This window comes from Gossypium hirsutum, chromosome A05 (genome assembly GCF_007990345.1).
Source record: "Gossypium hirsutum isolate 1008001.06 chromosome A05, Gossypium_hirsutum_v2.1, whole genome shotgun sequence".
NCBI lineage: Eukaryota > Viridiplantae > Streptophyta > Magnoliopsida > Malvales > Malvaceae > Gossypium > Gossypium hirsutum.
In genome coordinates, this window is record NC_053428.1 from 109,974,870 (window position 1) to 110,043,033 (window position 68,164).

The 68,164-nt window shown below is 32.9% G+C and overlaps 8 protein-coding genes across 26 annotated transcripts; 4 read left to right on the forward strand and 4 right to left on the reverse strand.

Moving 5' to 3' along the window:
• Positions 1–1,076: 1,076 nt before the first annotated feature.
• On the reverse strand, positions 1,077–2,528 carry LOC107904323 (actin cytoskeleton-regulatory complex protein PAN1). The gene has a single exon (XM_016830662.2). The coding sequence runs from the start codon at positions 2,526–2,528 to the stop codon at positions 1,077–1,079; it is 1,452 nt and encodes a 483-aa protein (XP_016686151.1).
• A 4,755-nt stretch (positions 2,529–7,283) lies between these two features.
• LOC107904322 (60S ribosomal protein L18a-like protein) lies at positions 7,284–9,691 on the reverse strand. 6 transcript variants are annotated; one of them, XM_041114586.1, is made up of 6 exons: positions 9,614–9,684; positions 9,363–9,459; positions 8,899–8,987; positions 8,209–8,335; positions 8,013–8,130; positions 7,284–7,667 (listed from the first exon to the last, which is right to left on the reverse strand). In XM_041114586.1, exons 3-6 carry the CDS (start codon positions 8,915–8,917, stop codon positions 7,614–7,616), a joined length of 318 nt encoding a protein of 105 aa, XP_040970520.1. In that variant the 5' UTR covers positions 8,918–8,987; positions 9,363–9,459; positions 9,614–9,684; the 3' UTR covers positions 7,284–7,613. The 6 variants fall into 6 exon arrangements, with proteins under 6 accessions (XP_040970520.1, XP_016686146.1, XP_016686150.1 ...); XM_016830657.2 differs by lacking the exon at positions 9,363–9,459 and having other exon boundaries at positions 9,614–9,691; XM_016830661.2 differs by lacking the exon at positions 9,363–9,459 and having other exon boundaries at positions 8,899–8,982; positions 9,614–9,682.
• An 8,628-nt stretch (positions 9,692–18,319) lies between these two features.
• On the forward strand, positions 18,320–21,019 carry LOC121228999 (U-box domain-containing protein 51-like). Its single transcript, XM_041112063.1, has 5 exons — positions 18,320–18,464; positions 19,056–19,153; positions 19,292–19,413; positions 19,940–20,167; positions 20,671–21,019. Exons 1-5 carry the CDS (start codon positions 18,320–18,322, stop codon positions 21,017–21,019), a joined length of 942 nt encoding a protein of 313 aa, XP_040967997.1.
• On the reverse strand, positions 19,719–31,418 carry LOC107904320 (uncharacterized methyltransferase C3H7.11). Of its 13 annotated transcripts, none has more exons than XM_041114595.1 (12): positions 31,106–31,418; positions 30,799–30,888; positions 30,548–30,652; positions 30,133–30,240; positions 29,892–29,963; positions 29,771–29,821; positions 29,385–29,447; positions 29,160–29,284; positions 26,581–28,580; positions 20,895–21,002; positions 20,554–20,729; positions 19,719–20,114 (listed from the first exon to the last, which is right to left on the reverse strand). In XM_041114595.1, the coding sequence occupies exons 1-9, from the start codon at positions 31,304–31,306 to the stop codon at positions 28,544–28,546; spliced, it is 852 nt and encodes a 283-aa protein (XP_040970529.1). In that variant the 5' UTR covers positions 31,307–31,418; the 3' UTR covers positions 19,719–20,114; positions 20,554–20,729; positions 20,895–21,002; positions 26,581–28,543. The 13 variants fall into 13 exon arrangements, with proteins under 13 accessions (XP_040970529.1, XP_040970526.1, XP_040970530.1 ...); XM_041114592.1 differs by having other exon boundaries at positions 29,385–29,493; positions 29,771–29,817; positions 31,106–31,391; XM_041114596.1 differs by having other exon boundaries at positions 20,554–21,002.
• Positions 25,516–27,465, forward strand: LOC107902489 (U-box domain-containing protein 34-like). The gene is made up of 3 exons (XM_041112064.1): positions 25,516–25,566; positions 25,661–26,089; positions 26,659–27,465. The coding sequence occupies exons 1-3, from the start codon at positions 25,516–25,518 to the stop codon at positions 27,463–27,465; spliced, it is 1,287 nt and encodes a 428-aa protein (XP_040967998.1).
• Positions 31,419–33,323: 1,905 nt separating the features above from the next.
• LOC107904319 (uncharacterized) lies at positions 33,324–34,211 on the forward strand. Its single transcript, XM_016830654.2, has one exon. It carries the CDS (start codon positions 33,641–33,643, stop codon positions 34,001–34,003), a length of 363 nt encoding a protein of 120 aa, XP_016686143.1. The 5' UTR covers positions 33,324–33,640; the 3' UTR covers positions 34,004–34,211.
• LOC107904318 (probable phospholipid-transporting ATPase 4) lies at positions 34,073–40,142 on the reverse strand. Of its 2 annotated transcripts, none has more exons than XM_016830653.2 (11): positions 39,770–40,142; positions 37,547–39,351; positions 37,352–37,462; positions 36,967–37,243; positions 36,797–36,885; positions 36,615–36,687; positions 36,319–36,528; positions 36,092–36,217; positions 35,809–35,907; positions 35,525–35,716; positions 34,073–35,438 (listed from the first exon to the last, which is right to left on the reverse strand). In XM_016830653.2, the coding sequence occupies exons 2-11, from the start codon at positions 39,274–39,276 to the stop codon at positions 34,803–34,805; spliced, it is 3,543 nt and encodes a 1,180-aa protein (XP_016686142.2). In that variant the 5' UTR covers positions 39,277–39,351; positions 39,770–40,142; the 3' UTR covers positions 34,073–34,802. The 2 variants fall into 2 exon arrangements, with proteins under 2 accessions (XP_016686142.2, XP_016686141.2); XM_016830652.2 differs by having other exon boundaries at positions 37,547–39,381.
• Positions 40,143–57,840: 17,698 nt separating this feature from the next.
• On the forward strand, positions 57,841–61,105 carry LOC107904317 (IQ domain-containing protein IQM1). Its single transcript, XM_016830651.2, has 8 exons — positions 57,841–58,212; positions 58,303–58,417; positions 58,544–58,609; positions 58,776–58,864; positions 58,949–59,036; positions 59,136–59,366; positions 59,500–59,601; positions 59,696–61,105. Exons 1-8 carry the CDS (start codon positions 57,884–57,886, stop codon positions 60,059–60,061), a joined length of 1,386 nt encoding a protein of 461 aa, XP_016686140.1. The 5' UTR covers positions 57,841–57,883; the 3' UTR covers positions 60,062–61,105.
• Positions 61,106–68,164: the final 7,059 nt, after the last annotated feature.

Consider the following 68,164-nt stretch of genomic DNA (forward strand, 5'->3'; position numbering starts at 1 on the left):
TGAGTCAAATTTAGACAAAATTTTAACCTAATTTTCAAGCCGAACTGAACCAAACCCAAAAAGTGACCTAATATTTTGCATCGACCCAATTTAATCCGACCAATTATCAGTTTTAAACCCTACCCCCTACCACCATTTCTTAAACTCTATTCCTCGCCCAGGCCCCGCTACTCTCTGCTTTAAAAAATTGTAAGACCTGAGTTGTGGCATGCCACTTATTTAGTAAACAAATGTTGCACATTGTTAGTTAATTATGTGCTTAACGTGCACATCGTTAAGATGTTGATGGTTATTATATATATATATTAATTATAAGAAGAGTGTAAAGTCTTAACAGTAATCGATTAATGCAATTTGAATTCAAGTCATATTTGGTATGATGAATATATTGATCATAAGGTTAATACACAGGGTTCGGTGATGATTATTATATTACTATTATACAAAAAGTAGGTAAAAGTACCACAAAACTTTTTTGTACTATACTTTGTATTATAATTTAATTTTTCTACTGAAAAATAAGTAAATTAGTCCTTGTATTTTAGATGAGTAAGTGAAACTATTTCTCTGTTAAAATTTGGTTTTTATATATAAGGTATAATAACAAATTTAACATTTACCTTTACATATTTATTCAATTTACTCTTACTCTTTTATTTTTTTCTATAAAAAAATTACTTAAAATGAAAAAAAAAATTTAAAATTATGATATTTTGGATTTAAATTAAGTATATTTTACTTTTGACATGATTTAAAATAAAAAAAATATTTCTACTTATTTTTTATAAAAATAAATATTTTCGTTAATTATTTAAGGGTGACAACCATTTAATAAATTCCTTAAATAGAAAAAATAAATTGGGAATAATATGTACAAATTATAAACATTAATTATAAAAATTAAATAAATATTAAATAAATATTACATTGAAAAAAAATAAAAAAGCTGTATATGTAATTGAACTTGTGTATATGCAAGTGCAACTGAAAGGACAAATTTGCCACCGGAAAATAAATAAAAGAATGAAAGAAAATAATGAAAGAAAAGGGGACATTTTAGGGTTGTGGCTCATAAATCACGGTGGGGTTGGGCCAAGATTAGACCTCGCCCGAACGGAGTTTATTTTTTCCAGCGTCAGACCGGCCCTGAACCTTGCAATGAAATGATCGGCTTTGGTATTTACATCTGGACTTGGACAAAACAAAGCTCCTCCCCTTGAATCTTCACCCTCCATTTCACACATTCTTTTAACATCCGACGGACTCGCTTCACCGCTTGATGGATCATCCGAATCCGCTGAATTAATACTTTTTATCCTAACAAAATCACCCTGCACTTCGAACTTCCATGGCCGCAATTTAAACGGTGGAGGAGGTGGCGGTGGAGGGACTGGATTTAACGGTGATTCATTCCCACTTTCCATGCTCTCTTCTACATTGTTCATGTTATTTATCTTGACTGGCAAAGGAGGCTTCTGGGTTGTTACCGGTGGTTCCATTGAATGGTGCTTTCTGGCTTTGCTTTTCTTGGAAGAAACGATGCTTTGGTAAAATGAAGGTAACGGCGGTGGTGGAGGTGGTGGAGGCGGAGGAGGAGGTGATGGGGTTGGATATAAAGGAAGCGTTGAAAGGTTAAAGAATTCCTCAAGGTTTTCTACGCTTCTCTGCCTTTGCTTCTTCTTTTTTCTTCTTAAGGAAATTAAGAATTCTTTAGTCCCTCCACCGCCTGTCTTTTTCTCACTATTGGAACTTCTCTTTTCCGGCTCGTCATCTATTGGTGGCAAGATTTTCATCTCACTGTATATTACTTCCTTATGTTCACTTCTCTCTTTGGTTTTAGCATCTTCATAATGAGTCCGCTTAGGTTTTCTTCTAACTACCTTAGGAAGCTGCGGCGGATGTGACTGAGGTGGTGGCTGTGGAGACGTGCGAACTGTATCAACAGCTATATCCTTGGTATTATTAATATAGACTTGTTGATCATGCTGTCGCCTTGACCTACTACGGTAATTATACAAATGAGTATCATCATAAAACCTCCAGCGATCATCACCGTTCACCATCCAAGAAGAATATTCCTGCCGTAGATCTGGATACGAGCTGCTACTTTTCAACCTCTGTAATGAGTTATAAGCCGTCCGATCATACCATTGACTTGGCGTTGAAGGGTTTGATCCTGGGACATGATCATCAACATGTTTGGGACTGGGTCTGGTAGTAGCTTCGTAAGTAGATGTTGGGGTTGGGGTATTATTATTACTATTGCTATTGCTTAAGAAGCCACAGATTATGGCGAAAAGCACTAGGACTAAATTCACGGAATCCCATGATTTTTTAACAAGTTGAGGCTTGAATATGTTGGACGTCAAAGACAGAAACGAAGGGATGATAAACAACACAAATGCAAACGCAATGACTAGCAAGAGGATGATAAGGATACCGGTGTTTAAGAAGAAAGATGAAGGTTTCCGCCGCCGGCTGTCGGAGGTTTCCAGCCAAAATGGCGTCATCTCTCCATCTTCCTCCATCTTTTTCTAAGAGAGAAACACTTTTACTTGCCTTTTGGTTTTGGGTATATACGTTTCATAGAGAGAGATGGGTTGCCTACACAGTTCACATGCTGCCTGTCCTTATAAGAATGACAGCGAAACGCAAAGTAGAGGTGTGTTGATGGCTTCTCCTCCATTGAAATTTTGTCCGTCAATCACTCCCATTAATTGGGACAGCAACGGCTACACTTAATTGTTTAAAAGAAATAATACTTATAATTAATAAACCCATGTTTCTATTCTGCATCTTCTAATTTTCTATTGAGATATGCAATCCACTTCATGTTCGTTCAATCAAATTCCTTTTAACAAATATCATTTTATGGACAATTTTTTTTAATTCGAGTGTACTAAAATTGTATTATCTTTCATTATCTTTGTATTCGTAGATTGAAGAAAAATTAATTATAAATAATTTTAGATATTTTTAAAAAAAAATAAATATCATCCGAAATATAATAAAATTATTAAAAAATAATTAGAAGAGATGATATTAACTCGTAAAATGAAGTGTCATTCCGCCGCGTATGACAACTAATTATTAGCAAAACCAAATTAAATTAAGGAAACAGAAAGAATGGAGTGACGTGAGTTGCCAAAAGCTTGTAGGAAGGAACAGGTAAGATAAGGGCAGCTAACAAGGAAGAGGAAAGTATCATCTTGTTAATAAAATTTTATCAACTGAAAAAAATTTGAATTAATCGAATTAATGAGTTTTATTGTATTATTTTAATTTGAGTTAAATTTTTTTTTGAATTGAGTTAAGTGAAATGAAATTTAATTCGAGTTGATCGAGTTAAATTAAAAAAATTATACATATCAAATTAAAATATTGTTACAATTAATATAACTAATTTTGAAACAATATATATTTGGAATTTTTTTAAAATTAAAATAAAAAAATATTTTAATATGATAAACTTGAATCGTTAATTAACTTATTAGGTCTCGAAATTGTTATTTTAGAAAACTTTTAAATTTTTAACTTTCTTTATATATTCTTTATATTTTTTATAATTTTTTAAAAATATAAAATTTGGAATTTTTGTAAATATTTTGAATATTTTTTTTGTAATTTTTGTTGAGAGAGACCAATTTGCTCAATTTCAAAATTGTCAGGAACCAAAGAAGTATTTACACCAATCTGCTTGAATTGTAAAATTCAACTCAACTTGAACTCTAAAATTGAATTATTTATTCGAGTTTACTCCAAAAAATCAAATAACTAGATTTGATTAACTTGAAAGTAATATTTTTTTCGATCTGTCTTTTCCATTTCTCTTTTCTGTTGTTTGTTGTTAATTTGCTTTGGTAAAAGTATTATGGAGGCGCATGTACTAGGAGATAGATTGCATTTTAGTTTCTTTATTCGAAAAAGGAGTAAATTAGTCTTTATATATTAGATTAAAAAGAAAATTAGTCTTTTCAGTTAAAAATTTCATCCATTTATACAATTAAAAATGAATGTGATTAACGGAATAACTAGACAGTTACACATGGTGTGCCACTTTTATCTCATGCTGACGTATAAGGGCCAATTTTTAATAATACAAATGGATGAATTTTTTAACAGAATGACCAGTTTGCTCTTTTATCTAATGTATAAAGACTAATTTGCTCATTTTTTTTAGTATAGAGAATAAAATGCAATTTGACTTCTACTATAAAGACCTTTATGATTCTTTTACTGAAAATTTTCTATTTATTCTTAGTTGCATATTTAATTAGAATAATATTTGGCACATAATTTCCAATAAAGTTTTTAAACTCCACAAGCAGAATCATACAAGTGTCTTCTAGGGATATAGTAAAATATTTTAAAAAATAGACACATAGCAATTTTTTAAGGTTGCTTGTGGAATAAAAAAAAAGTACATTGCCAATATACTAAATACTAACCAATTTAATTATAGCAATTAATTTTATTAGTTTAAAATCACTACTAGTCTCATACCTCTCGTAATTATCATGCCAAGTGGTTGTGGTGTGCCCTCGTTCATTGTTCCTTCCGCTTCGCTACTAATATATTAGTTGGGAAGTTACGTATTGTTCAATTTGATCATTATTGACTTTATATTTATTAAATTTTAAAATTTTAATCCTGACTCAAACGATAGTCGTTAAATTTATTAATTAAAATATTTCAATTTTTGTGAGTATTGTATAAAACTACATGTATAACGATCCGTAAAGAAATTGTTTTATTGAAATAAAAGAATGGAAGAGTGTTTGTTTGTGTTGCTTCAAATCCAGATTTTAGGTAGGAATTAGGAGTCCAGGAAGACCTAATCACGTTTTCTTATTTCCATTATATCTACCGAATGAAACATGAAAATGGTCTTTACGTAAACAATTGGGGGTTTTCTTACGGCACAAATACTGGGAGAGGTTGGATTCATGTCAATTATTTTTGGGAAGGATTTCCGGGTCTGTCTGCTTTTGCAAGTTGGTTTATAAAACAGCACCGGGGGATATACGCTATACTACATAAGCCTCTCCATGGGTCAAGTTGGAGTCCGTCCGAAGAATAAAAGGGTTAGGATAAAATATAGATTTAAAAAATTGGTTTGGGCATAAAAATAAGATCCGTTTAATAAATGGATTGAACCTTTAATAATGTATTTTTAGCCCGGGCCTAACTCGAATTAGCAAAAAAATTGAAAAAGAATATTGTCTTCTTATTGTTCTTTTACTGTTGTGCTATTATTTCACGATTATGTTACTACTATTTTGTTATTATTTTGATATTGTATAACTCTTGTTTTATTGTTATTTTTGTTACTATTTTAGGATATTTGCTTGTTAAGTTACACCTATTTTAGTATTTTTTAAGTATAAATATTTTTTAAAATTTATTTTCAATTTGTTGAGAAATATTTATTTTAATTTTTTAGTATTTTTAATGTATTATATTTTTATTTTTTGTATAAAAAATTAATTCGGGCTAGCTGTGTTGGGACTGAATTTTAACATTTTTATTCAATCCATGGACAAGTCTATAACGACTATAGCCCTATTCTAATTTCTATATTTTTATTTCTTGTTTCTCTTTATCAACGCTGTAGAACCCAAGACACAATTCTAATTCAGTCAACCTTCTAACAAATACATCTTTATTTATTTTCCTTTCTTAATTTTTGAGGTACTCATAGGTCAAGTCGGGTTGGGCCTAAGCATGAAATTAACATATGCTTACTCAAGTCCAGCTTGACTAAAAAATATGAGCTTAAAATTATGTCCAAATATGCCCATATTTGTAAAAGATTAACCCAAGCCGAAAATAGAGGCGGCAAGCTTAATTACTTATGTCGCTCCTCCTTGGTGATAACTCCTCCCCCTTCATCCATCGTGATCTCCTCCGCTCTTTCACTTTTCTTTTCCTATTTTCTATCTCCAACTCCCTTCATCCTTCATCGTCCATCCCCTCCACGACCACTTCTCATGATCTTCATTGACCACCCTCCTTTTTTTGAGCAAGCGAAGTTTTCTGAATAATAATTTTGGCCTAAGGTTTGACCCTTGGTTCGTCCCTTATGGGAGAATTTTTTAGTTGATGAAGACTTGTGTATTCTTGAGTCCATTTTGATTCGTCTTTCTTGAGTTTATACTAAATCTATTCTCGAGTTCGAGTCAACTCATTTTGTTTCCGTTCGATATGATGGATCTAACGTTTTTGCGACTTCAAAATTATTTCTGGGATGAATAAGATCGTCGATGGTGGTTACAATGCACGAGTTTGCATGTTTCATTTTCTAGTGGTTGATGCCTAACGATGAAGTAGGAGCTATTGATGTGGCTTCTAACCATGATAAAGGCATTTTTTGCGGCATTTTTTTTCTAGGACTACACATATAGCTTGATTTGCAGCGAAGCACTCGTACAGTTTTCTTTGACTTTTCTAATGTCTTCTTTGTAATAATTTACAAACAAATTAACGAATGTCCTGGTGTCGAACATAAAAAAATTCCTTCTACGCTTTCTTCTTCTTATTAGGTGTTTGGGTTGTAAAAATTATAAGCTTTGATTTATAAGTAGAGGTATTCATAGGCCAGATTAAGTTCGAATTGAGTTGGATTTAAACATAATATCAACACATTATACTTGTACAATCAAACCAAAATACAGGTATAAATTTTTGCTCAAGCTCGTCAATACTTTTAAATGGCCAACCTAAACTATTTTAGACTTACCTATATTATTAATTTTATAACAAATATTTACATTCTTTAATTTAATATTAAATAATTTTATATATTTTTCATTTACTAAAATTTTACATATGCAACTTACAACTTAAAATTTTTAATATGTTTACATTATAATATTATATATAACTATAAATCACATAATATATAATAATAATAATATAATATATTACAAACTTAAGTTCAAGCCTTAAAATGTTTGGGCCTAAGCTTAATCCATATTTCAAATGACCATAATTTTTTATGTAAACCCGTTTTTCAAGTCTAATATTTTTATTCCAATCTTCTCAAATTTTAAACAACCCTTTAAGCTTGGATGGGTAACCCAGTGGTAATAAGCAAATTTGCAAAAGAATCTCCATGTACTCAAGTTTCCCAGGCCACTTACCAGACGATGCCATGGCATCCTTTTATGAAACTACCAAGGTTCCCTTCATTACATTTTCAGTCATCATCTTCAATAACATTAACTTGATAATCTTTAACATGGATCCGAGCCCAGCAAAAATGGCCAAATAATACCCTACAATGAAGCATGAATTTTCCTCTGTTTTCAAAATGAAAACTGAAAGTTTCAATGTCTCGAGATATATCAGTAATTACGTCGTGCTTGTGTTACCAGTACATACAATTCCTCTACGACATGGATATTACAAAGCTGTAATATAGATTCTGTGTTATGTTCATCACTAACGGGGGCTACAATGCAGGTAACTGAACCTTCAATGATTCTGAGGTATAATACCTTCTTGCTTCTTTCCTTCTGTTGCAGATGGACAACTGCATGTATTCTTGTCTCACCTTTTGTTCGAGGAAGCTCCTTAAGCAGTACTAAAGATACAGACTGCAGTAGGACGAACTAGAAGACGAGAATAGCTATTGTGATTATCAAAGCAATTGTACATATCAATGCCTGCAAAAAGCAATGATCTGGGATTAATTCTTTCATATGCCCGACATTGCTACAGTTAAAGAGTGGCAAAATTGTTATATGCTGGCACCTGGTAACCCCATCCCCTTTTAATGATCAAAAAAAGCTTTCAAAAGATTTTTCTTTCATCTGAGTTTTAGTGGAGTATCTATCTTTTACACAAAATTGTCTTCCAAAGCATGGTATAGCAATGCGGAATATAATAGAAATATATATATTTGTTTATCATTTCTCTAGATTGCATTAAAATGAACTTTAACTCAAAGTAAAAGTGAAATGGCAAACCATAACATCAAACAAAATACCAATGCCTAAATTAGCACTTACAGCTATTGCAGAGGCAGCAAGTCCAGCTCTTTCTCTTGGGTCTTTGCGGTAGTAGTTTCCAAAGTAGAGAATGGTGGCATAATACCACATCAATGGGAAAACAAATCCAAGCAGAAGACTGCAAACGAGCATATATGCTCATGAGTCCAGAAAACAAGATGCGATGGAAGAGAATGAAGAGGGCAGGAGAACTCACGAAAACCACCCTATCCCACAGCCAAAGCAAGGAAGAGGTTTATCATAAATGCTCAGCTGCGGGATTTCCGCATCTCTAATAAGTGCATATTCACCATTTTTCTGTTCAACTGCTTCTGTTAAGTGCTCTGCATTAACCAAGTTGCTAACCATGATTTAACAATATAAACAAACATTTTTTAAAAAAAACTTTACTCAAAGAGGCTAAATACAACACATTGACTGGCCTAATGGTGGTGTCAGTCAGCATGAACTAAGTCAGATGTTGGTGGTTTAACTTCATGTCAGACTGAAACAAAGGCTATAAGTAAAATACACATCAGTTAGCCATTCGTATGAATGCAATAAATAGGTCCACAAGTTGAATGTGCAGGACAGTAACTTTGTAAGATTCGTGATTACTGCTTATATCCATGCACTAGAATTCCCATTTGGTTGAAATTTTCAGTTTTTTTATGCAAAAGCAGCATTGCATATAATATGGAAGTCATATTAGATGGTCCTCAGTAGCCATTACTTTAGCTGATCAATTGTAATTTGTAAACTAACGCACATATCACAAAATACGAAAAGCAATAAAACTCCTGAAAGCTTTGAGATTTTGACAATTTTAAAGGTAACTATCAACTTTTGAGCATAGCACTGAACTATCATATGCAGAGATAAAAAAGGAAGGGCCTAGAAGGAATACGTTTAATACTCGGATCCATGCATGCATTAAGGATATCTAACTCTTAGTTGGTTGCCTCAGCTCCTCTCTCTGCCTTTGAAGGATCTGTCCTGTCGAGAATAAGTGAGGAATGTAAAATATTAGCAGCAATAATTACCATTAAAAAACCTTCATAAAACCAGAAAACTGTTAATACCTCAGTAAGAACACTGATTTCCTAATTTCTACTTCCTCAAAAAAGAAGAAGATTACAAAAACAATCTTCAAGCAAAGCTCAACTAACCCCATCACCCTTTTACTCGAAATAATTACATCCACACTTAAAAACACACCACAAATTAAGAATTGAATTGAATATGCATAAAGAATTCTCAATCAACTAAACTCTCCTAGCTTAAAAGCAAAGAAATGACAGAGGAGGCTATTCTGGTAAAATTTTAATTTAATATCAACACTAACCAAAGGAAATATCGAAGAATCCTTACCAATCCTCAAAGTATACCACCCCAAGAGTTACTACGATTAATAGCAAAAAAAGAAGAAAGGTAGACGATAATCCCCTCAAAAGTCAAACCTTGATTTCTACAAAAAGGGTTAATTCTCAACAAAAAAAAAAATACAGGGCAGAAAAAAAAATCAAGTTTACCAATTTAGCAACAAAACTCTAAATTTCAAAGCAATCTGAGTATGGAACAGTAAAATGTTGGAAAACGGAGAGCGAAAGAGTGAAACTTGCCAGTCGAAGTGAGAGAAGGCGGCAAGGCGCAGGTGTTTTTTTTTCTCCGCTGTCTCTGTTACACATATTATATGATATAAAGAGATGTACTAGTGTAATCACTTATTAAAAAAATAAATTATTTGTTTTTTTTTTTAATTTTTAAAGAAAAATTCATTAATTCATTGAATGAATGATATCATACAATTCGGGGAATAACTAATATCCTTTGTCACAAAATTATGGCAAGTTAACAATTGGTTCAATCACAACTTAAGCACAATATATTTGGAGTGATTGCAAGCACTTAATACAATAAAAAATTAGCCCCGAATGATCCAAAGCGACGGGTATAAAAGGAAAAAAGAACCGAGCATCCACCAAACTTGAGAGGATGATGTCAAAAGAGTGTACTACAAGAGTTGATAAAAACTTCTAAAAGTAAAGACTTAATTGACAATAAAAGAGAGAAAAATAGAACACACCAATTTTAAGTAAAAACCAAAAAGGTTTAGACTGTGTCTATTTCGGGATAATGCAGTAAGGTTGAAATATCTTATTCAAATCAATATCAAACAGAGGAAGTAAACTTCTAAACTTCGGCCTTCACCCGAGTGGATCACCCTATCTTGCCACTTGTATAAGAATTTGGGTCACAACTCTAACAAAAACTTAAGACAACATGAGTCCAAACTGATTAATGAAATTATTTATTATTTTGAATACTCTTAAAACAGAAATAAATTAAGAAATCAATGAAGAGCCACCCATTTTTTAAAAGAGACCACTGGTGGTCGATGGTATTTTAACAATGATAGGCTTCGTCATCTGTTTATCATAATTTGTGAAAGACAATTATAATAGCAACAAAATAGATCTGAAAACTAAAAAGAGAGAAAAACACATAGAGTGAATGAAAAGAAGAAAAAAAAAAGAGGATTTTATTTATTTCCCATTTCCTAACATGAATTTTATTTATTTAAATAATAATTGTATAAATAAAAATAATAATCTTATAAATAAACAATTCAAGGGGAAAAGACCATGAAGAAGACTTATGTAAATTCAACATTTCCATTTTTTTTCAACATTAATGGTCATCAAGTCTTTAGGTTGATAATGTTAAGAATCGATGTCTTTAAGGTTGTTACTCAAAACGGGTATGTTGCGTTTGAGGCAAGCATGGTCGAGGATATATAGGTGAGGATGATTGGATGAGGTCTTAGAGACCTAGCAGGTGGAAGGCCGTACTGATAGCTCCATAATCAATTCCTAATTCGATAGTGCGATGATGGATGATGTAAAACTCAAGCAGCTCGAAGTAACTATTATTGGTGCCGATGGTTGTGGGTGAAGCAATGTCTAGCACTTGGCAAATTTGACGAGGATTAAGAAGCAAGGCCAAGCGTATAATAAAATTTATTTATTATCAAATAAACTAATAAAAAAAAGTTTGAATATGGTTTACGTCTTGTTTTTGTTTTTTTAAAGAAAATTATTTTATTTATAAAAATATTATTTTAATAAATAAATTTAATGTCAGAAAAAGATAAAAAATGGGTATTCATTTATTTATAATTTTGTATGAATATTTTTTATAAAAAAATCTTATGTATTTTATCAAAAAAATGAAATTTTAAATAATTTTTTTTACAATTTTTAAAAATTTAAAATTTGAGTTTTTAAAAAGTAAAACTAAATTGATAGAATGTGTAAAGTTGATGGCTAAATTTGTAGATTTTTTAGAATTATGACTAAATTAATAGAATCTATAAACATTAGAGAGCTAAATTTATTATTACATCAATAAAAAGGTGACCGTTAGTGATTTAATAGAGGAGTGACAAAATATTAAATTTTAATAACGTTAGTGGTTAAAATAAAAAATTTTAAACTTTAGTGACCAATACAGTAATACGTTAATAGTTAAGTGTCTGTTTTATAGTTTACCCTATTTGTATGTATATTGACATAAACATGCCAATAAAGTGATAAGAGTTTGGTTTGTTGGAATATCCAAACGCCATTGCTGACTGCTACTCTCCACCAAACAAACGTTAAACTCATGACTCCATAGGATTAGACGATTGAAATGTGATATTGATTCTTTAATGTTTATTGATTCATTTGAAAATATCGATTGAGTCTTAATTTGATTAGTATAAGTATTATTGTTAATGTAAGAAGACGTGGGTTTAAGTGTGCTGAAACGCATTATCTATCTATTTATGGGTTGAGAAAGAGTTATGTGTAGTTTTAAGTACATGTTATGTAATGACCCAAAATTCACAGGCACCGGAAAAGTACGTTATCGGGCCTCCGTCTTAGTAAATCGAGTTCGTAAATAATTATTAGGAATAATTATGAGTCTAGTAGTGTATCTAATTAAGTTTTAATTAGGTGAATTTAGCTTAATTAAGAGTAATTAAGAAAAAGAATTAAATTGAATAAAGGGCAAAGGTTCAATTATAGATCAATAGAAAATAAAAAGGACCAAACTGAAAATTGTACCAATTAGCATAGATGAGGGGGCATAAGCTGTAAGGCTTTTCTTAGATAATTGTATATTGATTAATTAATTAGTTATTATTACTATTATTTTATTTAAGTTATAAATTATATTAAATTATATTATATTTAGTATTAAATTAAGTAAAAACAAATGTTTGAAAAAGAAAATAAACATGTATAATAATACCTGAATATATACTTGTAACATGATTACATGTTTCTTTATTAATTAAGTAGAAGATATTTATATATTATATAATTAAATTATTATAATATATTATTAGTAACTAAAACAAATAAAAGAAAAAGAATAAAGAAAAGAAACAAAAGAACAAAGAAAAGAAAACAGAAAGCAATCAAACAGGGGAAGGAAAGAAGAAAAAAAGAAGAAGGGGGAAATACGGTTTTTGAAGCTTGGAGTTTAATTGGTAAGCTCAATTAAGTCCTTTTCTCTTAATTTTGACATTTTTAAAAGTATTAAAACAAGGTTTTGATGGAATTAAGGTAGTAGTTTAGAAGTTCTTAGGTTTTTAAACAAATTTCATGTTGAATAAAATGATGAAATAGGGGTTTAATTGAATGAAATTTAAGTTAGAATAGATAAAGGGATTGAAATGTAAAGTAAGCTATAAGTTTTGTGTTTTAGGGACTAAATTGAGGAAAATTTGAAATTAGGAAAATATGTTGAAATTTTAATAGTTAAATTTGAGTTTAAATGAAATTTGAATAGAAATAAAGTGTGAATTGGTGTTGTAAATTTGGTTATTAACATTTTATACCAAAACAGTTTTGGGCAGTAATAGTGTTCTGAATTTGAAAATTCACCAAAAATTGTAGAAATTGAACTGGAGAATGAAAAAAATATGGAATTAAAGATTATTGAGTCTAGTTTCTCATAGAAGAAACAGTGTAAGCAACGAAATTGTAGACCATGAGATATTATAAGTTTTGTGAGACAATGTCAAAATAAATTCGGGTTCCCATGTTCTGACTTTGAAAAATCATTAAAAATGGTATAAAAGTAATTATGGGTTGGAATTTATATGTTCAAAATCCAAACGGGAGCATCGTCCGAATCTTGTATAAGGAGATAATTAATTTTTAGTGAAGAATGGTCGGAACTATTTGACAGCAGAACAGGGGAAACTTTAAAGAATAAACTGTACTTATTGGCTAAACCAAAAATTCTAAAAAATTTATGGTAAGAAGATATGTGAGTCTAGTTTCAGGGAAAATTATCGGACCTTAATTTGGAGTTTCTTAGCTCAAGATATAAATGATTTAGTAACAATGACTCAAGCAGATAGCTTTGAATGAACATATAAGTAAATAGTGGAATTATATGTACAAAAAAAAATGTTAAATTTGTATGTTTAGGCTCATGGATTAAATTGAATTGTGTTGTATTGATGATTATAAATTATTATTATTTTCATAGTTAACAAAGAACCCAAGACATCGGTGCACAAAGGAAAGGAGAAAGCTATCGAGGATTAAAATGAGAAATTCACGGTTTGTATTAATATAATTCAAATTACTTTTTATTAAATGTTTTATATAAATTCTATATTTAATAAGTGAGTTATAAGGTAAGTATTGATATTTGAGTTGAATTGAGAATTGAATTGAATGGTGAATGTGTAAGTATAATTGAATTGTAAATTGATTTAAATGTGAAATTGTAATTCAAAAGTGATCTTGGATTGGAAATGAAAGTGAATTGAGAATTGAAATACCCTATTAACTAGTCGGGCTAAGTCGGATATAATTGGCATGCCATAGGATCTAGAAGTGTACGAGATTTGCCTGCTTTACCGATCAGACACTTTATGTATCGTATTTCAGGCACCTCGTGTGCCGTATCAGGCACCTCGTGTGTCATTTTAGGCACTTTATGTGTCGTATACTGATCAGGTACTATGTACCATTTTAGGCACAATGTGCCGTATTGGTGTGTTTGGGTTGGAATTCGTGTATCCGTCAAAGCCCGGGTTTGTTAATAGGGTGAACAATTGAAATGAGAAATTTAAAATAAATTGATTAATTATATTATTGAAATATTGAAAGAAATGAGAAAGTTGAATTATGGATTGAAATTGAGATTGAAAATGAAAGGCATGAACTTAATGTTCATGTAGTGATTGAAATTGTTACATGTGATATGTGATGGAAATTGAAGAATAGCTAAAAATTGTATTGTTATTATTAATTAATAAAAGTTTAAGAATGATTTGATATTTGAGAAATTGGATAGTTACATGTTTGGTAATTATAATTCTTTATTGCTATTATAATTTAAATTATGGTAATACCACTGAGTATGGAATACTCAGCGTGCGGTTGTTTCCGTGCGCAGGTTAATAGGAGTCCAGTGTCCCGGTCTAGCATCCGAACGATCTCGACTCCAGCAAAAATGATTTTTGGTGATGTTTTCTTTTCTTAATTGAAGGTGGCATGTACATAGGTGTTGTGTAATCACTTGAATATGTTATTTTGGTTGTGAAGGATGAATTATAAGGTTTAGATGGTTAAATGAAATGGTAAGAAAGGTATATGATATTTTGACACATTAACATTAAGTTGTTAAATGAATGAAGTTTTCAATCAATTTTGAATGATTCTATAATAGATGTTTAAGTTAAAATTATGTTAATGATATAAATATTAACTTAGAATGAAAAATGAATGAAATTATTAGTTAATTTTGATTAATATTATGAATGTTTAGTTATTAAATTATTATGTTAATGAATTGGTTATGATTTAGGTGTATTTAGGTTTAAATTGTTTTTGGTTGTGCCATTGGTTTTGGATTAGTTGGTTTTTGGTTTGAACTTGCAAGGGGTTTTATGTAAAAATAAGAAGAAATACTGTCGAAATTTTTATAAAAAAAATTTGAATGAATGAAGTCAATTACAAATAAAAATATAATTTATATGAATTTATGATTATACTATAATATGTTTGTTAAATAATTAATTGTTTAATTTTAATTTTTTTATTAAGAATTATCCGTAATTTGTGTGATTTGTTTGGTAATACCCCGTAACCCTGTTCCGACGACGGTTTAAGGTTAAAGGGTATTACATGTTATGTATGTCTGTAATTGAGAAAGAAATGTTGATTAGGAATGTGTGATAATTTTTTATGTTAAGTAATATATCTGCATTTAGTGAATGTGTGGAGTACGTAACGAATTTGCTAAGTTATTGTGTTCTGGCGTGTCGAATCCGCCTTAGCGAAATTAAGTTCGGTTGGTATGTAAGAATCAATCTAACTTTATGTCTGAGATGTGAAGGGTAAGTGTTGTAATAGATCGTGTTTCTAAATGAATGTATATGTTCTAATAAGGCAATGTGTTCCCTGTGATGGTAAAGAAGAAAGGTAGTTGCTCGTAATTAGTATTCATCTAGGGATACTATTCGCCAAGGATAGGTATCCGCCACAGACTTACGTTGAAGAGTATACGCCATATGTACCTTTGTTTAGGGTGTCACCTTAGTAAAAATGTGTGTATGTTTTTAATTATGTTATATTATCCCTAGGTGGTGCTTCATCGTAAAGCTTGTTGAAGAGACTCAGCCAAAAGGAGCGATCTCTGATATGAGCTTCGCATATGTTTGTTTTGTAACATACATATATATTTTTTGGGGGTGGCGTGTATTGTTGTTTTGTAAATAAGATCTGTAATAAAATACCTCTTTATAAATCCTTGTTTTAAAAGCATGTTACCCTTGAATGATTGATTAAGCTCTGATGAAATTGAAATATGTGGTATTTTTCTAAATTGTATACGCCAAATTGTTTTAAATGGAGTTTATTGTTAGTATTGCCTTTGGGATTTTTGTGAAAGAAGCTAACTCACTTGGTATTTATAACAGTTTGTTAGTTTTATTTTAAAGGGTTCCGTCAAAAGTTATTTACTAAAAATATTTATATTATATGGTTTATACCTGTTTTGGTTGTTTTAACCTCTAAAAATTTTGGGTTAACGCCTTAACCTGTATAATATGTCAAAAGAAAAATAAAAGTCAACTGAGTTCAAGTCTGCTTTCTGTGTAACACCTCAACTCACTGTTGGGAATTGGGGTGTTACTGTGCTCGATGTTGCAACCTTGATAGCTTGGAGTTGTGACCAAATAGGCTGGTGTCGTGACATCATTCCCTTGATGTCGTGACTTCAAAGAAATGTCACTTAGGAGTGCAATTTGATGAAGTCCAACTCCTCGATTGGTGGTGGAGGTATTAGTGTCACAACACCAAAACAGTAGTGTCATGACCTTGACCACAGTGGAGGCTCTTCTTCTCATTTTCACCTCAACCATATTCCTGAAACAAGCTTAATTCAAACATTAAACACCCAATGACATAAACTTGCTATTTTATTCCGAAAAGTATAAAAATTGCCATAAACACTAACATTGAACATAAAACCTAATAAGTAAAGAAACATAGTAAAAAACATCATAAATTATTTGAGAATAAGCTCTTTAAATGTCTAAAGAGGTTAACTTAACGTATATAAATACGATAGATCAAGTGACGAGTCATTTCTATTCAAACTTAAAAGATCTCAGATAACGGTTATCGCATCACTCAAGCTTTAGAATAATCGGCTTATGGTTTGAGCCTATGGCTAAGCCAATGATACCGTTACAATGAGGGAAGATATCAAGCTGTTTAAGATTGCATAAGACTTGGTCCAATCTTTCGTGAATGAAAGCGTCATCATCACTATTGTTAGGGTCAATTTAGCATTGATTCTTAGAAATACTTTCGGGATTAAAAACACTTTTAGAATAAAAGCATTGATAAATAAGATGCTTTTGAGCTTTTAGAAAGTGTTTTTAGGAAAAAAAACATTGCAAAAGCACTTTTTTGGCCAAAAGCAGAAGTAAAACTTTTGCTCAAAAGTGCTTTTTAAGGACAAAAAACATTTTTAAGAAGTAATGCTAAACTAAGCCTTAATCCCATGTAAACTTAGCTCCTTTAATATCAATCCCAAGAAGTTAACACGGAAATAAAATTCATCAAACCTGTTTGCTATTGAAACAGCCAAAAATTCCCCACCTTTTTCGTATTGGAATCTCACTTCGTTGAAGTCTCCAATGCAACACCACGCCACATCTCTATTGAAATTTGTAAGAGTCTCCCTGACCTTAGCTCTGTCTTCATTATAGGGACTACCATAAGAGAAGTTGCACCTCCATGGTCGTCCTTCATCATTCTTCACAATCACATTGATGAAATTTTTTGAGAAATTTTCAACATTGATGTTGATGGATTGCCACCACCATAAAGCAAGCCCCCCTGCTCTTCCTACAAGCTCAACATAAAAGGAATTATCAAAATTACAGCTTCTTCTCAATCTCTCTAACTTCCCCCCTTTTTGTTTAGTTTCCATGAGAAAGATGATTTGAGGCTCATGTTTCCTATTAAAATCCTTTAAAGCCCCAATGGTAATTTGCTGGCCAATACCCTTGCAATTCTAGCTCAAAACTGTACTTATATTTTTTTCAGTATTGTACAATTTAAAAGTCTTTCATTTTTTTAATATTATATATATTAATTATTTTAATAATGATTATGAAATAAAAATATTTTATTAAATAATAAAAATATAATACAATGCATGTCATATCAAAAACTAATAATACTATACAAACAAGAATTGCGTAAATAAATCACATTACATTCTCAAAAGAACCTTAGGATAGTTACGAACAACAAACATAAACCGACATGCAAAATACCAAAAATAATAATAATAATAATTTTTTTCAACAATGAAAAGAAAACTAATTCTATTTTCAGTTTGGTGTTGGAACATGGAAACCATGAAGCATCGTGTGGAAGAACTATTATTATTAAGCAGTGCATGGTTAAAACTGTTTTAAATGTAATTAATGAGGAAAAAAAAGCCAGCTTTCTGGTTCAAAGCTTCCAAGAAATTTAAGAGTAAAGAGCAGAACTAATTCCCCAACAGTGAATACCTGGTAACTAGAAAAGAAGAGAAAAAATGGAGAAAACAAAACTAGGAAGGCAAGAAGTTGTTTTTTTTGTTCCCTGTAAACATGGTAGCAACCCTTACCCAAATTTAGCAGAGAAAAAACAAAAAGAAGACCAAACAATGATGATATATGTTGTTTCTTTCATTCTTGTTCATGCATTACATTGTTAATCATAACGCAGTCTTTCCTCCGGCTCGCTGTGACAATGGAAGAAACCTCTGGATATACAGCCATTGCCGTTGACAAGGACAGGAACAGCCAACTTGCTGCAAAATGGGCAGTGGATCACCTGCTGAAAACCGGCTCCAAATGCTTCTTCGTTCATGTTTTAACCAAGAGTTTGCATCCGCGTAGGTATCCCTCTCTTTCGTCATGGTCATGATATACAATCCCTTTTGTATAGAATTTGCTGGCCAATACCCTTGCAATTCTAGCTCAAAACTGTACTTATATTTTTTTCAGTATTGTACAATTTAAAAGTCTTTCATTTTTTTAATATTATATATATTAATTATTTTAATAATGATTATGAAATAAAAATATTTTATTAAATAATAAAAATATAATACAATGCATGTCATAACAAAAACTAATAATACTATACAAACAAGAATTGCGTAAATAAATCACATTACATTCTCAAAAGAACCTTAGGATAGTTACGAACAACAAACATAAACCGACATGCAAAATACCAAGAGTTTGCATCCGCGTAGGTATCCCTCTCTTTCGTCATGGTCATGATATACAATCCCTTTTGTCCATCGGTGACTATGGTTTAGCATGTGGTGTCCTCCTCAGAAATCTAAAAACTTTGTGCTGATACTTGCGGTCCATTTCTTCAATTTATTTTATGTTGTCTAGTGGAGATGGCAATGAGCAACAACATTACTTTTATTCCCTGTTGCATTTGATATGTGTTCTTTTGGGATTTTTTTCAGAGGAGTTTGAAGCCACACCTATGGAAGGTCGGCCGCCGTCTGAAGCTGAGATGCAACTCTACTTCCTTTCTTGCCGAGGGTACTGCTCTCGAAAAGGGGTAAGTTCGTTAGCAAATTAGTCTCTCAAGCCTAAAATTTTTCTCTTGTCATCGGGTTTGATGCAAGTGGATATAAATGCCATATTGTATATGCCATTTTGGAGAAGCTGATTTTCATGAACACTGGGACATTTTCAGATTGAATCACATGAGATGGTCCTCCATGGCATTGATGTTCCAAGTACTCTGGTTGACTACATCAACAACAACGATGTTGGAAATATCATTGTTGGCGCTTCCAGCCGGAATGTTCTTACAAGGTCTTCTCCCTCTCTCTCTTTCCCTCTCAAGAATATTATTCAATAATGTCATTTTCCTCCAGAAAATAAATGAAACCGGCTCAATAGGAACCATTATTTTGGAAGAACAATAAGGCTCCAGTGTGATTTATGAGAATTAGAAGTGCATGCATGATTTATTGGTCACCAGATACGGATAGAGTCCGTAGGACTTGCTAATGCATGATTTATTGGTCACCAGATACGGATAGTCTGTAGGACTTGCTAACTGATATTTGTTCTTTGAAGTTGTGTAAATGACATGGGGTAGTATGAACTCAGCAACATAAAAGCAATATAAAACAAACTCTTATTTGCAGGTCAGAATAAAGAACAGAAATTCATTGCAGATAATTGTAGTCAATTTTTCAATTCTGCAATTACTAGTACCAGATTTATTCCCCGCACATGATTGTTTCTCCTAGTAAAACTGTTTGGTATCAAGCAGTCCAAGGGTGTGGGTGTGGTTCGCATTTTCCTAACATCATTCTGGAAATCGTCTTTTCAGGAAACTTAGAAATCCAGATGTGCCAACCAGCTTGCTCAAACTTGCACCAGAATCTTGTGGAGTACAAGTCATATCCAAAGGAAGAGTTCAGGCTTCCCGATTAGCAAGCAGGTCTCAGAAATCCGACCACAGCAAAAGCACAAACCCACACAATTCACAGCATCTGAAAGCGCTTCTGTCCACACGTACATATGATAACTCGGAGATTGAAGACATAAGCAGGAGCAGGTAACATGAAATACACCGCATTTCTTCTTGGTGGGCTACTAATTAACTGATGCAAAGTCAAAACTAACATCTCCCTAAGTTCCTAGGCCCACTATATGAGTATCAACCTTAGAACTACTGAAATATATCACCATGATGTCTTAGACCTTGAGAGTTGAGACAGAAAATGTAAGCAAGGCCTGCGACATTTATTGCATTATTTTCATCCATGGTTTAGATGCAACAGAATCTCAACAAGTTCCATTTCTGAAAATGTCACTTAAGGCTTCCCTATTTCCAGGGGGAATGAATTTCATATATCATTGCCGAAAGTAAATTAGAATTATCAACCAATGTTAATATCATAGTACTAAGAAACTAGGATGAAAAATGTGAAATGATCTCACCTTCTTCTCTATGAAGAATCTTGCTAATAGTCCACTTCTTAATTTCCTGGATTGGGATCTAAGCCTGTTGTTTTAGAACTCCACAAGTATTTACTCACACCACTAGCATTGATGCAGATCCACATCCTCCCATTTCAATGGCTCGTCCTCACTAACTCGTACTAGCTCACACAGAACTGTTTCAAGCAGTAAAGGCAGAAGTAGTGGAATAACTTCTGATAGAGTCAGTGATTCCTTTCAAGTAAGACCATGTGAGAATTTGAAGACAAATAAACAAGTTACATCACCTAAAGCTTCAAAGAGAAGTAAAAGACCAGAATCTTTTCATAGAATTTCCATACCAGAAAGAACAGATTTTTCAGGGCCACCAAGTTGCGGATCAACTGATATATCTAGTCACGGTTCAGAAAGTACAGCTTACAATTCCAGTTCTTTGGCCTCCCTGACTCCTGTGAGTATATTGTGATAAATTCATTTAGGAATTATGTTTGTACAAACATCAAAACATACAATGACTTCCTGAAATAACTTGTTGGCTCAAGTTATTATGCAACAAGATCCAATTTCCATCTTGTTTGATTTGTTTTCTAGTAGATCTAACAATATTTTTATTGGCTGCTGACCTTCTGGGATAGGTTTACAGCAAAGGAGTTCTCCAGAATCTAAAAGCCTGCACATCTATTATATGTAGCCTTCAATTAGTTTAGCTTATTGAGCTTTTTTCTCTCTAAAATGGATGAAATTCAAGATAGCGTTACATTACAAATATGTGTAGAAATCAGAGTATTTGATACTAAATAGAACATAAATCAGAGTTTTTATATACAACCTATGACACTACTTTAGGAAACTCTAAGTTAGGAAAGATACTAAATAGGAGATATGATCCCTTAAAATAAGGAATTTTAATAAAGAAAATATCTACAAAATATTCCTAAAATATTTACAGAATATTCCTACACTCCCCCTCAAGCTGGAGAATATACATTGTATAATCCCAGCTTGAATAGGAATTTATTGAACACAGGTTTTGGCAAAGCCTTGGTAAGAATGTCTGCAATCTGTCCTTCTGAAGGAATGTAAGAAAGAGTGGCTGTCTTTTTGTTGACTTGATCAGCAATAAAATGCCTATCAATTTCAACATGCTTTGTTCGGTCATGTTGAACTGGGTTCTTGGCAATCTGAATGGCAGATTGATTATCACACAAAACTTCAAAGTGATCCTCCTGATTTGTGCCAAGTTCTTTTAGTAATTTAAGTAGCCAAATTCCTTCGCATATCCCCAAAGCTAGTGCTCTAAATTCAGCTTCAGCACTACTTCTTGAAACAACAGATTGTTTCTTACTTCTCCAAGTTGTAAGGTTACCCCAAACAAAAGTGCAGTACCCACTAGTGGATCTTCTTTCAGTGAGATCTCCAGCCCAACTAGAGTCTGTAAAAATCTTAACAGTTCTGTCTTGTGTCTTCTTAAACATTAAGCCGTGTCCTGGAGTTTTCTTCAAGTACTTGAGAATTCTATTTGCTGCTGCCATATGCTCTTCAGTAGGATTAGTCATGTGTTGACTTATCACATTTACGGGAAAAGCTATATCTGGCCTTGTCAAGGATAAGTAGATTAGTTTCCCAACTAACATTTGAAATTTCTCTCTGTCTACTAAGGACTCATCTTCTTTATTGAATCTCAAGTTTGCCTCCATTGGTGTATCAGCCGGCTTACAGCCAAGAAAACCAGTTTCTTTGAGTAAATCAAGTACATACTTTCTCTGGTTGATCACAAGTCCTTCTTTTGATCTTGCCACCTCCATTCCTAGGAAATACCTTAGCTTTCCCAAGTCCTTGGTTTCGAATTCCCTGTTTAACAACTTCTTCTAATTGCTAATCTCTTCCTCATCATCTCCAGTAAGAATGATGTCATCCACATACACAATTAGGATAGCTTTCTTATTTGTAGAAGTTACCTTGATGAAAAGCGTATGATCGGCAAGGGACTGCTTGTAGCCATTTTGAAGAATGACTTTAGTGAACCTCTCGAACCAAGCTCTGGGTGATTGTTTTAACCCGTATAGAGACTTGTTGAGCTTGCAAACCTTGTTGCTACCTTCAATAGACTTTGAGCCAGGTGGCAATTGCATATAGACTTCTTCCTCAAGCTTGCCATTAAGAAATGCGTTTTTTACATCAAGTTGGTGTAATTTCCAATCGCAATTTACAGCCAAACTTAGGAGTACTCGAATAGTGTTAAGCTTTGCCACAGGTGCAAAAGTTTCTGTGAAGTCTATCCCATATGTTTGCGTGAAACCTCTGGCCACTAGTCTAGCTTTGTATCGTTGGATACTGCCATTGGAGTTATACTTTACAGCAAAGATCCATTTACAGCCGACAGCCTTTTTTCCTTGAGGAAGGTCTGTAATGGTCCAAGTAGCATTTTTCTCTAGTGCACAAATTTCCTCTTCAACAGCCCTTCTCCATTTTGGATCCTTTAGAGCTTCAGCTATGCTTGTGGGAACCTGTTCTTTATCCAAAGTTGCCGTAAATGCTTGAAAAGACGGCATCAATGAATTATAACCAGTAAATTTTTCAATAGGATGCTTGGTGCACTGTCTAACCCCTTTTCTAATAGCAATAGGAAAGTCATCTAGAGTAGTGGACTTACTGATTTCTTCTTCCATTTCGGCAGCTGGACCCAAATCCAATTCTCGGCAAGAATCAGATTGCAAAACAGTCTCAGGGATATGTCTTCTTTTTCTTGTGTAGACACGAAGCTGTTTGGGTGATGGTGTTTTTTGAAGACTGTCAATTGGAGTAGGTGTATTTTCAGGAAGAGTGTTTAAAGTGGGTGTAGGTGAATTAGTCATAGGTACTACAGGAGAATCAATGGGAGCATTCACAGGTGACAGATCTGCAGGTAATGGCGAACAAGATGGCAATTCTGAAGGTTGAGAATGAAGATTAGAAGGAGATACCTGTTGTGGCTGAAAATCACTCCATGTTTCCCCCTGAATTTCAGCCTGAGTGAAATAGGAATCCTGCTCATAAAATGTTATATCCATAGTGGTGAAAAATCGTTTAGAAGGAGGATGATAGCATTTATAACCCTTCTTAAGTGAAGAATACCCAACCAATACACATTTTAAAGACTTAGGATCTAACTTGGACTTATTAGGAGCAATATTTTGGATAAAAACAGTGCAGCCAAAAATTTTAAGTGGCAGAATGGAGGAGATAGGCTTAAAATGAGGAAAGTGCTGCAAAAATATAGATTGAGGCGTTTGAAATTTTAAAACCTTACTAGGCATCCGGTTGATTAAATATGTGGCAGTTAATAAGGCTTCCCCCACAAATATTTAGGAACATTAGTGGTAAATAGAAGAGAACGAGTAACTTTAAGAAGGTGCCTATTTTTTCTTTCGGCAACGCCGTTTTGCTGTGGGGTTCCAACACAAGAACTAATCTGAACTATGCCATTTTCCTTAAAAAAATCACCTAAAGACCTAGCAAAAAATTCACTGCCATTATCAGATTTAAAGAGCTGGATTTTAGACCCAAATTGAGTGAGAACCATGTTATAAAATTGCACAAAAACACTAGCAGTTTCAGATTTATCTTTCAGCAAATAAGTCCAAGTTATCCTACTATGATCATCAATAAAAGTGATAAACCACTTACAATTATCAGCATTCTTCACCCGAGAAGGGCCCCAAATATCACTATGGATCAAAGCAAAAGGGTAAGAAGGCTTGTATGTAGAAGGAAAATAAGATGATTTAGTATGTTTGGCAAGAGAGCAAACTTTGCAAGAAAAAGAATTAGGCCTTTTATTAATGAATAGAGCAGGAAACAATTTTGCAAGGTATTGGAAACTAGGATGGCCTAAACGAAAGTGCCATAACATAACAGTATCAACTTTTCCTAAAGCGGTAAATGACTTGGAGATCTCGATTTTAGGAGAGGTAGGGAGGATGTAGAGACCATTATGCAAGCTGGCCTTACCAATCATCTTCTTCGAGTTCAGTGCCTGCAAAGTACAATCACGATCATTAAAAATTACAGAGCAGTGCAAGTCTGTGGACAATTTACTAACAGAGATGAGATTGCACGCCAGATTTGGTACAAAGAGAACATTTTTAAGTGCAATCTGTTCATTGAGAATAACAGTGCCATATCCCTCTATTTTGCACAAGGTACCATCAGCCGTTTTGACAGCTTTACCAAAGGTATGGAAAAAATTGTGAAACAATGCCTTGTTACCAGTCATATGATCCGTAGCACCAGAATCGAGGATCCAATTAGGAGTTAACTGGGAGGAGAAAAATGCAGTAGAAGAAAGGTTACCTTCTGGATCTTTTATGACCAGATTACCTTCACAAGACCCTTCAAGAAAATTGTTGCCATTCAATCGATGGCAGGTGATAGTCAGACCAGACGAATCTGATGGAGCATCGGAACCAAAAAAATTTTCTGGATTTGAAGTAATCTCCGAAGTAGGAGAAGGAGTTTCGGACATGGTCTAGGTTGAAAAAGAAATCGTAACCTAAGCTGATACCATGTAGAAATCAGAGTATTTGATACTAAATAGAACATAAATCAGAGTTTTTATATACAACCTATGACACTACTTTAGGAAACTCTAAGTTAGGAAAGATACTAAATAGGAGATATGATCCCTTAAAATAAGGGATTTTAATAAAGAAAATATCTACAAAATATTCCTAAAATATTTACAGAATATTCCTACAATATGTAAACTATGATTGCCTGATTACCATGAATACAGTGACTGGTGCCTCTGAGGCGCTTCAGTCCAAAATGAATCTGTCTTCCTATGGCCTAAATATATCTTCCAATTCTTTATTTTGTGAGTCCGTTACCATATTATTGAGACATATTTCATCCTTTCCATGGGTTACATAGCGAGGCTTGGAGGTTGAGATGAAGCGACTTCGAAAAGAATTAAAGAGATCCATGGATATGTTTAAATCAGTTTGCGAAGAAGCTGTTGTAGCAAAAGATAAGGTAAGATTGGATGTTTATGATCATATGTGATCTTATCAATAAAAACTTAGCAGCATACTTCCAGTTTTCTTGACCGGGCCTTTTCTTTTCCCAGCTGAAGAAGCTTCAGGAATGGAAAGAAGCAGAAGAGCGCAAATTAGAGGAAGCCAAGCTTTCTGAGGAGGCAGCAGTGGCTTTGGCAGAGGCAGAAAGGGAAAAAACCAAGGCTGCTATGGACGCAGCACAGACAGCCCAACGTTTAGCAGATATGGAGGCACGGAAGAGAAAACTCGCAGAATTGAAAGCCAATCAGGAGGAAGAAGAAAAACAGAGAGCACTAGATAAGCTGGTTAACAATAAAGCTGCTTATAGAAAATACACCCTTGATGACATTGAAGCTGCGACAGATTACTTCGCGAGTGCACATAAGATTGGTGAAGGAGGATATGGGCCGGTTTTTAAAGCCACCCTTGACCATACTGCTGTAGCCATCAAGATCTTAAGGCCAGATATATCACAAGGACAGAAGCAATTCCAACAAGAGGTAACTATGCTTGTTAATCCTGTTTCCCAAGAACAATTAAACTTCATTGAATTTTACGGTGTCCCAAAACATTGGGTATCTCTTTTCTTGGTGAAGAAGTTTGAATCATCTCTTATAGTAAAACTCAAAGCTGCATTATAGGTAATCTGTCAATTGCAATATATTTAAAATCACAGCTTCTATATATCACAATAAGAAATAAAAAAGTGCCAGAAATGAATGAGGCGGGCATCATTTGACATTATAATGATAGCTGAATATAATATCTGAAATGAGTGAAGAATAGCAAAGAATGTTGAGTTAATTTCATTTTAAATTTATAGAAATGTTCCTTTTATAGCTTCTTTTAAACTTGTTCATAGTCTTATAATTTAAGATGGCAATGACTTATAAAAGCCTTTAAAAGCCCTGCCACCTAGAAAACCAACAAATATGATGTCCACAGCAATTTCTCTAGCCAAATAGAGGGGAGATAAAGAGTATGGTCTTACCTTCATGTGTTTATAGTGGCAGAACTTATCTGTCCTTCTTCCTCCCTTTCATTTGTATTAAATAAATTTGTAATGTAGGTTGAGGTTCTAAGCTGCATGAGACATCCACACCTGGTTCTGCTCATAGGTGCCTGCCCTGAGTATGGATGTCTGGTTTATGAATACATGGAAAATGGAAGCTTAGAAGATCGGCTCTTTCGTAAAGACAACACTCCCTCAATACCATGGAAAATCAGGTTTAGAATAGCGGCTGAGATTGCTACAGGCCTTCTGTTCCTTCATCAAACAAAGCCAGAGCCACTGGTACATCGTGACCTCAAGCCTGCAAACATTCTCTTAGACCGGAATTATGTGAGCAAGATTAGTGATGTTGGCTTGTCCCGACTGGTTCCAGCATCTATTGCAGATGGTGTTGCTCAATATCGCTTAACAGCAGCTCGGGGAACATTTTGTTACATTGATCCAGAGTATCAGCAAACAGGAATGCTAGGTGTAAAATCAGATCTATATTCACTTGGTGTGGTTCTATTACAGCTGCTAACGTCAAAGCCACCAGTTGGACTGACTGTCCATATTCAGGAGGCAATAGAAAAAGGAACCTTTGCGGAAATGCTTGATCCAACAGTACCAGACTGGCCCGTTGAAGAGGCTTTATCATTAGCAAAACTCGCTTTACAGTGCTGTGAGCTAAGGAAAAGAGATAGGCCAGACCTTGATTCAGTTGTGTTACCAGAGCTGAATAGCCTTAGGAATATCAAACTTCAACATATAGCGAACAACAGTGAGATTCAACACGAAGCCAACAACAGTGAGAAAGTTGCTTCTAACGCACCTCTTCATATTTCAGTTCCAGAGATTAGATCACAAGAAAATCAGGTTAGTTAATGCATGAAGATTACTGTCACTAGTCTATTTTACATTATGCATAATCAAGATAAAAGGACAAACAACCCTAATGTAGAAATTGCATTCAAACGTAGATCACTGAAAGAAGCGGATGGCAAAGGTTAGTATCGATAACCAGAGTGTGGAAGTCCAACATCCTTCCATCCAACAGGGGCGTTGCTGGAAAGTCAAACAGGAAGCCTGGTGAAGCAAGCTGTTGGTCGTTTGTAACTTGTACCGGACCTCCCCAGCAGTTGAGAAGAGCCAAGTCATTTTCGTCATAGAAGATAAAGTCATTGCAGCGCCTGTTGACCAGGAGTAATTCTAGAGATCACCCTGAAATTTTTCCTATGGATTAATACTTATACTTATATTTCTCATTCTTGCTAACATGGAAAATCCACCTTGGAGGCTTGAAGACGATATCTTTTGATTATAAACCTATATAATTAGTTCCTGCAGATTGTTTGAACAAATTGATGACTTTTAAAATGTACCGAGTTACAGTTTCTTTAATGGTTGATCTCCATAAAAAGTAATTGCAAAATGTTAATTAGTACACAGCGGCACTAATTAATGTGAAACTTATGACCAAAAGTGTAATTAATACTTTTTTCTTAAATCATTCAAATTAATGTATTAAATGCAAAAAACTTTATTAATATATTGGTCAACCAACCGGTCCATTTTGCAAAGTCTGCATCACATCCAGAACCTAAAATTTCCAGTAGCATGACAGGAGGCTTACTGGGAACAGAAAGGCCAACCATCTGCATCTACTGATGTCTTAAATAGCGGCCAACAAGGAGGATCCTTCTTTTTTAATAAGAGAAAAGAATAATTTCTTAATGTAAGTTGAATATCAACAGTGAGCGGGATCCTGTCTGCCAGACTGCCACAACTAATTTGATAAAAGTTGACGTTTTCCTTCCATGGATTTTAGCAAAAAATATATATTGGGACTATGAAACCCAGCCACAAAAACACCCAAACCTGGCTTTGGCTGATAAATGAACACTCAATATATGAATCACAGTACCATCATCTGGGTTACATAATCCCGGCTAACCCTGGAATATCACTCCAAATTGTTAAAAACAGCTCGTACCCAGCGCCTGGAGATTAATATAACCATTAGAATTGAAGAAAATGAAAGGAAAGCAAAAAGAACAGCAGAGAAAAAGAAATAGAACTGGTTTTCCTCCTTTAGTGTATAGCAACTAGCAAGTTCCAACAGATCTCGCGATGAGAAATTTCATTCAAAAACCAAAGTAGTTTATTCTCAACTCTCACATGCATTTTGTTTCATCTTTTCCTGTCAAGTCATTTTCTTTTACTAAATCAGGACATCTTCTCTGCTGTCTTACCAACAATATTCATTCAATCAAGTAAACAGTCTACAAAGAATAAGAGCAGAAAGTCCACAGAAGAAGAATGGTAGCACACATTATAATGTTCATGATATGAGAGTTTCAGATCTGATTCAAGGCATTAGCAACATATTGGTAAGTTCACAGGTGCTGGTGAGCACATGCAGACGTATACTTTCTGAAGACTAGGGAACATCCAGGGAAAAGCAATAATATGAATGCAACAGTCGCCATCAATTACATACTTATGCCTTAGAAAATTATTATAGATAACAAGAATGGATAACTTTTAAGTTTTAAGCAATAATCAACTACTAAACATACCTATCCATAGTTATATTCTTATGACTATTCTTGATTTGCTTGCAGTATGTGCTGATATCTACAGTGTTGAAGCCAGCTTGGAAAAATAAGGTTGACAAGAAGTCCTCAGAAAAGTAAAATGAACACTAGAGAGAAGAGATTAACAAACATAGCAAATCAGGCAATAAGATGCATTTTTCATGTGAAAAAAGAAAAACCATAATCTGTGCCGTACAACATACTTACAGTTCCATCACCGCGTACATAAAAGCCCTCACTTATCATCTGATTCTTGTTTCCTAGCTTCACCTTATAAGTTGAAAGCATGCAACAAAAGAAGAAAGGCGCATGCCAACTGAATTAAAACAGTTTTTTGAATTTAGGAAAAGGAGTCAAAAGACTAAGTATAGCCCAGAACAAAATCAAGGTTCCAACCAAGCAAAACAGGGGACAACAGATTGAGATGTGATCATTTCCTCTATAAAATGTACTGTAACTTGGAAAAAAGAAGGATTTATTCAACTAAAAAAGGCCACTATTGATGCAAACCAGAAGAAACATATCACTGGCACACAAGGTGGGAACAGAAGAAATGAGACTGAAGTGGAGCACATTATTGAAGCACAACTTACTTGTGCAAAATCTCCAATGGCGTAATCTCGCAAGAGAACATAACCATCTGGCTGCAGGCAAAATATCATTTAGATTGAAGAATATATCCAGACCATCTCAAAAGTAACATCTTAGATATACCTTTAGTACTCTTTTAATATTCTGCAATATCGAAGGCATTTTATGTGGAGAAACTGCAGAAAGCATGAAAATCTGCTTAACATGTTAGTTATCATATAGATGTTGTCCTTTATAAATGAAAACATGAACATTTCCCTTGAAATAACCAGTAAAAATTAGCAGGCAATTAGTTCTACAAATCATTAATGGTAACTAGATGCAGGATCAGAACCTCAGAATTGGGGATTTCCAGTACTCTTACCAAGGTAATTACATCAACTGAAGACGGATTAATCTTTTCAAGAAGATTGTCAACTGTAACATCACATAGAAATGCATTCACCCGATCTTCTTTGAACTCCGCATGTGACTGAATTTCAACAGTAAAAGTTAGTCCTGCCTAATCATATAAGCAACTCTTACTTACCATCTAAGCAACAACACACACCTCTTCCCCTTCACATGTTAAGCACTATTGTAAACTTAACAATTACAGTGATTAATAATGTTCTATGAACATTATTAAGCATACATGCAAGCTATATGCAAGTTTAGTGTACTAAGCCGGAAATGTTTAATGATGGATTGGCACAAACAGGTATTTGAACTTTTTAAATAAAGAAAATAGAAATTATGTCCCAAATGCCAAATATTCATGGTTAGAAAAGGTTGTAAACCTTAACAAGCGCGACTGGATGAGGTGAGATATCACAAGCTTGCACATAAAGTTCGGGATATGCTGCAATAAGTGGAAAGATTGTATTGCCAGCTCCACAACCAACCTGCCAGAAGAAAATGGTCAATCAAGTACATAGATTAGTAACTAAGCTTAAAATTAAGCACCATGGAAAACAAATGAGAAACCTTATTAAAATTGGACTAACAGGTAATATACATTGCTTTAGAATCGATGAAGCATAAAGTGTACCTCTAAAAGAACCTTGACATTAGCGGAATTAGCATCATCAGAAAAGTATTGCCCCCAGTCCTTCTCCAAGTAATGTCTATCTTTGAAGAACTAATACGACAAAATAGTCAAACTCAGAATCCATGTAATATAATTTATCCTTTTGAAACGAAACAATCAGAAAGAACAAAAGCTTCACTTGGTAAATTTTCCCAGAAATGTTATATCAAAACAGAAATTCAGAAAAGGGTTTTCTGAACATACCCAAAACATAAAAGTGTTAGCTTTACAGTTATTCTTTTTAAGGAAAGAAAGAAGAAGCAAAGACCTTGTTTTTATGGCGCTTATAGAAATTGTCCCAAAACTTGGTGGCGTTTTTCTGGTAGTACTCAGCCAAATTCGGGTATTTGCCAGCAGCTTGAATGACCATCGGACGAAACCATGGGTCATGGCTGATGAACAGAGAAAATTGATGGCGCCAACGACGGTACCTGAGATCAACTGCTATTGCCAGTGGTACAACTGTCATTTTCAGCGTTATCCCCGGTTCTGCACTTTGCTGATTTTGTGCTTTTTATTTTCCTTTCTATCAAATAAAAAATTATTTTGAGCTAAACATTTTAAAAATTAAGAATTTAGTCCCTGTATTTTAAAATTTTAGTCCCTATCTTTTATATTCTAAAATTAAGGTATAACTATTAACACTATTTATTTTTTTTGAATTTTTTGTCATGGCATTTTGAAATAATAAAAAATATTCATTACTAATTAAAAAAAGATGCCGTAATTAACCTAAATTTAATAGTTGGATCTGAATTTAGAGCACTAAATTCTTAATTTTTGAAAGTATAAGGACTATAAACATATTTTAACTTTTAAAAAATTATTAAAATAAATTTTAAAAAAATTATGTTTAAAAAACTATTTTATTCCAAAAATTTCAACATGATAATTTAAAATTGAATCAAAAGTTCAGAGAATAAAAGCTGATTATAGAATCACTCTTCTCTCCTTTATTCTTTAAACCAAAACTCAATTAACTCACAGACACGGACCATCCAGCTCACTCTTACCATGGCTCACCATGGTGACTCTAACTCAAAAACTGACCAAAAAACTTGACTTTACAACCCATACCAAGAGCTTAACCTCTAAGTTCTTAATAGAAATTCTTTAAGGTGTTAAAAATAAAATGAAAACAACTCAAAGACAAAAAAAGAAAAAGAAAAAAGAACAGAACAATCACAAGAAGGCAATAACATGCTATTAAATTACTATAAAAGATTACCACTGAGTGATTGCAAATTAGGGGAAATGTATTTCTTTATAGTTGAGCTCTCATAAATGCAATGGTATAGGTTGGATTACATCAGCAATTAAGATTAAAGTCTATCTACAATTGAAATTCTTAACGGATTGACCCAATCCTTTAAGATTACAAAATCAAATCTTCTAAGTTATTACATTTTTAAGTATATATATCATTTTTTTAAATTTAGAAGGTATTTATATCACTTTTTTATATTTGTAAAGTGCATTATATATAACTAGATTATGAGACACCCACGACGTGGAGAAATTATTTTATGGACCATTCCATCACATCATCCATAATCTCTTTCAATAATGTAATGACATTTTAATAATTTATTTACCTTGAACCCCGAATTAGAACCCTAAACCCCACTTGGAAAACCAACACTTTCACTTATTTTTATCTTGATGTTCTTGATCTGATTATTACCATTAACAAGATAATATTTCAACCTAGATTTTTAAAATTTAAATCCGTAATCAAATTAGTTTAATTATTTGTTTTTATTTGATTACTTTTTTTATTCAATTAAATATATTATTAAAAATAAAAAAAATTAATTTAATTTATTTAATTATTAATTCAATCAATTTTTAGATCTAATCCTTTATTTAAATTGATATTCTACTCGATTCTCCACCCAATCAATTAATCCATTCTAATTCTAAAAACAATGATTTCAGTCATGTTGTTTTAGGCAAAACCTCAACTTAACAACTTCAAATCCCCATCCTTATTTATTCTTAGCATCTCTCATGTCTAGTTCCATTTTTTCTTTTTTGGAAAATTTAATTTAATTAACTATTGCACCTAATATTCTTTAATTAAATTAATTATTTATTAATGTCATTTATCTATTTTAGAGTCTTAAAAAATAGTAAAATATTTAAAGGTAATTATTTAATATATTATCGAGTTTTTTAGATTCTAAAAGTGTGTTATAAATATTATATATATATTACTATATTTTATAATATGCTTGTCAAATCCTCAATCTACTTGTTAAGTCTAAAAAACCCGAAAAATAATGTGAAATATTTTTCTATAATTATTTTTAAAAAATAATATTAGTTAATTTAAATTTTATTTTAAAACCTTTATAAAAGAAAAAAAAAGAGAACTTGCGAATAATTGATAAATTATGAACAGATCGGACCCAGGGCAGCTATGCAGTCCCCAAGAGAAAGAAGAGTACATGAAGAACAGTTAAAAATGATGTAAATTTTGGACAATCTCTCAATTCCAAATTCGTTGACCTAGTCAAACATGAAGCACAACACATGGAAGTTGGGCATCAATGGCCATTCCCATTCAACATTAGCTGCCCCATGCAATGCATGCTAAACTAGTGACAACAGTTGGAGGAGTCCCACTTGAATTAATAATACTAAACTAATACCATTATACCAAGGCCATCACCATCTGTTTTCAACAACTTCACAAATAAATAAAAAGAAGGCAAGTAAAGTAAAGGCAAGGATATTTATTTTCTCCTCCACCACCGCCACATCTTCCCATCTTCATCCTTGCAATCTTGGTTTAGTTTTGATGATGGAGGGTTTCAATTTTAGATCCAAATCATCCAGGGATGGGGGGATGCAGATGGAGAGTTACTATGGAGGTAAAGGAGGAGGGCCTAGCAACATGCAGGACTTGAGGTGTTACAGTGCTAATTATGCTAATTCTGTTCAACCAAATCAGCTTGGCAAAGAGATTAAGATGAAGAAAAGCAAAAGCTCCTTTGAGTCTTCTTCCAAAACCTGGAGCTTTAATGACCCTGAGTTGCAGAGGAAGAAAAGGGTTGCTAGCTACAAGGTTTATGCTGTTGAAGGCAAGATGAAAGGTTCTTTGAGGAAGAGTTTCAGGTGGATCAAGGACACTTACACCCAGGCTGTCTATGGTTGGAGGTGATCCCATCTCATCCTTGCCTACTCTCTACTTTTGTTTCTCTTGTCTCTTCTCTCTCTGTCTTTTCCTATGTGAACTTTGGGATTTGGGATGTCCAAAAATTCTTCAACATCAAAATTCCAGAATCCTATATATAGCTATAAAAAGAAAATTTATTACTTGTCTGGTACCTAAGCCAAAACCACATCTATGAAATTTGGAAATTAATGTTTCTTGGTTGAGTTTCTCAAGTTGGGGGAGACTAAAGACCCATGGCATAGTTACTGAGGCTTTAGATTGCCTTAAACAGATTATTCTGATCAAGATCAGGTCATCTAGCATAGTTACTGATAATAAGAATGGTACAGATCTATCAAAAACAATACTCCAATGAATTTAATATATAAAAATATGTATAAAATAATAAAATTCAGAGATACAAGAAGCCAACATCAAAACAAGTGTGTACTAGATGAAAACAAGGAAGATGACTTGCTTCAAATCCTCTTTTTTTTTTTCCTTCTTACATCAACAGCATTTGCAAGATTGTACATCTTTTCAGACTTACACAGGCAAGCCGAGATAAGGCAACTTGTAACAAAGATGAAGATATAGACTATTTTCACCGGCTACCAACTCTTGTTATGTGTGTGTCGAGTAGTGTACAGACAACACAATACAATACAATACAATACAATTGCCCCCAGCACCCAGAGGCCTTTGTATAATCAATGGGTCTTGTGTAATCTAAAGAGATCAAGAAAATAATTGTGGCTCAATGTTAAAAATGTTAGGTGAGGCCCTAAAAAATCTTCAAAAAAGGCTATTGTTTTTTATTCAACTTGGCTCGGACTTGCCTGATCTTTGCGTCCACACGTGCGGTGAACCCGATCTTAGTTTTCTGTCGTGCCTTGGACCGTTCTCTAGTCCACATGTGTTGATCCTCAACATCTTTCCTGTAGTACTTGATCTCTTGGATGATATGATGATCCTCTGGCTCGAAACATCTTTGGTAAGCTATATGAGCCATGTAAGGGAGGGTACAAGCGATTGTGGCTAAGAGGGTGGTCTGCCAGTAGATGGGTGCGGGAGCAAGGGCTTCCACTAGGATTTGGTAGGCATTGCCAGATATTCTAGGAGATACCGCGCCATAAATTAAGAGAAATATATACCAAGCAGCAATGCTACCCCATATTGTGACGTGCTGGATCCATGTGAAGTGACTCATTGTGAGGGCAATCTGGCAATTGAGAGACCAAACGATGCAAGTGAACATTGTTGTACCCAAGACAGCCAAATCGGCGGTCTGGCCTTCAGCACGGAAAGCTTGGTCGTACAGGATGATAATATTGATGAAGAAAATGATTAAAGAGCACAATAGACCATTTCCCATCCACCCGAGTATTCTGTACCAGTCGAAAAACAAATTCCTAGGTCCTTGCTGATATACTGCAGGAAACTGCAAGACATGCAATATCTTTTAAGTCAAGTCTCAACTCTAACATGGATGAATTGCTAATGAAAGAAGCCTTTTACAAAACTAACCTCTAAGCAGACCTCAGAAGAAACATCTTGCTCAAAAACTCCTAGTGACATTACTGGTAGTGAGGTAAGAACAACATTGAACAACAACATGTACCAGTCATCGTAAACTGATTGTCCAGAAAAGCCTGTAAATGCCTCGAAGTAGAAGAGGGTGAGGCCAAACGCTATATTCTTGTAGAAGAAATAGCAAATCTGAATCCAAAATACCCCAACTGGTACAGAATTAGAGGAGGGCCAAGCATTTAAAAAACAAGAAAATGAAACAGACAATTCCTCGTTATTACCATCTGTGCGATCCTCTTGTAACACCAATGTCCATGGACAACAAGAAGTCTTTCCAAGAAACGAAACTGGGAAACAGAGAAGTCACTGGCCATTACAGCCTGAAAACGGGAAAAAGTTTGGTAAATTTCACTAACATGAAAAATTAACCAGTCTTAAGAAGCATCATGTCAAGATAGAATAGCAAAAGCCTACAATTTGATAATAATTGTTACAAACATCAAACATATTTGAGAGCAAAACATTTATTGGCAGTTGATGAGGATGTAAGAAGATGTTACCAACCTGCATACCTTCCACACCACTGATACCAACTCCAATATCAGCCTCTTGAATCATTCCAACATCATTTGCACCATCACCAATTGCTAAGGTGGTTTTCCCAGTTCCTTGTTTTACTAATCTTGTTACCTGGTGCCAAGGAAAAAAAAATCACCGAGAATAGACAATAAGATCTTCACTTTCAGGAATATCACCCGATTTAATCCATTAGAAACATAGAAAATTCTTACTAGTGCCTTCTGCTTTGGAGACACACGACAGCATATTACAGATGCACATTCAACCGCCAAGCCTAAGAATTTAAGTTTCATATCATCTTCCAAGGCATATGCAAGAGTCTTTCCGTCAATGATTAATGCAAAGGCAGCATGTGGATCATTTTCTTGTTTGATCATTTCTAAACCATTGGTGATCTGCTTCAATATGTCCTCCTTGACTTCCTGATGAGTAACAAAAGGGCAACAAAGTCTAACATCTAATGAAATCAATTTCCAAAAGAAAATTTCCTGTCAAGAGAAATACATACCTGTTTGTCCTCTGAACCACTTTCTGTAATACAGATTTGCTTCATGCCTTGTCTTAGCAGACTGCAAGCAAACCTGCATCACAAAGAGAAAATTTCACTAAATAGCTATCATGGAACATCTTTACACCTTTCAGGTTACCATTAGTGGATGAAAATAACGAGAGAAATGGCAGGAGACAAACCCTATATTTATAGCAGTTTCCATCTTATCCCCTGTCAAAACCCAGAGCTTCAAACCGGCTTGTGCTAGTTTATCGATACATTGGGGCACCTGAAATGATACCAGGTTGAAAATGAAATACACCAAGCGACAAGTGTGTTAGAGAAACCAAACAAGGGTAATAACACATACCCCCTTCTGCAGTTTGTCCTCCACGGCAGTAGCACCAACGAGAAACAAATCCCTCTCCATCATCTCTGCAGCATTTTCAAGATTTGCATCTCTATCAGCCCCAATAGATGTTTTTGCTTTCTGAAATTCATTGTTCCAAGCAGTATACTCAGACTCCTCGAGCTTTCTATAAGCCAGTGCCAATGTACGCAATCCAGCTTCTCCATACTCATTCAAATGCCTAGTGGTATCTTCCAGATACAATTTTCCATCCTTTGCCAACCGATCGAAAATAATGCTGTGCCAAAAAGAGGAACAAGCCATCATACCATTGAAGGAACACATTCGTGTAGGCTACCATGTGAATTCCCTGATGATGAGGTCAAAGGACAACATAGAGACTAACCTGTCAGCACCTTTACACAGGAGAAGAATTTGCCCTTCTTCATCCCTTACAATAACAGTCATCCGCTTTCTTTTGCTTGTAAATTCCAACACATTCAAAATTTTGTATTCCCTACAAAATTCCTAAAGGACCATTAAGATGCTCAAATAAAAAAAGATTCTAAAAAGAACAAGCAATATGCATTGCCATCCCCACCTTTCAATTGGTTTTCCTGAAGCCGTATACTTTTCACGAACAAACACACTTGATTGAGTTCTTTGGAAAAACTCAAAACCCAATTCTCTGGCAGCAACAAGAAAGGATCCTTCATCAGGCGACTCTGCTTCATATGTATAATTGCCGGTCTCTTCATTCAGCTCAGGGATAGCAGTGTGACAAACTGCTAATATTCGGCAAAATAACATAATGCGTTCTGCAGTAGGCTCTTTCAACCAGTTCCCATTCATGAGTCGGTTGTCCTCAAAATTAAACCCTTTTATGGGAGACTTATGAGCGTTTTCTTTCTTGGAAGCGACAAGGGTCTTAAGTTCACCTTGATCCTCCTGGTCATTAGCCATCTGTTCTGCAGCAGCAAGTTCAACTTCACTAGGGGACACACCATATGGAATACCAGCAATGGAACATTTGAGAAAATCCATCTGATTGCAGGTCAAAGTGCCTGTTTTATCTGAAAGGATGGTGTCTACTTGGCCCAGTTCCTCATTTAAATTAGATGTCCGTGCTTGAGCAGGAATCCCAGTGTCCTCATCATACATTTGTATGTCTTGATTAATAAAGGTTGCTTGCAAAACCTTCACCACCTCAATCGAAACATAAAGAGAAATAGGTATTAAATATCCATAAAGCATGAGAGCAGTCACCATATGGCTAAGCCCTGATATTACAGGCTTTTTGGGACTATAGTATTCATCTGCATCCTGGGGTCGCATAAACCACCACACTGGCATGCTGTACTTAATTTCCACAGCAAAGCCAAAAGAGCTGATCAATGATATCACCAGAAGGACACTGAAAAGAACATAAATTATATAATCCATTTTCTTTTCTACTCTGCTCCTCTTGGAAGGAGACCTGGTGGAGTTCTGCATGACTTTGCTATCATGGCCAGTGAAGATCACAACCCCGTACACAAACTCTGTATTTCGGAGTTTTGAATCTCTAAGGAGAATTTGGGTAGGGTCAATAGCATAAACTTTACCTTCATATTCAAGGTTACCAACAAAGGTGTAAAGGCTAGGGTTGGGATCTTCACATTTAATTATTCCTTTGAAGTTGTTGAAATTATCATCCTCATCCAAACCCAAGGTTGCCTCCAAAGCTTTCTTTGCCTTCAAGTTGGTCTCACCATCTAAATTCATGGTCTCCACATAGCAAATTCCATCCTCGTAATTTGATGATAACTGTAGCAAATCTGCAGGAAAGAACTGATCCTTCTCCACTTTCACCACATCTCCAACTCGAACGTCTTCCCATGTCTTTTTACCGAAGCCGCCTTCCTCATTATGAACATGAACTTTCCGACTATTAACCTCCCTATCTTGCATAAACCTTCGCCAATCCTCCAAACCTTCCTTCGCCATGCTTAGCCCTACGACGAAGACCAAAGGTGCAATCATGCTCACAGGAGAAAATGGCGAAAGGGGTGTAAGTGAAGCAATTGCACATCCAAGGAAGTACAAATTGGCTACTCGATGGAATTGTTCATACAGAGCTTTTGGTAAGAAAGAAAAAAAATTATATTTGGTTGTGGATATGCTATTTGATCGATAAGGTTTTTGGTTGAGCACTTGAGGTTCATTGCAATATACAGTTCTTGAGAATCCGGGCCCTCCTATAGACTGTCCCCCGCTCCCTGAACTTCGAAATAGACAAAACGAATAAAGATGGCTCTTGCGGAGCTTTGCTCTTATCCTACCCCGTGCCATCTTCTCAGAATCAAGCTTTTCTTTATTTATTTACTATCAAACAAAGACAAGCTCCAAAATCTACCACTCAGTCACCTATAACACGCAGCTTTGTTGCTTTAGTTCCTGATTTCCAAATACCAAATGATTCATATTTACAAAATGAAGCTTACAACAAATCAACATTGGTGAAAGCTACAAATTTGACCCAAAAGAAATTCCAAGGTAAGAGAGAACACCCCATGCAGCGGTTCCCAGAATCCAACATAATATATATATCCATGCATGCATGCATACGCACACACACATATATATATAATTTGATAGCAGAAAGGCAAGAAACAAAAAACACACGTACCCAACATTTCTTTTAAGCTAAGATCATTAAAATAAGGGTGTAATGGACAAAGGAGACAATGCTGAGCTGAAACTTTGAAATTTCAACAAATGCACAACACATCATTGATACTTGACCCAAAAGAAAATAACCCAAATACTCGAAATGAAAAGTTACCTGGAATCTAGAGGCTGGTTCATCTTCAATACCAAATGAAGTAGGCAATATCTCTAATGGTTAATTTGGATTAAAGAAGAACGTGTAGAGATAAAAAGAGAAACAGAGAGATAGAAAAGCCAGGGTTTAAGGCTTCCCCCTCCCTCTGTTTCTTCGAATCCAATAACAAGATTTCCCGGGGTCTCCTTCGCCCCTTCACTTCTATACGTAATATTTATAAATCTCTGTTCTTTTTTATTATTATATTTTTTTTGTGTATAATGAAAATTTTAAGGTTTCTTGGTTTTTATTTTATGAAAATCAGAAGAGAAAGCATAATGTGTTGATGGGTCAGGTTTTGCAAGAGAAGGAGAGAAAAGAGAAGGGTGGCATGGCCATGGCACTCAATCTTCATTTTTCGTTTTTATATAAAAATGGAATCAGCCAAAACAGAACCTATCTTTTCTAACGTTGTTTTTTTTGTGGGGCCTATTTTCATCCTACGTGTCACATCCCTTGTAATAATAATAACAAAAGATTTTCTTCGTTCATCTATTTATGGAAAACAAAATTACTCTTATAATTAGACCTTATAATCCTACTTTGTTTACCTCTATATTTAATCTCCAAAGATTTAGGACTTTTTGACTATCAACTCCCCCCATAATTTATTATTAGTCCCTACACTTTTATAGGATTTGAAATTTAGGAGGTGCAATCTTTTACTTCGCATCTCACATGTTTTTAACCTTACCGAAAGTAAACGTATCACCCATTCAAATTAAGCATTAGCCTTTTAAAAGTTAAAAATTCAATCTATCTTCTTCTTCTTTTTTAATTTAAAAATCCTAGTCCGAACATTACAGTCATAGGTAGTTTTCGTCAAAATTTGTTAACTTAATATGTTTATTTTCTGTTTGTTGCAGGAAAACTAAGAAATTAATAAGACATGTTGCTTCCAAGCCAGATAATTACTTTTACCAATTAACAAAAAAATCAATTCAACCAATTTGTATTGGTTTGTAGATCAACTGATTTTTTTTTTATCTCTCACCAGACTGGTACTCCACCCAATTTCTAGTCCAACTAGTCCAATTGGCCACTCCAATCCAGTTTAGAGAACATTAAATTTTCAATTCTTTTTTCATTTTTTTTATTTTAAAGAGTTAAATTTTCATAATATTTTTAAAACATATAAATTTTAAAATTTTATGTATCTTTAAGGATAATGACCAAATTTTATTGCAAGATAAAATTTAACCATAATAATATTGTTACGTTTTTTGCAACCAAATTTATGGTTAAAATTGACTTTATACAATAACATTTAATCGTTACGCAACATAAGACGTAATCAAATATGATGTAGTTGTAAATTAATATTTTACAACTATATAAATAGGTAAACTACACAAATAGTCACTCAACTATTAGCATATTTTTATTTTGGTTATCAAATTATAAAATCTTTCAATTTTATCACAACGTTTCTAATTGGTTTTGTTTTGGTCATCCTTTGTTAAATTGTTAACAAAAATTGTGGCACAACCTCTTTTTAATTGGTGTAATAACACATTTAGTCCTCGACACTTACACATTCTATCAATTTGGTTCTAATTTTAAATAATTCAACAAACTTAATCATTTGCATTTACAAATTTTATCAATTTAATCCCCAAACACATTTTTTTTAAAAAAAATAAACATAATAAATCATTTAAATGTAATAAAAAATTTATCAGCAATAACCCAAGTTCTTGTTATATTTTAAAAAAGAAATTTAATTACGTCTTTTATTCTGGAATCCCCAAAAATAAGATCTTGCTCCAATTGTCCAAATAAATAATTTTAGGGAAGTCTCTTTGTTTACTCAATTTCATTTCACTAATTGTAAATTATGAGGGTTTTATTTAAGCCAAAAAAAATTAGAAATGATTCTAACTAAGCCATTAAAATAAGGGGGGAGGCTATATCTCCACCTTATGAAAAATATAAGGATATCTTCTCCTTAAAAGGTAATAATTCAAGTATTGTAAATTGGTAAATCTTTGGTTGTGGTATATCAAGGTAGTGGAGGTAGGCAAGTAGGGTCAAACTACTATAAATCAATTTTCCAAGCTTTTTTTCCATTTCATTATCATTTAGAAAAGTTTGCAAAAAAATTTAAAATACCAATTCACCTTCCTCTCGATATTTTTGGGCCTAACAATTGGTAACATAGTTTGGTCTCCATCAAAGGTTTAACCACCAGGAAATATTCAGAGGTTGACTATACGAACAAGGATTTTCAACAACCACATTCATGTCCTCGTCATTGTTCAACTACGCATATAATTTAGCTACATGATTTCCACATTTGCAGTGAACTACTATCATTCTCTCTACATTTTCATCATCTAAAACCTGAAGGTAGCTAAATATGACCAGATTTAATGATGCCAAATGATAAGTGTTAAAAGTAACATACTTTAGTCTCATTCTAGTGTTAAAAGTAACATACTTTAGTCTCATTCTTAATGCATCTTTGCATGATGTTAACTATGAATTATATACTCATAATCCTTTAAATTCATGTTTTGAATCTTAATAGAGCACTTGGGAGCAATAAGAGTGAAAATCAAAACATTGGAGCAATTTGGAAGCTGCACATAGGAAACAGAGTTTCACACGGCCAGACCACAAGATCGTGTGAGCCACACGGGTGTGTGCCCAAGGCATGTCGATTTCGCAGACCATGTACGCTAAAAATAGGAAATTTTGATTTTCAGATTTTTTGGCACTTTAAGAAGATATAAATGATAAAAAAAAGAAAAGAGGAACAAGCCGTCTTAGTTTAGCACAGAAGTTACCCAAAAGAACACCATTGAAGCTAATTTCTAAGTAGTTCATCAAGATTCAAGATTCCAAGCTTATTTCCTAGGAAGTTTTCATGAGTTTCTTTTATTTTAATGGTTATACTGTATTTTCGATGTTTATTCTTGCAAGTATGAACTAATTTTCTAAATACCTATGGGAGAAGAACCCTAGAATGGATTTTATTATTTGATTTCTAGTTTTATTCAAGAAAATCTTAGTTTATTTATTTTCAATTATGAATGCTTAATTGTTCTTGAGTTAATATTTCTAGAGTATTAATCCATGTTTGATGTGCATGAGTTTGAGTTGAATAAACTCTTCTTGTGATTAGATCTTGCATAATTGGATGAACTTGCATGCAATCCTAGAAATAGGATGACATAAATATACCAGATTATAGTCAAATCTAATATGGGGATCTATAGAGTGAATTAAGGCCACAATAAGTGTTTTAAATTAGAAATAAATTTCAATTAATCAAGCTAGAGTTAGTTATTCTTATGCTCGAAAGAAATATTAGTATAAATTAGGGATTTCTACAGATCAAAGTACTAGGATTGAATGTCTTTACTAGGATTAAATTTTTTTAGCTTATTTCATTAAATAAAAAATTTTAAAATATAATAAATCAAATACATTTAAAAACATAAAAACAAATATTAAAACAAGAAATAAATAAAAAATGAGACTAAAACAATTCTTAAAACAATACATAAATTGAAAATATAATAAAAAGTTGTTATATTAAAATTGAAAATAAAATGTAAATATGATTAAAAATATATATATTTTCAGTATATATTATGGGCCGGGCCCGGGCAAAAAAGTTTTACCCGAGGCTCAGCCCATTTTTTAAACGGGCCTCATTTTTTGCCCAAACCCATATTTCGGGCCTATATTTTTACCCGAACCCTCTCATTTTTCTGGCAGGCCTTCGGGCCTGGCTAGGTAGCCCGGCCCATGCACACCTCTAGTCATAAGTCTATGATTTGATATTAAGCTTCTATGTGTTAAAGTAATTGAGTTTTGAAGAGACTTTTAGGTCTTGGAATAGGTGTATCGGTACATGGACTTGGTTGTATTGTTAGAAGTACAACAGATTCAAAATATCCATAATATCACGAAGATGTATCGGCACATCTCCTCACTAGTACTGATACATTTATGGCAAATTTTGTTTTGAGTTGTTTTGACCGTCGAAGACCCGTACTTGATCCTAAACACCTCCAAACACCTAGAAACAATTTTAAAATGATTTCAATATGATTTTAAAGTTTTAAAATTGAAATTTGATTATGTGATATGGTTTGATAAAAAAATTTAGACTCGATTACTTAGTGAGTACAATGTATTATTGTAACTTGAGTTATTTCGACAACGAATGTGACATCTCGTATTCAGGTTTGCTGTTCGAGTTGAATGTAGAGTGCCACATTGAAAATAGAAGTATTGCATTGAAACAAACCGTTAAGTTCAACAACAATTCTTGCCATTATTCCTTTAAAATTTAAGTCATAATTTGAGAACGACCCGTACAATTAACCCTATATTGGCACATACTACAATTGAATACTTAATGTATTCATGTTAACCTTTGCTTTTTTGGTCATATTCTAAATTGTATTTATGTCATATATAATGATTCAATACATAAATTAATAAATTTAGAGTTAAAACTAAATTATTGTGATAAATTATATAAAATATACTTAAATAGGTAGATGATAAAATAAAATAAATATGAACACTACAAACATTTCTTTTGTTCTTATCCTTTCCTCTATTTTCTTTTCACATTTATAAAGGTAAAATGCAAAAACTTGTGAAGTTTTAAACTTCCGCTTTTTCATATAAATCACCCGTTCGAAAAATGAGAGGGTTTGGAAAAATAATATAGGTCCAAAAATAGGTTTAAAAATATAAGACTCGTTTTTTAAACGGACCAGGTCTTGGGTAAGATTTTTGACCCGGGCTCAACTCAACCCGAATTCGCCTAAATTTTTTCACTGGTGTTTATTACTGTATAAATCTTATTTTATTATTAATTTTGTTACTTTTTTAGATGTATTTGCTTACCAAGTTGCAACTATCTTAATGTTATTTAAATATAAAAGTATTTTTAATGTATTTTAAATTTGTTAGAAAATGTTTATTTTAATGTTTCTAATGTATTTAATATGTTATATTTTAAAATTTTACTTTTATAAAAAATAATATAAAAAAATTTAATACAGACAAATCAGACCAAACTCAAGTTTAACATTTTTATCTGAATCAAATTTAAACAAAATCTTAAACTTATTTTTCGTACCAAAGTCTAAAATTTTATATTACTTCCAACCCTTTGAAACCCAGTTAATGCGAACACTGAAATTTAGACAAGTCGTAAAGATTTGGACGGAGAACCCTCGAATCACATGAATCTCCTGCTTTTTGGGAGGTGACGGCTCACCCTCAAATGGCTTCCAGTCAATTGCCATGTATATGATTATACTTATAAACAAATATGAACTCGTTTGGCAACAGTCAATTCTATTCGACCTCAATAATAATATGTCATCTCAATTTTATTGATGAAAATTTAAATTTATTATTAGATTAAAATTTTATTTTAATATTTTTTATGTATATTTTATTATTTCTATCGATTGTGTATATTATTAGAGATTATTTGACTTGAATTACATTACTTGTTAAAGAAATAAATACACTTTACGAACCATACAACACAAGTTAAATCCGTATAGAACTATTCTTCTTCCATTTGACTTTGATTAAAATATGATTTTTCAACCATTAAATATCATTCGTTTTTCAACATTTCCACGTAAAATCTGTGTGTTCTATTTTTTTTCTTTTCTTATAGCTTGCGATCGTTCTACCGCTATTATCGATGTTTATTATAACATATATTAATAATGTTGTTAATTGAGTTGGTATCACAAATTAACTTGATACTATCTTAGGATTCATGAAAACATCATTATAAACAACTGTATTCATTAATATTATTAATCTGATCTATTTATGTGTTTAATTTTTTTTACTTACAATTGAATCTATTTTTTTAATTTTTTAATATGTACATATTTCATATTTTATTATTAATTAGTTCCAAACTATACGTTTTATTATTTATTGTATCTTATTTTTAAACATAAATTTATGTTCTAAATACGTAATTTCTACATACATACGTGCGATAAAGTTTCTAGTTTTTTTTATTTATAAAGTGAGTTATATTATTATAAATATATATACATTTTTATATAAATTAGCTTTTAATGCTTATCCGTTGTATATGTAATTTCACGTGTTTAACATTTAATTAGTTTTTTTCAATATTATTTTTTTAAAAACTTTTTAAAAAAGTTGATTGAGTTTTAGTTCGATTGACATTAGTATTGTTGTCAGTGCACAAGGTCGTGAATTTGAGTCTATTGAAGCGTATTATCTTCCCATTTAAAGGTTGGGGAGGGGCTATGGGTAGTTTTAAGCATTGCATCAAAAAGAACAAATATGATAAGAACTTATAATAAGATTAATCTTAAAAAAAATATTTAAAAACTTTTTTTTTCTTGAGTGAATTGCCAAATCTTTTATATAAATCCAAAGGCAAAGCTAAAAAATTTTGTAAGGGACCGAAATTAAATTGTAATTTTTACGATAATAAAAATGCAATCTAATTATTTTAATAGTTTACATCTCTATAATTTTTAAAGTTGCACTTTACCCTTACTAATTTAAAATTTTTAAAAATTTTAAAAAACTTAAGTAAAAAATTTTTCATTTTAGAAATCAGGACTCTTGCCAGCTCTCCTAACTACACTACTGTCTACGTTATTTAAAAATAAACAAAACAAAATTTTACAAATGATGAAAGTGGATTGCAAATCAAGCTATGAATAGATGTGTAATTCTAATCCTTCATATGCATTATTTGCAATATATATATTAGGTAATAAAATACTTTTTAAATTAAATTAATAAAAAATTATTTAGATTGTGTTTTTTTTTCTGAATATAACTTTCAAAAAATAATTTTTGGAAAATAATTTTTTTGGAAAAGTTGATATTCTCTATCGTAAAATATTCTTTATCGTTTAGTAAAATTTTAATTTTCAAACATGTTTTAAGTGAAACAAATATAACATAAATTATATTTATTATAAAATATTGTAGAAATATTTTGCTTTGGTAATCAAAATATGTTTTATGATAAGATAATATTTTATATAGACTTAATTATAACAAATATTTAATAAAAAAATAATCTGAAATTAAGTATTATATATATGAAAGGCAGAGGTGAAGGTACAAAAAATTTAAGAGGTCAGAATTAAATTATAAATTCTGGGGGTTAAAAAGTAATTTTATCATCATACAAATTCATAATTTTATAATTTTCTAAAGAACTTACGAAGCAATGTTATCTTTTTTCAAGGTTATCAAAATTGGATTAGATCGGTTGATCGGACTAGGAATCAGTTGAGTTATTGGTCCAGAGAGTGATTTCGAACTTGTTCGACTAAGAGTCAGTGCAGATCGATTGAATTGATTAAAAAATCGATTGAACTAATTCAATAATCATTTTTTAATTAGATCAGTGAATCAGTGACTTAACTGATTCAATAACCGATTCAGGTTTAAAAACATTGCCTTTGTTTGGTGGAGGCCAAGGCACCTACTTACCCCACCAATCCCCCGTCCCCCCACCCCCGAAAGTGATAATGACACATTGAAGCTTTTAGGATAATTCATTAAGTAGAAAATAAACAAATAATCATATTTATATTCTCAAAAATATTCATATTTTATACTATAAAAAATTTATTACAAAATATTGATAAATTGTAATATATATTTTATTATTTTAAATTTATAATTATCACAACTTTTATTAAATTATAATTATTTTTAATGAATGATTATCAAAACTTTTATTTTATTACAACTTTTTTTAACTAATAATTCTAAATTAAATATTACAATTATTTTTAAATATGAATTTAATAATTTAATTGAAAACGTTAATTCAAAAGTTTTCAAAACTTGTGTTAATAAAAAAATTCACAAATTATGATATATGAACTTAAAATAATAATATTTTAACATTTAATTTTATCATTTCAACCAAAATTTCATTTAACTTTCATATAATCTTTTAATAAATAATTTTTTATATAATTATTTTCCATCTAAATGCAATTGCATTTCACTTCAAACTACGCCTAGACAATAGTGACGGAGCTAGAAAACTTTTTAGGGGGCCTGAATTAAATTGTATATTTTTACCATTTTAATAGTCTATATCTTTATAATTTTTAAAGAATTAATTCAAGTTTTTATATTTTTTGAGGGCCAAAGTATAATTTTATCATTACCATTACCAATTTAAAATTTTATAAATTATAAAGGGCTTAAATGAAAAAATTTTCATTTTAGAAGGGCCGGAACCCCTACCAGCCCCCCTTGGCTTCGCCACTACTAGACAACATAATATGTTTTCCCTAAAATAACAAAAAAAAATCTTTATATTTATATTTATATTTTAATATTTAGGTTTGTAGATCAAAATAAACTTTAATTATCAATTTGCACATATTAAATAAAATTTCATTTGAAATGAAAATTTATTTCAACCAAACAAAAATGAAAATTTATTTTAATATAATATTAATATAATAACTTATTTTAAAATGAAATAATTCATTTTTAAATATTATATCTTTTTTCTATTGGTTACATTATTTCTAAAAATCTACAAGGTCCCACACTAATTGCATAGAATCTATCTCAACTTTCATAGTTATTTCTTAGAGCTTGGAATCAGCACTCTACATTACTTCATCAAATGTGAGTAGATCATCATCTTTTTGTTTGACAAACTCAATGTTTAAAATATTTCCACTAAATTGGAAGAACTTAAGCCACCGAGATACCCTCCCACTATAACAATGCTTCCTATGCTATTGACTATTTGCAAGTCTACTATTAGGAGTTGGTTCTAAAACTATTTCTATAGGGTTTTATGTATTTCCTTAAAGTTCCTCGAGTACTTATTTACTTCGAGGTTTAAAGTCGTTCATATAACTCTCCTTAATGAATGTAGCACGAGTCGACACTATAATTGTTTTCTCTTTTAGGTTATGAAACATACCACCTTTTATTCTTTTAGGATATCCTACAAACATGGACAATTTTATCCGTGAATCCAACTTCATCAAATCTTTGTCCAATAAGTGGGTTGGGCATCCCCAAATCATAAAATGCTTTAGATTTGGCTTCCTATCGTGCCACAATTCGTAGGGACCTTTAGGTTTGGCCTTAGTTAGTACATCCTCATAATATAACAAGCCTTTTGTAAAGCATATCCCTAAAAGGAGATTGGCAACTCCGAAAAACTTAACATTGATCGAACCATGTCTAATAAAGTTTGATTCCTTCTCTCTGCAATGCCATTCTAATGTGGAGTTCCTAACGCAAATAATTAGGATAATATCTCATTCTTTACTAGATGCCCTAAGAACTCATCCAATAAATATTCCCCACATCGATCATAATAAAGTTTTTTATGGGTAAACTAGTTGTTTCTCCACTTCCGCACGAAACTCTTTAAATTTATTAAATGTTTCACTTTTGGGGAGCATTAGGTACACATACTCATAACTGGAATAATCATCTATAAAAGTTACATAATAATTGTAACCACCTCTTGCATTGACGTTCATTGGGTCATATACATCAGTGTGCACATATTCTAAAGGTTTACATTGTGGAAGATCAACTTCTTTAAGCAAACTTAAGGTGTCATCTTTAACAAATCTAGTGATTCTTTCTTGGTTAATAAGACCAAGTCTCAAATGCCAAAGGTACACCTCGTTAGAGTAAGAAATTTTAAATCTTTTATTCGCTAATACAGTTCAAGTAGTGCGTACATATTTGGTTTGATAAAATAAAGATTATTAGACATCCATCCATTACAGATAATAGTAAGACTTCTACATATTGAACACTATTATTAAAAGTCACGGTCATTTAATCTTTAAATAAACATGCAACAAAAGTTAAGTTTCTTTTGAAACTTGATACATAGAAAACGTCTTTCAAAATAATCTTCCTAAAATTATTAAAATAAAGATGTACATCTGTGATTGCTTCAACTACCACACTTGTCCCATTTCGGTCCACAACGATACTCTTATCTCTAAGATCTTTTATTTACTTAAACCTTTGTAGAGAAACACACACATGATTAGTAGCTCCAAAATCAATGGCTAGTGGTCTATTGAATCTTCCACTAAGCAAATTTCTATCATAAAGAGTTTCATACATTTTCCCTTAGTGACTAGGTAATCCTTCCAATCTTTGCAGCTAACCTTAAAGTGCCATTTCTTATTATAACAGAAACACTTAGAATTAGATAAGTCTTTAGGCTTCTTGGTTTTCTTCCTTTCCATTTTAGCTAACCCTAGGGACTTAGCCTTATTTTTCTTAGCAGACTTTCCTTTCCCTTTAGAGGAATAAGCAATCGCTAAGTGTGCTTTTGTTTTTTAGACTGAATGACCGTAAGTAATTCAACATCAACTCATAGGATTGTAATTCCTTTATAAGTTATGTAAGTGTCATATTCTTGTTCCTAATGTTATATGCTCTAAAGCTTGCAAAGTCTTTGGACAAGCTTTTGAACATCATTTCTATTTGCATGTTCTGGTCAACATTGGTCTCATTATCCGTGACCTCAGTAAAGTATCCCATAAGAGTAGTCATATTGTCTTTGAATGGAGTACTGGGTTTCTACTAGGCATTCATCAAACTAGTTATAGCCGACTATCGAGCCAATGCAGCTTGGTCTCTAAATATGTTTTCTAGTTTGTCTAGAATTGCTTTCGTAGTCTTACAGCTCTCTAGTTTTTTATAAAAGGTATTGGTCACGCTTTCTAGCATATAGCAACGAGCTATCTCATCAAACTCCTCTCAGCATTTTCTAGCCTCAACTTGAGTTGTCGGAGGGCATTTATTATCAAGAACTGTTTTGAGTTTATCATAACTTAAGACAATCATGAGGTTTTTTTTCATTTATTGTAGTTATTTTCATTCAATTTGTTCTAAGTAAGTATGTTTAGCAAGGGATTAGGTGTCATTTTTTCAAACTAAAAATAAAACATCCATTCATTAACATCTTTGTATTAAGCAAATATTAAAAAATCTTTGCAACAAATGATATGCATTAAGATAATGCATGCGTCTTACATTAAACCTTAAAAACATTTGGAAGTAGTTGCAATGATAATTCCTACACTCATTGAATTAAGTCACCGTGGGGCAATCTTAATCAACTAGTAAGAACATAGATTTCCATCCAATTAATAGATGAACCTAATCCTTTAAATATTCACACGTACTAATAATTGTTTAACGTTTGATCATCATTCTAACTTAAGTCTTCAGTAGAGCTTTTACTTAACTAGAATGATCCTGTGTGTATAACCATCAATTCAACACCTAGCACTCAATGTACCACAAATAAGTCATCGTAAGATAATCTCAGTGAATAACATGTGTGACTAGTTGTCTTGTATAAAAGGGAAAACCTCTTCACTAAATTCTACCAACCTCAGGGCCAAAAAATTATCATATGTGATCACAAGATAGTTATCTCTTTTTAAGAAAATATCCTCAATGAAGTCCACATGGCAATACCTACCATGGGGTAGGCAAATTGTTATGCCATTACAAGAGACCATTAATGGAGGTTGTAGGTCTTATTTAAGGATATTATCTCACTCAATTTTTTAAAAAGCATGCAAGGTTTTTATTTCTGGTTTTAATCATGAATGATTAAAATGTCATGACAATAACATATAACACTCTTTTCCTAAATTATATGGCATGTTTATCATACATATGCATGAACATACTTTTCAGTCAATTTAAATATCATTATGTTATCGTAAAGAAGCATAAAATTAAATGAATCTGAATAGCCAAAGTATAATACCCCTAACCCTTATCCGTCGCCGAAACAGGGTTACGGAGCATTACCAAACTTTACGGATTAAATACGGGCATTTCACAACCTTTATTATACATATCAAGAATCAATTATAAAACACTTATATTATCCCTTAGATGGGCCCTCGAGGCCCAATATACACCTTAATAGTGAATCGAGACTAAACTAGATACTCAGAGAATTTTTCTCAAAATTTTAAAAATTTTCTTAGGAGCAGGGGACACAAGCCCGTGTGGTTGGCCGTGTGAGCATATGATGTGAGGCACACGATCGTGTCCCAGCCCATGTCCTTACTCGTGTAACTTTCTGAAATTGGTCACACGGCCAACCACACGCCTATGTGCTAGACCATGTGTAAGGTACAAGGGTCATACGGCCAAGACACACCCCCGTATGCTAAGCCATGTATCACACACGGCTGAGACACACACTCATGTCTCTGTCTTTGTGGACGAAAATAGGTCATTTTATGGCCTCTTTTCTCACTCAATCTTGACTTCAACCTACACACCAATTTCATACATATAGACCATAATAAGATCTCCAAAACAACCAATTTATGCCCTTAATATGATTATATTTTCACATATATTTCAACAATCTAAACTAGAACATAAATTAATTCACATAGACAAACCTATATTAACATGCTTTACTAATTCATTCAATACCCATACCAACATTTATATCAAACATGACAAACCATACATATATAAGTTAACATGAAACATAACAAAAATGTAATTTTAACATTTACACAACTATTTCAATCCCTAAACATGCCATATAAAACATAGTATATTTAGCAAAATCTACTGGCAAGTTGGATAGTGTGATTCGATGTGTTGATCTAACCTCCTGACTTCTGGTAAATCTACAAAAAAACATTAAACAATACAAGTAAGCTTAATGAAGCTTAGTAAGTTCATTGGCTTTAAACATAAATCTTATCGAACATACTATAACAGTTCATTTAAATAAATCATTCATTACACATTTCCTACCAACCATAACTTTAATTGATGAATTCACTTGTTTCATCTCAAATTCAATAATATCATTAAGTCTACGAACAATAATTCCTTATGTTACTTACCGAATTACCAACCTTTGTCAAATCGGTAAACATCTTACGGATATGAGTACATCGTATACAGAATCCCGAAGGCTGCACAGAAGCACATAAGTGCTAAATTAACGGAAATCTGTAAGGGTTAAAAAGAAGCTCATAAGAGCTGAATGGAAACGCATAAGGGTTAAACTGAAGCTCAAAAGAGCTTAAGTGAAACCCAGAAGGGTTAAACTAAAACTCATATGAGTTAACTGAAGCTTATGAGAGCTAAACAAAAAGTAAACACGAGAGTTCACAACAAATGCTAAACCTCAGTTTACTTGGATAATTTACCGTCAACTTCTCTTTTGCACTGAACGACTGTACTCACTCCTGCGTTCCGTTCACTTCGAATATTTGATTCAATTTCATAATTTTTACAATAATTTTATTTTCAACAAATAATATGAATAAATACATATTACCATTCATCAATTTAACATATAACATTAAAAATTTAACCATACGAACTTACCTAAACTAAATTGTAAGTTTGTAGTAATTATGGACTATTCTGCTAATTTCTCTTTTTCACGTTTGTCAACGAGCTCTTAATCTAAAATGTAAAACTATTCATTCATCAGCACATATTTCAATTCTAATTCACTTCACAATTTATACCCCTCAATTTTTGAAGTTACACAATTAGCCCAATTTTTTACAATTTTTGCACCCTTTACCAATTAGCCTATCAAATAAGCAAAAATTTCTCAATTAACACTTTATCTAAATATTATAAGATATTAAACAGCCTTTAATCAACATAATTTAATACCAAAGCCTAATATTTAATCTTTTTCATAATTTGGTCCTATAAATCAATTTCAATTGAAATTACTTGATAAAATCATCATATAACAAAATTAAAGCTTCAATTTCATGTTAATTCATCGTAAATATCCAGCACTCATCAATGGTAACTTTCAAAACCACCCATAAAATAAAAAAACTAATGAAAAGATAATTGGACCTAGTTGTAAAAATCTTAAAAACACAAAAATTTCAAGAAAAGAGCAAGAATTGAACTCACTTGTAGCGAAGTATGAAAACCCAGCTTTTAGGGACCTTTTATGGTGTTTTTGGCTGAAGAAATGTGAAGAAAAGCCTAGAAATTCAATTTAGTCTCATTTTTAACTATTTAATTTGATTTCATTTCCAATTTTACCCCTTGTTCACACTAATTCTTTGATTTTTCTTTGCTTATGCCGCCCAAGCCTTCCACTTTAGGCTAATTTTCCCTTTTAGTCCTCCTTTATTAAACACATAAGCTATTTAATCACTTTAGCAAATTTTACATCTTTTTCAATCTAATCCTTTTTAATTAATTAACTATCAAAACATTAAAATTTTCTAATAAAAATTTAATACCAACCTATTGACATCCTTAAATATTTATAAAAATATTTACGGATGTTTTATGAAATTGAGGTCTCGATACCCTATTTTCAAACCAATTACCTAATAAATTCTATTAAATCACAAATTACTAATTCAAAAGTCTTTCTAAAATTTCATTTAACTCATAATTACTAAATAATAAAATTTTTGAACTCACTCATCAGATTTAGTGATCATGAATCACTGTTTCCGACACCACTGAAAATTAGACTGTTACATAAAGTTTCCATGATTTCGTCTTAGAAAAATAGATGATAAAAATTACAATTATTACCCCAAAGCATACCTTGGGTCTTTTAGGTAAAAGCCAAATATCTCGATTTTTGGGTTTCCTTAAAATCCAAATGAGTAGAAAATAATTGAAAGGATATACAGTTGAATTGCTGTCACCACCACAAATCTATGTTGCTGCCACAGTTGGCGTCACCAACGTTGTCATTAGGTCGTCGCTATTGCCACTATTGGCCATCGCCAAACCACTATCGGTCGATATTTTGCTAGTATTTTTTTCAATTGGCTAGGTTGGGTTTGTGTTGACTTGATCAGTTTTGGATGCATCTCGGTTCTCCAAGATTCACTGAAAAATTTGGTTACATAAAAATTTAAGTTCATTTCTAACTCACATGAATTTTTCTAAATTAAATAAAGTAAAACTTGCATAAAGATGATAGTTAATGATCGAATTACATATCCCAAAATAATTTGTTGCCAAAATTACAACTCAAGATAATTTGTTGTCAAATTTTACCAACTCAAACATGACAATTTTTCTGGGTAGTCAATACTGCTACCAGTTGACTCTAATTCAGGTACTAATACAGATACTCCTTGAAAAATGCCTCAACATTAATCAATATAAAAATAATAAAAATATTTTTTAATATAAATATAACTTTAATATTTTCTAAGAATCATTTAACATTAACATTAACATTATTTTATTTATTTTTTATTTAATATATGTATGATTTTAATATTTTTTAATTATATATACACTAATCTTAATCTAATATCTTTTATGGTCATTTTCTACTTTTACCTCTAACACCATCACTATGTTTACATCAAAATACATATCCCAGAATTGTTTCCAATGTCAGTGCTATTGTTGTTTTCAATCTCATTGGAATCAATCTCACCACCCATCCAAAGTAAGCCTTAGTTCATATTCTTTAATTAGATCATTCTAAGTTTCTAGACTTTTCAAATTTTGAAATTTCAATCTTGACGTAAATAATAGTCGTTAATCCATTAATTAGGTTTTTAGTGAGTAATACGCATATATAACAAGCTAACATAGCATTACACATATAATAATATGTTTGCGGCATCAGTTTCCAAAAACAAAATTTAACTTAATAAATTTAACAATTATTGGTTCGTGAAAACTGAAATTTTAAAATTCAAAAAATATAAAGACAAAAAATGACCAAATTAAAGTAAATGGATTATATTTATAACTCTCGTCAAATATAGGGGTTAATAGCATAATTTAACCTTAAAAAAAGGGTAAACTACCAAAATAGTCACTTTTGTTTGCCCCAGGTTACATGTTAGTCACTTATGTTTGAAATGTTATGTTTTACTCACTTACATTATTGTTTTGTTACAAAACGGTTGCTCTGCCGTTAAGATCTATTACCTCCCAAATAACAGTCCGACGTGGCAATTAAAATGAGTTTTAAATGCCAACGTGGATGTCGAACTAAGTAAATTAATTGATTATTTCATTAAATAAATTTAATTAATTGAATTTTCTAAATTAATTAAAGAAAAATGTTAATTTGGCTTCCTGATATAATCAAAACTAATGCATCAGATTAATCCTTGAACTGGAAAAACAGAACCATTGGTCTCCTTTTTCTTTAGTTTTTGTTTCCATTTTGACCCAAAAAAACCATATATTTTCATAGTCGTCTTTGTTGAATCGAAATGGTAGAAATCAATTTGAGTGTTCCATCAATCGTTGGGTTTGTTATTCAAAATGGAAAAACAAAGGATCGAACGGAAAGTCCAAGTATGGATTATAATAAGTAATGGGTTTTTTTATTCTTTACCTGGGTTTTGGGTTCAGACATTATGGTTGTTTTTGCAAAAAGGTGGTTCATCTTTTCTTTTCTTTTTTTGTATATGTGACAGACAAAAAGAACACGCTTCATTTTTGTTTATTTGTGTATTGTAAGCAACCTCAATAGCAAGCATGTATAGAGGTTGGTGCGTCTATTTCTTCTTTTTCTTCTTCTTCTCCGTCATTCTGCTCTTCTCTTCTCTTGTCTAATGGTAGCAAAAAAAAAAACTATTGCTTCTTTTTAAACAGGAGAAAATTAAATTTTAGGGTAAAATTTTGTATTCTATTTACATAAAAAAAATTAACTTTTCTCATCCCAATTGGATATCCACGTTGGCACATTGAAATGTTGTTTGGGAGGTAACAGATCTTAATTGTCTAGTGACAATTTCATAACAAAATAATAACTTAAATAACTAAAACGTAACATTTCAAATATAAATAACTAAAATATAAGACGAGACAAAGTGATTATTTCATATTCAAAATTAATTTCAGCTAGTTTTGGCGAGGGTGTTTCAAGCTTTTGAGAGGGAATTTTCGAGAAATCAAGATCATTTGTGAATCACACACTCGGTGATTAATCTTTTCTTTGATACTGTTGTAGAATTAAGTCATCTTCAACAAGAAAATGACATTCCTTATCAGAAAAAACAAGAAATGGTATTTTCTTCCTGTGAGCATGCATTTATATAAAAACATATGCAAAACAATAATAATAATAATAATATAGGAAGTTAAAGAGGAAGTAGAAAATATAAGAAGTAATGAAAGAGGGAGAAAATAAAACGTTTGGTAGTCATGATAAGCATTTTTGGTTTCCCCATGGAGTAAGGCATGCCCTACATGCATGAATAATGACTAAATTTATTTACGTTTGACCCTGAAATTTTCGTCCTCCAAGTCTTTGACTTCTATGGTTGTTGGTCGGTAGTTTCTGTTCGATATGTTCTCCAATTTTTTTTTCACTTCAAAACAATATTATTATTTTATTTTACACAACAGAGATTCTAAATTAAGAATTTGAAGTTCTGATCAAAGACATAATAGGAAGCTATTGTCTTCGCTTTGTGAAACGAGTTAAAATCATAAAAAAAAACACACACACAAGCTTCTATTTTACAATGGAAACGATGGAGCAGGTTGTTTGACTAATTCTTTCTTCTTCTCCTCATAACCAAAAGAGGGGAAAAAATTCGCAAGGAAAAACAGGAACTTTGAAGGGTCCACAAGTTTACTGTAGTTATAACATGTCATCGGCCGTTTTCAAAAGGATTTAAAGTTAGATGATAGGAAAATGTAGGGGGAAACTTTGAAGTCTTCGTTTTCAAACAACTCGTGTTGTGTATTTTCTATTCAAAGCACCAGGTTTTGATGGGGACAAAGATTTTCAAAAACGGCTCTCATTTTTTGTCATGTCTTCTGTTGTGCCTCTTACGTATTTGAAGGAATCATGCATGTTTTATTAAACTTCATTTATTTTCATTGCTATTTATATAAAGGAGGCTCTATCCCAGTCGTCTTAACAACCAACACTCACCCTCCTCGACATTTTTGTACGAATTAATTACTTTTGTTTAATTTCCTACTTTTATCAGGCGACTCCTTTCTTCGTAATTGTTATGACACTGAGTTGAGGGTTTTTGATAGATTGTTGTTGATATAGTCAAATTGTTTTGCAGAGATATGATTTTGATGACAAGCATGATGGAGACATTCAAGAGAAGGGATTTGGAGAATTATAATGATGATGAATCTGGTCATGAGACTAGTAGCTTCAAGAGAAAGAAACCCGAGAAGTTGGAGCTTAAAACCACTATAGTTCCAGCAGCGGATATTCTGATGTGTACCAAGATTTCGGATTCAGGCTGTGGAACTGGAAATGATGATAAAATATTGGTTAATGGCTCAACAGAGAAGCTTCATGCAGCAGCAACTAAGCTGCAAAAGTTTTACAAGAGTTACCGGACTCGAAGAACCCTAGCAGATTGTGCTGTAGTTGTTGAAGAGCTCTGGTTTGTTCTCTTTAAAGTACCATCTCTTGGTTTTCTTTTCTGCATATTCATTTGGGTCATGGCTCATTATTCTTTTTTTGGGGGGTGCAGGTGGAAGGCTTTAGAATTTGCAGCCCTTAGACGGAGTTCTGTTTCCTTCTTTAATGCTAACAAATCAGAAACAGCTGTTTCCCGATGGGCACGAGCTCGGACAAGAGCCGCCAAGGTTTGTATAGTAGTTTCCTTTTCCATTTGGCCAGCGTGTGGAAATGAAATGAATGAATTTCTAAATGAAAATGTCAGTCAATCCTAGTTTCATTATTTGAACTTTGAATTTTTGGTGTACATATAGGTAGGAAAAGGGTTATCAAAGGACGTGAAAGGTCAGCAGTTGGCTTTACGTCACTGGCTTGAAGCTGTAAGTCAACCTTAGTTTGGAGTTTTAACAGGGCTTGTTTTGATTAAGTAAACCCCACTTTTAAGTACGATCAAAGTCATGATGACCTCAACACGGATTCTGCTTGTTACGGTCTCGTTTAGTTTTACAAATATTTTCCTTTGATATCATGTGATTGGGCATGCAGATTGATCCACGCCATCGTTACGGTCACAATCTACACTTTTACTACAATGTTTGGTTTGAGAGCGGGAGTTGTCAGCCCTTCTTCTACTGGTAAATAGGGAAATTTCATCTCCAGTAATACAGCTTTTCTTTTGTCATTTTTGAAGAATTAGTTACATTTCCATCGTAATGAAGGTTGGATGTTGGAGATGGCAAAGCAGTCACTCTAGATACATGCTCGAGGGCAGACCTACAGCGTCAATGCATCAAATATCTTGGACCTGTAATTTATAAGGGCAATTCAATAGAGTAGTATCATACTTGCTTTGCTCCTTTTTTATTGCAGTTGTGAAGAATGTTTTTTTATTGTTTTGTTTTGCAGAAAGAAAGGGAAGCGTACGAAGTCATTCTGGAGAAGGGAAAGCTGATTTATAAACAAAACAAAGCGCCAGTGAGCACCAGAGAAGGAAGCAAATGGATATTTGTTCTTAGTACATCCAGAATCCTATACGTTGCTGAGAAAGTGAAAGGTCTGTTTCAGCACTCGAGTTTCCTAGCAGGGGGAGCCACCATTGCATCTGGCAGATTGGTTGTTCGTCATGGTAAACTTCACGTATGTCTTGCACCCTTGAATCCGCATGCAAGAAAATGTTATTTATACTGTATATAGTATGAGTAAGAATTATGTTTTGATCATTTTCAACATACGTTGAAAGTTCGTTGTCATTTTCTATGTGATTTTTCAGGCAATCTGGGCCTACAGTGGTCATTATCGCCCGACAGAAGAAAATTTCATGGAATTGTGCAGTTTCCTAGAGGAACATCATGTCGACTTGACCAACGTTAAGGTAACTCAACTGACCCTCCATGCACCATGCTCCATTACTTGAAGATATTAAAGATTCTTATTATTAAATTTATAATTAATTCATGGATCTGCAGAAAAATCCCATAGATGAAGATATCCCCTGGAAAGATAAAATTCAAAAGGAGCTGAAAGTTGCAGCAGAGATATCTGAAAACAATGCAATTCATGGGAAAGAGAAATCCATTGATTCGGGGAAGGTGAAGGAAGCAGTGAGATACAAATGGAGTACAGGAGTGGGACCTCGCATTGGTTGTGTCAGAGACTACCCAGCACAGCTACAATTCAAGGCACTTGAACATGTTAATTTATCACCCAGGCTTGTTGTCAAGCCTTGTGGCCCCATCCCTTCTCCAAGACCAAGTCCAAACCTTCTCTTGTCTCCTAGGCTTGCTTACCTTGGACTCGTTAGCCCAAGGGTCCGGCTTTCCGCTACTAATTAATACTATTAGTATTACTTAATTTTATATAGGATTAAGAATAGGCCTTTGTACATCATGCACGGCACATTGCCCTCCTCCCTACGAGTTTCTTTTCTCTCTTTCAAGTTTTATTTTTTCTGTTTTTTTCTGTTTTTTGTAGTGGCTGCCCGGCCACCGGAGCGATCCCGCTGCAACTCTAGCTTCTTCTTCTTTTTTCATTGTTTTCGGCATAATAACTCAAGTTCATACCTTTCTCTTCTTTTGCCGGTCTCAAGCCGGCCGTGAAAGGCAGTGTCTTGGTGCTCTATGGGTTCTCCCATTTTTCGCCATTTGTCTTTCAAACTATTTGTAAGGTCACTGTTTTTACAAACTTTATTTTTTTATCTTTCCTTTGTTTGATGAAGTCCTCTGCTCTCTTGGTGTTGCCACGCTGGTGCCTCTCCGGAGTTCCGTCGAATATGAGCTCCGATGGATTTTGGTGTCATCACGCCAGTTTCTTCTACTCTTTAACATTCTAATGCAAATAAATTAATTTGCTACCAATGCAATGCACTAGAACCCCTACTGTTATGGTGTTGATGCCCTCTCGAAGGCAAGGATCTCAAGCCGTCGGTGTCCCCGACGGAGGTCCATCTGGACCCACCTTTGGCTTTGGCTCCTCCTCGACGGTGGTTCTACTGGTCGCAAGTACGATAGCCCTGCTGGTGTTGATAAATCCGATCACCGTCCTCCCTCCCTCGATGCAAGAAGTGACAGATAGGAATGCTTGTGGCTATGGTTGATCGGGTGGCTCTTTACCCACGTTCTAAGTGTTGTCACCTCTTGTGCTTTTGGGCTCATATGATTGTACTCTTCTTATGTTAATGAAATGTTTCCTTTCCTCAAAAAGATGTTAAACAAAACATTGGACCCAAACTATAGGCTTTTCTTCCCTTTTAAGTTTTTCTTCTTTTCAAAAATGTATCTAAATTATGATTTCGTTATCATTGTAAGAGCCCAAATTTGTCCGGGCCTTAATACCAAAACCAAAATACAAAAATGAATAAATAAATGTTTGTTTGTTTATTTAAACAGTCCATGTTACAAAGCCCAAATCATGGGCCCAAAACCAAAACAATTCAGCTAAACCCATTTACATCCTACCCAGATACACTAAACTAGCCCAAATACACAGACCCAATACCCAACCCGACCAAACAGGTCTAAACCACCTCTACCCATTGCAAACCCAAATTCCCAAAGGCCCAACTGGCCCAAACTGTTAGAGAACCAGGCAGGAAACCCTAGGGTTTCTGCCTTCTTTCTTCTCGCGCCGCAAGCAGAAGATTCCAGAAGCCATCAGACGCGTCGGTTCAACTCCTCAGATCGAGGCCATCAATGCACACTGACGCGCCATCAATGCGTTCGTCCCTCTCGCGACCATCCAGCACCGCGATCTCAGGCCTCCCTTCTGGCCTTGGTACCACCGTTAACGCCGAGATCGTCGAGGTACCTGCAAAATGGAAAAGGAAACTCAGCAGATAATGGTCAAAGATACAGTAGACAAGAAATAGAAAGAAATCAGAGATTTCTTTCCTTATGTAACAAATCAGTGGCTATAAAAAACCCTTTGTAACCCTTGTAAAAAACACACATACAAAAATAAAAAACAAATACAAACAGTTTCAAAGGTGATAACCGAGTGACTTATTCTCTATTTTTTTAGTTCATATATATGAACTGTTTAGCAAAATACTAAGGGAATTTGAAAAGGAGAAGAACTACCTGTTTTGGATCTGAAGAGATGAGGGTTTTTAAACCCTCCGATCTCTGTACACGGTGGACCTTAGGGCGGCGTGTGGGCGCGTGGGTGTAATGGCGTAAATTCAATGTTATCGGAACAGTGGTTTCGTAACCACAAATCCGATTTAAAGAGAAATTTATTTCAATATTTTTGCTTAAAAATTTATATGATAGGAAAATCGTATGAAAATATTGATAGGAAAATTTTATCAATTTAGTGATTAGTTAGAAAAAGAAATTATTGAAGAAATTGGGTAAAATAAGGTATCGGGACCTCTATCTCGTAAAACCCAGTCAAAAATAATTTTATAAATATTTATGAAATGTTATTAATGTGGTATTAAAATTTCGTTAGGAAATTTTAATGTTTGGGTAGTCAATTAAATGAAAAGAACTGAATTGTAATAGGTGTAAAAGTTGCTAGAGTGATTAAATAGCTTATTAGTCTAATGAGAAAGGATATAAAAGGCAATTAGACCCAAAATTTATTTGGGCTGGACGGCAAGGGTATGAAATCAGCAGAAAAATTGATAAATTAAGGGAAAAATTGGAATATTGCAAAATTAACTAAATAAAACTAGGACTAAATAGGAAATATCTAGATTTCTCTTCATTTCTCTTCAATTCCAGCAGCTAAAAACGCCATAGGAGGGTTCTCTAAGCTGGTATTTCATAATTTTTGCACCAAGTGAGTTAATCCTTGCCTTTTTCTTGTAATTTTTGTGTTTCTAAGACTTTTACAACTAGATCCTACTATTAAATTCATTAGTTTTTGATTTCATGAATGAAATTTAAAGTTACCATGGTTGAGTTATGTAAGTTTATGATGAAATAGAATGAAATTAAAGCTTTAATTTATTTATGAGATGATTTTATTAGGCAATTTCAATGGAAATTGATTTTTGGGACCTAATTGTGAAAATGTTTGGAATTAAAGTCTATTGCTGAAATTCTGATTCCTAAAGGTTGTAAACTAGTTTAAGGTGATAGAATAAAATGTTAATTGAGAAAAATCAGCTCAATTGAGAGGCTAATTGAGTAGGGATGAAATTATCATTTATTAAAAGCTTAGGGGAAAAATGGTAATAAACAGCTTGCACTAAAACAGTTTGGACAGCAGCAGTAGACTAACTTTGAAAAATCACCAAAAATTGTAGGAATCGAATTAGAAGATGAAAAAAATATGGAATTAAATCTTATTGAGTCTACTTTCTCATAGAATAAATATTGTAAGCAATGGATTTGTAAATGTTGAGATATAATGAATTTTGTGAGACAAGGTCAGAATGAATTCGGGTTCCCCTGTTCTGACTTTGAAAAATTATAAAAAATTGAATAAAAATAATTAGGGACTTAAATTTATATGTCTATAATTCTGAATGAGTCTATTTTTAATAGAAACAAACAAGAACATCATTTGAATTCTGTATAAAGAGATAATTTATTTTTAGTGAAGAAGGGTCAGAACTGTTAGACAACAGAACAGGGGTGACTTTGAAGAATAAAATGTACTGATTGGCTAAACAAAAAATTATGAAAATTTTATGGTAAAAATATATATGAGTCTAATTTCAGGAAAAATTAACGGATCTTAATTTGGAGCTCTGTAGCTCAAGTTATAAATAATTTAGTGACTATGACTCAAGTAGACAGCTTTGAATGAACTATAAATAGTAGTTGAATTATAGAGAATGTTGCATATGAACATGAAATGTATTAAATTGATAATTAAATTTATTTATTTAGATCTAGAAGATTCAAATACGAAGCTAGATCGAGGAAAGGAAAAAGTTCGGGATTAATAGATTTTTACTGTTTACAAACAAGTATCAAGGTAAGTTCGCGTAACTTGAATTATATTCTAAAATGCTTGAGATTGTATGTTATTGATGAGAATATGATTTGAGTGTTCATTGTATGAAAATTAATGAAACATTGATATATTTGATAAAATGGGAAGAAATCCCGGTTGAATGAAAGGAAAATTCGATGGATCCCTAAAAAGGAATTGACTGTAAAAAGGATCTAGCCCAGATGGGTGATCCTATCCTAATATAGCCCTCCCGAAGAATATGTGTAAAATGGATTTAGCCCGGATGGGTAATCCGAATTAGGGTCTGAATTTAGCCTGGACTGGTAATTCAGATCCAAGCTCATTAGAGTAATTGTCGTTGCAGGGGATTTAGCCTGGACTGGTAATCCCGACAATACTCTATGAGTTTATATTGCAGGGGATTTAGCTTGGACTGGTAATCCCACTGCAAGGTTGAGGTTCGCGGGAGTGTGCTCTCTGAAATGGAAATGTGCGCACATGAATATGAATTGACGGACCCGAAATTGTACACTAAAAGTGTACCTCTGAAAATCCGTTGAAATTCCGATAAATTCAACGGGATAAATATGAAAAATAACAAGGAAATGGAAATCATGGTATTGACGAGCTCATCAATCATGGTATATATATATTATTGATACATGGAAATTATTGTACTAACTTGAATGTTGAGTTTGTGCATGTTAGGGTAATAATGCATTGAATGGATATATGAATGTTTATTATATTGTATTGAAAATATTAGGTAAGTATAATTCTTGTTACATGAGCTTACTAAGCACAAAGTGCTTACCCCGTTTCCTTTTTCCCTGTTTTGTAGTGTTAAGAGCTCGGAGGTCGGATTTGGTCGGAGACACATCACACTGTCAACCTCAGGATTTCGGTATATAAAGAAACTTTATTTTGGAAATCAATGGCATGTATAAGCTAACAAAGTAAATGTTAACGTGAAATGAATGTAAAGTTAGCCATTAGTATGGTTAACAAACCTGGTTATAGATATGTGATGACGTTATCTTATATAAATGCATGAATCTATCATGAAAATATGTTGAATTGAAAAAAAAAATTTAATTCGTAAACTCCGGTAATGCCTCGTACCCTATTCCGGCAATGAATACGGGTAGGGGTATTATATTTATTGGTATCAGAGCTACGGTTTAGCCGGTTCTAGGACCGATGTAGCAAATACGGGATTAGCTATACATGCCATTTAAATTATTATTGATAGTGTGATATCTCCTGACCATTTAAAATGTGTTTTTCTTATAGTAATGTCATCCGACCGAGCTCAATCTGAGGAAGTTAGGAGTCATGCTCCTGCTTCAGTACAAAGAGAAGAAACTAGCAGTAGAAGGCCCGAGACAGAGGGTCGAGGGGAGGAGGCAAAAACAGTCTTCTTTCAAATGATGAATGAATGGTTTAATCAATACTTAAGAACTAACCCTGTAGTGCAGCAAATTCAAGCTCCCCCTCCTGCTCCTTCACCGGTTCCCGAGATCCCACAAGGTACAGGTACTGAATCTGTCAGAAAAGGGAAAGCTCCAGTAGATAAAATTCAAAAATATGGGGCCGAAGAATTTCGAGCAGCAGTTGATGATGATTCCGAACGGGCTGAATTCTAGTTAGAAAATACTACTCGGGTTCTGGAAGAATTATCTTGTACACCAGAAGAATGTCTAAAATGTGCCGTCTCACTGCTAAAAGATACAGCTTACCATTGGTGGAATACTAAAGCTTCAGTTGTTCCGAAAGAAGAAATTACATGGGAATTCTTTCAGACCGAGTTTAGAAAAAAAAATATCAGCCAGAGGTTCCTTGACCAGAAAAGAAAAGAATTTCTTGAGCTAAAACAGGGCAATAGATCAGTATCTGAATATGAAAGAGAATTTGTTCGATTGAGTAAATATGCTCGAGAATAGGTATAGTCAGAAGTTGAAATGTGCAAACGATTCGAAGAAGGGTTGAATGAAGACATTAAGTTACTGATCAGAATTCTTGAAATTCGAGAGTTTGCTACATTGGCAGAGAGAGCTTATAAAGCAGAAGAATTGAGTAAAGAAAAGAAACAGGCTAAGAAGGAAGCTCGAATTTTTAGTAAAAGACCGATGGGAAAATCTTAGTTTTCTGCTTCAAAGAAATTGAAGAAATATCAGGATCGTTCTACTTCAGCCATTGGGTATTCGGGCAAAGAACGAGGTTCTCAACGCACTAATCCAAGGCCTTCTACTCCATCAGTGACCAGTGTTGGCAGTGTTGGCACTCCTAAACCGAGATGCCAGTACTGTAATAAAGCTCATTTTGGTGAATGCCGATTTAAGAGTGGGGCTTGTTACCGATGTGGTTCTTTTAACCATTTCCTCAGAGATTGTCCAGAAAGGGTTGAAAAAGAAGTTGAACATATATCGAAGCCGAGTAATCTAGTTTCGAGGGGCAGACCACCTCGACCATCCAGTAATGTCAGTGGTAGTCGAGGAGCTACAAAAGATACTATAGGTAGGCCTGAGGTACGAGCACCTGCTAGGACATATGTCATTCGTGCCAGAGAAGATGCTTCAGCACCCGATGTTATTACTGGTACATTTTCTTTTCTTGATACTGATATTACTGCATTGATTGATCCTGGTTCTACGCATTCATATATATGTGTTAAACTTGCAATTGTTAAAAATTTATATGTTATATTATATATATATTATATTTATATGTTAAAAATTCTTATAAATATTTTTTTATTATATATTATATTATTAAATATCACATTTTTTTATTATTTGTTTATAGTATACATATATTTTTTAAACTTTTGTTTTTTTATTATTATACAATATTTATTTTTACTTTAGTATTAATGTATTATTGTTATGTTATGTATTTTATATGTTATATAATATCTTAGACTTTTATATTTTATTTTCAAATGCATATTTTTATATATTGTATATCATGCATCATTCATATGATTAAATATATGTTGAATTATGTGTTTAGGGATTTTTACCTATTTCTTCTTAAATATATACTCTGTTTTAAGTATATTTTCTTATTTAAAAATTGTCATGTTTTATTTCTTATATATGTTGGTTAGTGTATGATATTTATGCTGTTATGCTCTTACTTTCCTATCATTATAACATGTTATCTCGTATGTTATGTTAATATGCTCCTTCATGCATCGGTTTTAAAAACGAGACTTCAAACTTTTCAAAAATAAAAAGGCAATGCTCGGTTTTTGGAAGCTTCAAGAAAAGTAGTGCCCTAACTTATTGGGTTGCGACTTTTCTCGTTGAGTTCGAATAATTAAGTACCCTTCTAAGTTTTTTAAAGGTTTTCTAAAGTAAGCCACTATCTTGGAACTTCAAAACAGTATGTCCTAACTTATTGGATATAGCGTTTTGTTGTTTCGAGACAAGAATTTCAAAAAGGTTAACTTTATGTCAATACTTTGATACGAGTGAATCCCAATTTTCAAAGTTAAAATATTTTAAAGAGGACTACAACTTAAAATTTTTGAACTTCCTACATTAAAGACACTTGATAATCACTTAAGTACCAATTTTTGGGCGTTACGAGGGTGCTAACCCTTCCTCGTGCGTAACCGGCTCCCGAACCCGTTTTCTGATTTCGTAGACCAAAACTAATGATTTTAAAACAAAATTTTTTAAAGGTGATCCAATCACACCTAAAAAGATTGGTGGCGACTCCCGTTTTCGTTTTTTAAAATCGATTCCCATTTTCCGAAACACGATTTGAAAAGGGTCTCAACAATCATATTTATCCCATTATTTTTCATCCACAATAAAAAAATATATTTTTTCTCTCTCCCCTTCCTTCCCTATCTTCCACAAGCATTTATCAAAGCAATAAGACTATCACAAGAACCCAACATACCTTAGCTAGAGTAGAACCTTAGTTCTTTGCAAAGACAAATAAAGCCTCAAAAACAACATTATGATGATTTCTATCTTAGTGACATTTTTCAGGTGCCAATTTCAATCAATTGGGTTGGCAAATTTCAACTAGTTGTAAGATTGTTTTCTGTTTTTCTACTATATTTTAGGTGAAACCAGCTATAATGTTCTTTTTTTTTATATAAAGTTTCTCTCTATCCAAGAAACTATAATAGAGTGATTTTTAGTTGTGTCATAAACGGTGATTTTAAAATGTCTTTTTTGTAAATTGAGTCCGTAATTTTAATATTTAATATTTATGAGGTTAACATTTTGTTGAATTGATAGTTATTTAAGATAAGGTGACTAAATTGTAAAATTCTCGTCACTATAAATTTTTAAATTACAAAGGGATCAAAATGGAATTAAACCATTTTGTTTATTCAACAGTGGAAATGAATGTTGCCATCAACTTTTCTTAATTAATATTAAAACTAATTAATTAAGTTAATTGTGATTAATTAAAAATTAAACAAAGTATATAAAGAAAATGTTGATTGTCATATTTTCTTTTCTCTTTTTCTCCACCAAATGAAAACAAAAGAAAACCTACAAGCC

Coding starts and splice junctions, on each gene's coding strand:
- LOC107904323 (XM_016830662.2), bottom strand. CDS start 2,528: ATGGAGGAAGATGGAGAGATGACGCCATTTTGGCTGGAAACCTCCGAC.
- LOC107904322 (XM_016830657.2), bottom strand. Junction 8,131..8,208: donor TGTGGGATAGGGTGGTTTTC/GTGAGTTCTCCT, acceptor GCTCGTTTGCAG/TCTTCTGCTTGGATTTGTTT. Junction 7,668..8,012: donor TTGCTGCCTCTGCAATAGCT/GTAAGTGCTAAT, acceptor TGCTTTTTGCAG/GCATTGATATGTACAATTGC.
- LOC121228999 (XM_041112063.1), top strand. CDS start 18,320: ATGGAAGAAACCTCTGGATATACAGCCATTGCCGTTGACAAGGACAGG. Junction 18,465..19,055: donor AACCAAGAGTTTGCATCCGC/GTAGGTATCCCT, acceptor GATTTTTTTCAG/AGGAGTTTGAAGCCACACCT. Junction 19,154..19,291: donor GGTACTGCTCTCGAAAAGGG/GTAAGTTCGTTA, acceptor GGACATTTTCAG/ATTGAATCACATGAGATGGT.
- LOC107902489 (XM_041112064.1), top strand. CDS start 25,516: ATGGATATGTTTAAATCAGTTTGCGAAGAAGCTGTTGTAGCAAAAGAT. Junction 25,567..25,660: donor CTGTTGTAGCAAAAGATAAG/GTAAGATTGGAT, acceptor TTCTTTTCCCAG/CTGAAGAAGCTTCAGGAATG. Junction 26,090..26,658: donor AGAAGCAATTCCAACAAGAG/GTAACTATGCTT, acceptor TTTGTAATGTAG/GTTGAGGTTCTAAGCTGCAT.
- LOC107904320 (XM_041114592.1), bottom strand. CDS start 31,306: ATGACAGTTGTACCACTGGCAATAGCAGTTGATCTCAGGTACCGTCGT. Junction 30,889..31,105: donor ATAAGCGCCATAAAAACAAG/GTCTTTGCTTCT, acceptor TTGTCGTATTAG/TTCTTCAAAGATAGACATTA. Junction 30,241..30,547: donor ATCCAGTCGCGCTTGTTAAG/GTTTACAACCTT, acceptor GTTGAAATTCAG/TCACATGCGGAGTTCAAAGA.
- LOC107904319 (XM_016830654.2), top strand. CDS start 33,641: ATGATGGAGGGTTTCAATTTTAGATCCAAATCATCCAGGGATGGGGGG.
- LOC107904318 (XM_016830653.2), bottom strand. CDS start 39,276: ATGGCACGGGGTAGGATAAGAGCAAAGCTCCGCAAGAGCCATCTTTAT. Junction 37,463..37,546: donor TCAGGAAAACCAATTGAAAG/GTGGGGATGGCA, acceptor GGAATTTTGTAG/GGAATACAAAATTTTGAATG. Junction 36,886..36,966: donor AGGACAAACTGCAGAAGGGG/GTATGTGTTATT, acceptor GTATCATTTCAG/GTGCCCCAATGTATCGATAA.
- LOC107904317 (XM_016830651.2), top strand. CDS start 57,884: ATGATTTTGATGACAAGCATGATGGAGACATTCAAGAGAAGGGATTTG. Junction 58,610..58,775: donor TACGTCACTGGCTTGAAGCT/GTAAGTCAACCT, acceptor TTGGGCATGCAG/ATTGATCCACGCCATCGTTA. Junction 59,602..59,695: donor TCGACTTGACCAACGTTAAG/GTAACTCAACTG, acceptor ATGGATCTGCAG/AAAAATCCCATAGATGAAGA.